This window comes from Chenopodium quinoa, unplaced genomic scaffold, assembly GCF_001683475.1.
Source record: "Chenopodium quinoa cultivar QQ74 unplaced genomic scaffold, ASM168347v1, whole genome shotgun sequence".
Lineage (NCBI taxonomy): Eukaryota > Viridiplantae > Streptophyta > Magnoliopsida > Caryophyllales > Amaranthaceae > Chenopodium > Chenopodium quinoa.
In genome coordinates, this window is record NW_018745324.1 from 3,227,990 (window position 1) to 3,300,078 (window position 72,089).

General features: G+C 38.1%; 1 long non-coding RNA gene across 4 annotated transcripts; it reads right to left on the minus strand.

Annotated features, from left to right (window-relative positions):
* Positions 1 to 41,829: 41,829 nt before the first annotated feature.
* Positions 41,830 to 44,461, minus strand: LOC110712697. 4 transcript variants are annotated; one of them, XR_002509676.1, is made up of 3 exons: positions 43,935 to 44,461; positions 43,350 to 43,472; positions 41,830 to 42,131 (listed from the first exon to the last, which is right to left on the minus strand). It is a non-coding gene; the product is annotated as an uncharacterized LOC110712697 (long non-coding RNA). The 4 variants fall into 4 exon arrangements; XR_002509678.1 differs by having other exon boundaries at positions 42,231 to 43,472; XR_002509677.1 differs by having other exon boundaries at positions 41,830 to 43,472; positions 43,955 to 44,461.
* Between the last annotated feature and the right edge of the window lie 27,628 nt (positions 44,462 to 72,089).

The following is a 72,089-nucleotide window of genomic DNA, read 5'->3' on the forward strand; positions in this document are numbered from 1 at the left end:
CCAATGTGGAACTGGACCCTCTTGAGGCGGGTGGTAGGGATAGTTAACATAGGGCGTTTAAACGCCCGCTTGCACAAGACTATCATAGTTCATCCTTGTGTAGTACCCCCATTGTTCAATAGAAGCCTGATTATCAAAACGAATACCATCGAGGGTACTACGCAGGGCACTCATATCAAAAGGAGAAGAGGAAGAAGAAGAAGATGTCTCACCTCCCCCACTAGGGAAGGGGAAAGGGATGCTCCACTTGGTAGACCGGTTGAGGGTGAGGGATTGCACCGCGGGCTTGTTTTTTCCTTAATTCATCGGGGATGAATTTTCGCGCAATCTTCCACCTTAGCGGGTTGGAAGGGTCTACCGAAGTGTGAGGAGGATCCGGGAGGACACACCATTCTTCTCCATTATCTACCAAGAGGATAAATTTGCGATTCTGGGTGGAGTAGTTGATGAAGCGTTGGTTGCGGAGAGCAACAATAGAAAGAGCATAAGGAGGGTAGCCGACGACCTCTTCTTCTTTGTTTTGGAGCACATGGGGGAGCAAATCAATTTGGTTCTTGTAAGCTCCACCATTCAAAGAAAGGGAAATGAGGGTGATCATGCCCCCCATGTGTATCTCATCACCAAGCCGCCCATCTCGAGTGTCCAACAATCTCGAGATAAAAGTGGTGGAGCATTTGAACTTTAAACGCTGAGGATTGTCGGCCAAGTAAAGGCAAGCTACCTCATCTTTCACCATAGAGCCGAGGTTTGCCTTGAAGAATACGGCATACTGAAGGAGCCGGGCAAAGTATCTCAAAGCAATATGGATGATGTTGTTGACCTTTGCGGTGTTAGTGCGAAAGATGGGCTTGGTGGAGATGCTCTGCCACCATTCTTGTTCATTATAGGGAATGCGACACATTGAGGTCATATCGAAAGGTCAATGCATCCCGGTTGCTTGCCAATGGAAGATCTCATTGAGCTCACTCTCGGTTAGGGAATGGTCTTCGTTGAACATACGAAAGTGAAGAACAATTTGAGATTCATTCCCTTCATCATCTTCTTCAATGACTTCCTTGCGGAGGGAAGCAAGGAACTCCAATGTGGCGCGCTCATAGGTGTGAGCGTGGAGGTCAATGAACTCGCCCCAACCAAAGTTTTGTGCGAGCCGGACTACTTCATCCATGATGCCAAGCTTTCTTATGGTGTTCCCGCAGAAGAACCTTGTAGATCGTATGGGACGGTCTATGAGGGTTTTATAGACATCCCAAAAGTGTTTGTTTGGAGAGATGATGCCATGATCATAGATGCCGGGTGGAGGAGGAAAATTTGACGATGAAGATTCACCCGTCCTCTTCCTCTTGGACTTGCTTTTGCCAAAAAGATGCATTGTGAATCTACAAAAATCGCCAAGAATTAACATTAGGAAGATTCAAGCCAAAAGGGGGCACAAGAAGCTCGTCGAGATTAAAGGTGTGTGCAATGAGAGTAAAAGCCATGAGTTGTGAAATAGATGTAGACGGTAGCAACAATACAATTCAAGGCATTAATGGACACTTATAAACCAAGGCATGAGCTAAAAATCCTATGGCAATCGAATGCAAATCCTAAGAAAACCTAGGCGAAATTGGGCATGATGTCCCCTAAAATTCATGAAATCCACTCAAAACTCATCGAAATCAAACCGAGAACAATGAGTAATAGCCACAAAATTCCATCCAACTCAAGAATTTCTCAATCAAAATGTAGCATGAACAACCTAGTGAAAGATTAACACATTCAAGCAAACAAATTGAAATCATGAAAACCCAAGTCATACATGCATATTCATCATGAAACAAGTTCTACTAACAACAACCAACCAATTACAACAAGGAAATCCCAATAACCACTTAAATCAAACAAGCCATGACTAACAATATCAATTATACCACATATCATACTTGAACATGTAAAACATGGTAAAACAAAGAGAAATTGAAGAAATGAGCTTGCAAAAGCTAGAATAACCATACCACAATTGATTGGAAGTAAGTAGAAATCAAGAAGTTTCAAGTCACTCAAACCCTAGAAATTGGGGAAAATTTAAGGAGATTGTAGGAATTGAGTAGTGGATGTTGATGAAGTGAGGAGGGAAAAAGATAGGAGTGATCTTTATGGAGATTTGAGTTTGAAGGAGGGGTGACAATGGAGTATTAGGGTGAGAAGGAGAAGAAAAGGGAGAGGGAGAGCCGAATGTATGAAGTAAGAGTGAGAAAGCAGCGGCTCAAGCCTATTAATTCTGGGCAAGCTCGAAAAAGGTTCGATCGGACCTTATGAGGTTCGGTCGGACCATAATAAGTTCGACCAAACTTTTTAAAAGTTCGGTCGAACTTTTGGATTTTCCAGAAACTGCCAGAATTCAGCCTAATTTGATTTCCAGAACAGGAGCGGCCGAACTTTCTGGGGGTTCGGTCGGACCAGCATAGGTTCGACCAAACTTATGAAAAGTTCGGTCGAACTTTTTTGATTTTCCAGAATTCGACAGTTTTTAGCCCATTTTGAGTTTTAGGGGAGGAGCGGCCGAACTCTTGGGTGGTTCGGTCAAACTTTTGCAAAGTTCGGCCGAACCTTGTTGCAGTTTGGTCGAACACCCCTAAATCCCTCTATCTGAAAATTTGCACAAAACTTCCCCTCAAGACACACTAAAATACAACACAATCATGCCTAAGGTATATGGAAAATGCATTTCTTTTTAAGGCAAGACAAACAAGAATACCAACACAAACCAAATACACGCAAAACCATCAATCCAAAGTTGTGAAAGAAGAAAAGAAAACATCAAGCAAATAGAATAGAGGAGGGTTAGAAACTCGGGTTGCCTCCCGGAAGCGCTTCTTTAACGTCACTAGCTTGACGTACTTCACACACTCAAGAGATGAGATTGCATTGCATTGACTCAATCAAACCAACATGAGCATCCTCATAATAAAGCTTGAGGCGATGCCCATTGACCTTGAATGACCTCGATCCATCCAAATCATTTAGCTCAACTGCTCCATGGGGGAACACCTCCTTAACGGTGAATGGACCACTCCACCTTGACATGAGCTTTCCGGGAAATAGTTTCATCCTTGAATTGTAAAGCAACACCTTATCTCCAACATTGAAGGTCTTCTTTTCAATTTGCCGGTCATGCCACTCCTTTGACCGGGTTTTGTACAAGCTTGCACAATCATAAGCATCCATTCGTAGTTCCTCTAACTCATGCAAGTCTAGCCACCTTTGTTCACCCGCACTCGCCAAATCAAAGTTGATCTTTTTGATAGCCCATTGAGCACAGTGTTCAAGTTCAACCGAAAGGTGACAAGACTTACCATATACAAGCCGGTAGGGGGTAGTGCCGATGGGGGTTTTGAAAGCGGTTCTATAGGCCCAAAGGGCATCATCTAGCTTGTCCGACCAATCTTTCCTATTCCTAGCCACTGTTTTCTCAAGAATTACCTTGATTTGGCGATTGGAAACCTCCGCTTGCCCACTTGTTTGTGGGTGATAAGTCGTGCCAAAGCGTTGATGGACCCCATTCTTTCTGAGCATCTTTTGAAACACATTATGAATAAAATGAGAACCATTATCGCTAACCACTGCTCTAGGGATCCCAAATCTTGGAAATATCACCTTTTTGAACATCTTCATCACTACCTTGTGGTCATTAGTTGGGGAGGCAATGGCTTCAACCCATTTAGAAACATAATCAACCGCCACAAGGATGTATTGATTTCCATTAGATGAGGGAAAAGGTCCCATGAAATCAATTCCCCACACATCAAACACCTCAAGTTCAAGAATCGGTTGTTGAGGCATTTCATTTCTCTTCGAAACATTACCGGTTCTTTGGCAAGAGTCACATGTTTTCACAAATCCCCATGAATCTTTGAAGATATGAGGCCACCATAACCCGCTTTGTAGTACTTTGAAGGCTGTTTTGTTGGCACCCATGTGCCCTCCACAAGGATCGGAGTGGCACATCTTCAAAACGCTCTTCACTTCATCATTTGGCACACATCTACGGAGTAAACCATCTACTCCTCTTTTGAAAAGGATCGGATCATCCCATATGTAATGCCTTGCTTCCCTTTTCAACTTCTTCTTCTGGTTCCTTGAAGCATTTGGAGGAAACTCCCCACAAGCCAAATAGTTCACCAAATCCGCAAACCAAGGAAGATCTTTCTCCGCCAACAAGTAAAGCACATCATCTTTTAACTCATCACAAATTGGGACCCCATCGTCATTATCTTGCACGTTCTCTAACCGGGATAGATGATCCGCAACCACATTTTCGGCCTCCTTTTTGTCCCGAATCTCTACATCGAATTGTTGAAGTGATAGCACCCAACGAAGAAGACGAGGCTTGGACTCTTTCTTTGCCACAAGGTACCTAATAGCCGCATGATCAGTGTAGACAATAGTTTTGGAACCAATGAGGTAGTTCCAAAACTTCTCAAAAGCATGAACCATGGCAAGAAACTCTTTCTCCGTTGTGGTGTAGTTCCGTTGAGCTTCATTCAAGGTCTTAGACATGTAGTAAATCACGTGAAGCCTCTTCTCTACCCTTTGCCCCAATACTCCTCCAATCGCAACATCACTTGCATCGCACATAAGATCAAATGGCAAATCCCATCTTGGCCCTTGCACAATTAGAGTTGAGATTAAAGCCTCCTTTAATTTGTTGAAAGCTTGGAGACACTCTTCATCAAAAATAAAGATGGCATCTTTTTGAAGAAGAGCATTTAGGTGTCTAGCAATTTGTGAGAAATCCTTGATGAATCTCCTATAGAACCCGGCATGCCCCAAAAATGACCTTACTCCTCTCACATTGATTGGTGGGGGAAGCTTTTCTATCACTTCAACTTTGGCCTTGTCAACCTCAATCCCTTTGTTTGAAATCTTGTGACCAAGGACAATTCCCTCTTCCACCATAAAGTGGCATTTCTCCCAATTCAAAACCAAATTGACCTTCTCACATCTTGTCAAGCACTTGCCCAAGTTGGACAAACAATCCTCGAACGAAAGGCCCCCTACCGAGAAATCATCCATGAAAACTTCCATTTCGGCTTCAAGCATGTCCCCAAAAATACTCATCATGCATCTTTGGAAGGTTGCCGGTGCGTTGCAAAGCCCGAAGGGCATCCTCCTATATGCAAAAGTTCCATAGGGACAAGTAAAAGTTGTTTTCTCTTGGTCATCCGGGTTTATAGGGATTTGAAAGAAACCCGAATAACCGTCAAGAAACCAATAATACTTGTGCTTGGTTAGTCTTTCAAGCATTTGGTCGATAAAAGGGAGAGGAAAATGATCCTTGTTGGTGGATGCATTTAGACGTCTATAGTCTATGCACATCCTCCAACCAGTCACCGTTCTAGTTGAAATGAGATTACCATTCTCATTTTCAACTACGGTCATTCCTCCCTTTTTAGGGACCACATGAACGGGGGAAACCCATCTAGAACTCGAAATGGGGAAGATGATGCCGGAATCAAGGAGTTTGGTGATTTCTTTCTTCACCACCTCCCCCATTTGAGGATTGTGTTTCCTTTGCCTCTCAATGGAAGGCTTAGCACCCTCCTCAAGTGTTATGTGGTGCATACATAAAGCGGGGCTAATACCTTTGAGGTTATCTATGGTATAGCCTAAAGCACCTTGGTGATCTCTCAGAACACCACATAACATTTGAGTTTGGCACTCGTTCAAAGAAGAATTCACAATAACCGGAAAAGTTGAATTGGGGCCCAAAAACTCATACCTTAGGTGTGATGGTAGAGGTTTCAACTCTACCATTGGAACACCCTTACCTTATGTTGAGGTAGCTACTTCTAATGCATCATGTGTTGTGATTCCCATGCACACTTGCTCAGTGCTTGATTCCGTACTTCCTTCAAGCATCTCTTCATACAACGCCATCTCTTTGCTTTGGTCACCTATCTTTTCCTTGTTCAAAAGGACATTCTCAAGGGCATCGTTAGTAGTGAGCAAGTGCTCATGCATAGAAGTTACAATAGAATCAATAGTATCAATCATCATGCAATTATCAAGACTAGAGCTTGGATATTTCATGCTCTCATTCAAATCAAATTCTATCACCTCATCTCCTACTTTTAGTGAAATTTTAGCACTTTGAACATCTATTAAAGCACCCGAAGTAGCAAGAAAAGGTCTTCCTAGAATTATTGGAATGTTAACATCTTCATCCATCTCTACGCAACAAAATCCACCGGGATTACAAACTTCCCCACCCTTAGAGGAACATCCTCTACCTTACCCTTTGGGAATTTAATAGAGCGATCGGCCAATTGTAGGGTGATGTTGGTGGGTAGAAGTTCCCCTATCCCAAGTATTTGGTATACCGAGTATGGCATTAGGCTAACACTAGCCCCTAGGTCACACAAAGCATTATCAATTTGCATCTTGTATATTGCACATGGGATAGAAAAGTTACCGGGATCTTTTAACTTTGGTGGCATCTTATTCATGATAATAGCACTACAATTCTCGGTGAGATTCACCGTTTCCACCACATCACACTTTCTCCTTCCACTCAAAATATCTTTTAAAAACCTAGCATAGTTAGGCATTTGCTTCATAGCATCGGTAAAAGGGATTGAAAGGTGAATTTGCTTCAGTGTTTCAAGGAATTTTCCGAATTGCACATCTAATTTGTGTCTCACAAATTTATGGGGATATGGAAGTCTTTGCAATTGTTTGGTTTCTTTTTCACTCTCTTTTTTTCTTCTCTCTTTCTCAAATTCTTTTTCTTTCTCACATTCTTTCTCCTTTTCATTCTCATGGTTTTGCTCTCTCTCTTGTTCAAAATCACTTTTAAAGGGAGGCTCACTCATGTTCACTTTCTCATTGTTTTCCTTAGGGACACTCTCTTCCAACACTTTCCCACTCCTAGTTGATATAGCATTCACCGGTTTTTTGGGGTCAAGTCCTTGGGGTGGAAGTTTAGAAGTGCTAGCTCCCTCTTTTAAAGCATTGGCCAATTGAGAAATTTGTGTTTCAAGCATTTTGTTATGGGTCATTACTTCACTAAATTTCTTTTCACTTGAGGCCATGAAAGAATTGAACATTTTAGTTTGATTTTCCATCATTTCCTCCAAGCTAGACCTACTATGTGGTGCTTGTGCATAGTGGTTGTCTTGGGAAGCCCTATTACCTCTAGCATTCGAATTGGACGTATTTTGATTAGAAGAACCTCTATTATTATTGTTGTTCCAATTGTTCCGATTATTAGAGTTTCCCCCTTGGTGAAATTGCCCTTGATTCTCATAGTTTCCTTGATTATTATGATTATGGTTACCATAACCACCTTGTTGGTTGTAGTTACCTTGGGGATTTTGGTCCCTTTGGTTCCTACTTCCCCATTGATTTTGATTATGGTAATCGTAATCATTTCCTCTTTGGTAATAGGAATTCCCCCCTTGTTCTCTTCTATTTGGTGGTAAGTATCTTTGATTTTCATTCCTATGTCTATTATCATAAGACAAGGCATTGACTTGTTCATTTTCATTTTCATTACCATCTTCGTATTGGGGTTGGGGTTGGAAATCATAAATACAAGAAGAGGTATCATGGTCATAAGACCCACAATTTTCACAAAACAAACATCCATGAGGCATGTTATTAGAAGTAGAGGGAGAAGAGTTAGAATTCATACCTCTCCCCTTAGATTGGGAGGGATGCTCTTGTGTTGAACTAGAGGTCTCTAGTTTTGCCTTAATGGACGTCATCTCCTTTCCAAGGTTGGCGATTTGGGAGGTCAAATTGTTGATGGCATTAAGGTGATCAACGGAGTAAACCGCATTTCCTCCCTTGTTTAGAGAATCTCTCTCTCCTTCTTGCCAATCCATGTGGTGCCTCACCACATCCTCAATTATCTCTATGACTTGCTCCTCCGTCTTGTTCATAATCGGGCCACCCGCTCCTGCATCCAAGCTAGTCTTTCCTTGTGGGCTCAAGCCCCCATAGAAAATTTGAAGCACTTGATATGACGGAATGCCATGATGAGGGCACTCCCTTTGATATTCCTTGTATCGTTCCCATGCTTCATAAATGGTTTCACTAGCTTTTTGACGGAAACCTTGGATCAAAGCTCTTGCCTCGGCCGTCTTCTTTTGGGAATAGAATCTTCCTAAGAAAGCCGTGGTGACCTCGTCCCAAGTTCTCAAGGAGTTAGGCCTCACCTCCTTCTCAAGCCATTCAAGAGCTCTTCCTATCAAAGAAAAAGGAAACAACTTTAATCTCACAAACTCTTGAGTTACCCCATTTACCTTGATCGTGTTACAATATTTTTTGAACTCGTTCAAGTGTGCAAGAGGGCTCTCATGTTTTGCTCCACTATATTGCCTCCTTTCAATCAAATTAATCATTGCGGGCCGAATCTCGAAGTCATTGGCTTGAGTAACGGGTGGAGCAATGCCGCTTGAAGCTCTATAAGCTCCCGGAGTTCCCAACTCCTTTAAAGGTCTTTGAGGTGGTGGTTCCGCATCACCCATTTGATCTCGATCCTCCTCGAAATTGGTCTCTCTAGCTGGGGGAGTAGTAAACGGCCTAGAACCGGCTCTTTTTCTCCTTCTATAAGTTTGCTCAATCTCGGGATCGTAAGGTACCAAGATCCTGTTATGAGTTATGCGCATACACTCTCAACAAACGCAATTAGTACCAAGGCTACAAGTGTAGCCAAAAAGAGACAATCTTTTTGAAATTTTTTTATGGTGAACTAGACTCAAGTAATCAATTAGCTATCAACAACACCGTTCCCCGGCAACGGCGCCATTTTGATGGGCGTTAGAACGGTCGTACATTCCACACTCAATCAAACACATTTATTAACAAACACCTTACAAACCAAGCATAATGACAAGTAAGAGTTCGGTCCACAAGGAACAGGATATGATTGCCAAAGATCTTTACACTTAAGCTAACTCGAAGTCAATTGGTGAATTGGGGTTCGTCAAGAAGACAAACAAACTATGGTTCTAAATCAATGAATTAAAGATACTAGGGAATGAGATCCACTCAACCAAGGCAAATAGGCAAACGGGGAGTAAAATAGACAAGATATAGCAAGGACTATATGTAAAATCAACCTCATGCAATTAGAAAACAACTCACACTACTAAACTTAGATTCCTCATTAGTTTAGCAATAGATGATACATAGTCAAATTACAATAAGTAATGACGTACTCAATTTACACTTCCATGTCAAATTAGGCATATCATACTATCAAGCTCCTTAGTCAAGGGTAGCTAAACCTATCATGAGGAACTAACAAGCAATCTCATATAATCAATTTAATTGCAATACAAACATCAATGCTTCTCCCACATTTTGCATAGTTAACCCAAAAGGTCGAGCTTCACCCAACCCCTAGCAAGAAGACTACTCACAACTCATGTTATCAACATGCAATCAAGAATTAGGGTTCTAAATACTTCAATAATTGGGGAAAAGTGGTTAACAATTGAAATAACTATCATCCAACAAATTACCAAGAACTAAGAAGATTTAAATAACATGCAAATACCAAATAAAATCTGAAATTAAAAGGAAGAAGGTTGGAGAAATTACTAATTGAAGCTTCAAATGTTGAATACAAATTGCCAAACTTTGAGAATAATTCTTGAATTTCACTAATACAATGATTTGATTTGATGAAAACTAAGCTAAATTAATCCTAAGGAATGTTTCAAACTAAGAGAGGTTTCTGAAAACTAGGCTACTGTCCTTCTTCTCCTCCTTTTTTTAAACGATCTCAAAAGGACCTTAAATAGTCCGTACAAATTGGCTGAGATCGGGAAAAGGTCCGACCGAACTCTGGGTAGGTTCGTTCGGACTCAGGGTAGATTCGGTTGAACCCTGTGTAGGTTCGGTCGAACCTCCCTGATCCTTGTTTGGTCGAACTTTTGAGGTTCGACCTCTCCTGCAAAATTGCTGAAAACTGGTTTTACACTGCCTTCACTGCACCCTGGAGGTTCGGTCAAACTTTTCAAAAGTTTGACCACACCAAGGTTCGACCGGACCTTTCAGAGGTTCGGCCACACCTCCTCTTGCACTTCCTTTTCTTGCTTCCTGTCCTTCCCTTTTGCTCCTCTTGCCTTTGTCCATGGCTTCCATACTTGGCCAAGGGGCCTCCCACCGTGCATAGGACCGTCACGGAACATGCAGAAGATACCAAAGTTCACGAGAGCATGGGGATGATAAAATAATGCATAAAGATTATCAAAATAAGCGCAAATAAGCATTACTTTTCATCAACACAAAAAGAAGCCATAAGAGGATAATGAGGTGGAAAAACCTAAGAAAAATAAGAGGAAAAAGACCTAAATACTACCCCTAAGAGTGACATAAATGTCACTCATCATGACCCCAGTGGTAAGGGTTTGCGTCATAACAGACTGTGCCTCGATGGATTTGTTAATGTTCTCAATATCTTATTTAGTGGCCATTGAAAGGTGATAAGTAATGTGGAGATGGAAAAGTTCTCTTTGAACGCCTATTAGATCTAAAAGATTGTTACGGTAATGACTCGAACCGTATTAATCTATCTCTGTTCCTTGACCAAGTACTGTGAAATAAAATAATTCACTTAATTGTTTGACTCATTGCTCAAGATAGGAAAGGAAGGAAAAAATAGACATTTGAAAATAGGTGAGAAAACTCCACTCAATTTTTTATTATGACGAAAAAGGGTGCATGAACCTAGTATACGATCATAAACGACCTGGTGCACGACTCGAGTCGGAACATACAGAAAGTGTGTGGACAATACTTGACTCGTGATTGACTAAGTGATGTTATAAGACTCGTGGTATGATCGTATGGCTAGACATGTGAACAGTAACCAAAATGACTGACGCGAGGACCAAATTGACACGGAAGACTAAAAAAAAGCTGACTGGACTTATTTCAAGGGCACCGTGACATGGAAAACTGTACAGTGTCACGGTACAAGCTTCCGTGATGCGGTGGTTTTTTTTTGTGCTAGGTTTCCACCGTGCCACGGTGGAAACTGTCGTTACACGGTGAACTTTCCCATGGCACGGTAAATGCTGACGTGTCACAGAAAAGTTCACCGTGGCACGAGATTTTTTTTTTACCGTGTCACGGTAGATGCTGACGTGACACAGTGAACTTTCCCGTGGCACGGTGGATGCTGACGTGGCACGAGTTTTTTTTTTTTTTTTTTTTTTTTTTTTGCGCTAATTACTAAATGAGTACGGCCCATTGGCAATCATCAGTCATAAAACACGTAGGCACAATGATGTAAAGAATAGTTCGCAACCTAAGGTCAAATTCTATGTTCGACTATGGTCACGTTTATTTGGTGTCAATAGGGTACCATGGTTAAGAGTTTAGACGCGTATGCCAACGGGCGGCTCTGCGAGTTCGTGATGAAATCAAACTCGACTCCATGGTTTGGGTGGATTTAATAACTCGGATGAACCTTTATTTCCATGAGCGTTTTTGGGTTGATAGAGCTTAAATCCCCCAGGGCTAAGACGCATGTAGAACACACACGTTTTTTTCAGAAAAATCGAAGGAAGTTGACCGTGAGAAGAGAAAACAAGCCACCAGACTGATTTCAGGACTGCCATGACACGGCAGAGGGCACCATACCTCGGTGCTGCACACCGTCAGACGGTGTACTTCACCGTGACACGACAGTCAGAAAATCAGACTGGTGCCCTATTTTCCTTCGTACGCAATCAAGTTATTCAATTTTTCCTACGGGACAGACCTAAATGCGACGTTAAAACGTCTATGCTTATGCAACAATGCCAAATTAATCACAGGAATATTTTTCAAGAATCTTTCAAGTCTCATCCACTCATCTTAATTAAATACCGATCACTCAAATCGATAAATAACCAAGAATCCTCCCTAGTGGAGTCGCCAAATTGTAGGCATCGCTCGATGTGCGCCTACATTAAAAGCATGTGTGAATATACTTGGCACTCATAGGAAGTGGGGATTGACATATACGATTAGGGAAAAGGAAAGTAAGGAGCCGCCAACAAGTTTTTAAGGAACTTATAAACCGTTCATGGATCATAAAAGGCATCCACGATAAAGGCAACAACGATTGACCCGTGAAGGTTACACCCCATTCATAATCCATGAGATTACTAACTCCATATGGTTCGGAACCACGAAAGGATGATCAGGGATGATGGTACAAAGTGAGTCATGGAGTCACATTCGCCCGTATTGGCCTCTACTCGATTCTTATAGTGAAATGTGATTCCTGAGATCTCAAAGGCATACAAACCAAATATTCAATTTGCTCCAAACTATTATTATTCTAAATTGGTTTAATATTAATGCAACATATAATTCTAAAAATTTGTGATCACTTGAATTAAATAACAAGATTAAAAAGGAACCTAAACCGGTCGTCCAAATTATCTTACTAGGCGTGATTTTCAATTATATATTCCCTTTAACATGCAATTCTTATGGTGATCATAATAAATATAATAAAATAAACATTAATATTGGAAGCAATTCAACAGTAATAGCGTTAGTCAAATCAAATATAAAATTAACCTAATCATGATACTAGGAATATTAAAATAAAATAAGTAATTAAGTTAATTAATTACTCACATTCCGAACGTTCCTTTAAATTGCTACATCATGATTAAACTGTTAGTAAATTCAATAAAAAAAATATAAAGTAAATGAAAATTAAGTTAAATTAAATAAAAAGTAGAGTTGATTTGGTCCAGACCCTCAGTTATTTGTACCTTTCACGCCTTGATTTAAGGACGGAACCTCGGGTTAAGTATAGACTCCCTGCAGTGCTTAAGGGATTATTATGGAAGAATAAGGAGGCTAGAAATTAGGTTAAAGAGGGAGAAGAGAATGATTTTTGGTGTAAGGTGAGAGAGAATGATTATTGGTGCCCCGAACTGCAGAAAGGGGGGGTCCTATTTATAGGGAAAATGAGCAGAGGGAACACGCGGAACCCTAAAAAGATAAAAACCCTAAAAAAAAATACCGTGCCACGGCAAAGAGCACCGTGACACGGTGACAGGCACCGTCAGACGGGGAAAGATCCCGTGACACAGGGAAAAACTGAGTGACGCGTGATATAATTTGGTTACGGGAAGTGAAAACGCGTTTAGGGATTACGTGGAGAAAACACGGAGCAATCCCGTGTCACGAGATGTGCACCGTGACACGGGAAGAAATTTCATGACACGACATTGTCCACCGTGGCACAGTGCAGTATGCTGTGTCACGGTGTAAAAAGTACGCGGAAATTACACGGAATATCCCCGTGTCACGGAATGGGCATCGTGACACGGGAAATTGCACCGTGACATGGTGCAAAATCCCGTGACACGGGAAAAACTGTGCAGAATAACCAAAAAGGGCAGCGTGTCACGGGAATAAGCCCCGTGACACGTCAGCATTTGCCATGTCGCGATATTTTAGCTGATGCGCGGTAATTTCAGGTTTTTTACCCGTTTTTAAAATAATCATAACTTTTGATCTATAACTTGGAATAAGGAATATAATATATCATTGGAAAGCTTATCAAGTATAATTTCCAACCCAATTAGAATAAGGTCAAAATGTTCTTTAGATTTGATGATATGGCCGTTTTAGTGGAAGGGTGTCGGTTTTAGGCCGAGTTTAGTGTTTTGCTCGTATCTTTTTCGTTACAGCTCGAATTGGGCTTATGATATATGGTTGGAAAGCTTATTTAAATTCCTATCCAAAACAATAATAATTAGATCAAAATTATATAGCCATAAAATCAGTTTCTCTCGATTTTGCGATGTGGACACGAAAAGTGGAAAATAGGTTATGGTTTAGGGAAATGAGCTAGAAATTGGATTGGTTCATGAAATATAATGGATAGAACATGGATTTAAGCACTCCAAATATTAAATACTCAACCCGACCAATAATGGCGGTAAAAGGTGTTCATCAACGGGTTTGGTTTTGGGGAGACATTTTTAGGTGTCTACAAAAGGGGATATGTAATTGAAAATCACGCCTAATAAGATAATTTGGACAACCGGTTTAGGTTCCTTTTTAATATTTTTATTAATTAAAGTGATCACGATATTTAAGAATTATATGTTGCATTAATATTCAACCAATTTAGCTTAATACTCCCTCCGTTTTTAAATGCTTGCTCCACTTTCCTTTTTTGACCGTTTTTAAATACTTGCTCCATTTCCTTATTTGGAAAGAATTTACAATATTTTATTAATTTCTCTCACCAAGTGGACCCAACAATATTAATTCCATATTCTCTCTCCTTCAATTCTCTCCACTACTTTTGATTTTTTACAATTTTTTATTCTTCCACCAACCCCACTACCTCCATATTTATTTAATTTCTCCAATTTCTCCTAAAACTCCGCGCATGGAGAAATGGAGAAAGTATTTTAAAACGGAGGGAGTAATAGTTTGGAGTGAATTGAATCTCTGTTTGTATGCCTTTGAGATCACAGAAATCACTTTTCACTATAAGAATCGAGTAGAGGCCAATACAGGCGAATGTGACTCCAGAACTCACTTCGTACCATCATCCCCGATCCTCCTTTCGTGGTTTCGAACCATATGGAGTTAGTAATCTCATGGATTATGAGTAGGGTGTAACCTTCACGGGTCAATCGTTGTTGCCTTCGTTGTCCCTTTATCGTGGTTGCCTTTTATGATCCGTGAACGGTTTACAAGTTCCTTAAAAAATTGTTGGTGGCTCCCTACTTTCCTTGTCCCTAATCGTATATGTCAATTCCCACTTCCTATGAGTGCCAAGCTTATTCACAACATGATTTAACGTATGTCGCTTCGAATGACGCCTACAATAACCATATACCAAAATCATCATTCCATAAAAATATGGCCAATCATAGGCCTTTGCACAAAAGGACCTACTATTGAGTAGTCATGCCCATATATAAAATGCATGAAGTGTTGAGTTATGATTACAAGATTATATATAAAAACATTCAACTGATTTGGATGATTTTATAGCCATTGGCTTGATTACATCATGTTAGTAAAGCAATCAAATCAAACTAAATTCGATGTTTTCCATATCTTTTGTGAAAGAAAAATGAGATGATTATCACTTTTTTTTTTTAAAAAAAAACAATCATCTTATTTTCTTTTAATAATAGGGCTATTTATTACCAAGCCAGTCCAAGTTCTATATACGTTGCTTAGAAAGAAAAAGAGTTAATACAATAAATTGATTTGATATATCGACAACCTCAACGTCAACTTTAGATGTCTTTAACAACTCTTGAGCATTGGTCTTCTCATTTATCATGAGCAACTAATATGTCCGCCTGCATGGGATATCTCCATCTTCTCTAAGCGAGGAACATTGATTGAACATGATTGCTACATGAAAAAATGATCGTTACCGCTATCACACGTATACTTCACTGCCAAGTCATCACGATGATTCAGATATTAAGTCAATAATCCTTGCTTTTCGAAAACATGTCCAATTCCGTTTCTTTATTCTTCTATGGGAAAGTTGGATTCCCCTTCCTTTTTACACAAATTCGTCTTTTATTGTTCATTTCTTTTTTAGGGGTTAAGTCGAGATGATCCCTCCCATTTGGCAACTAAAATACTCGAAAAATAGTATAATTTTTTCGCTCTTTGTCTCAAATTGGGTGCTAAAAAAGGCCAAGACAATGGAACTCACTTTCAAGCTGAATGTGAAGGATTGCTACAAAAATATGGCATTCAACACCTTCATTCTTCCCCTTATAGACCTCAAGCAAACGGAGCAGTTGAGGCAGCTAATAAAAATCTAAAGACTATTATCGAAAAAAGGACAGAAAATTACAAGGATTGGCCTAAGAAACTCCATTTCTCACTTTGGGGTTATCGCACGTCAATTCGCACATCAAAAGGAAATACGCCATTCTCCTTAGTTAATGGAATGTATGTCGTACAACCTGTAGAGCTAGAGATACCATCTCTACGCATCGAACTAGAAAGTAAACACGATGAAGTCGAATGGACTAGAGCAAGTTATGAAGAGCTAATTCTACTTGATGAAAAGCAACTAGAAGCTCTACATCATACCCAATGCTATCAAACCCGTATGACTAGGTGTAGACATCTACTTTTGGCCTCTTAACCCGACAGGAAGTGCAATGACGATAAATAAAACCATTTTCATGTTGGATCAAAGTGAAGAATGCTTATGGATTACTGGTTAAGCAACAAAACACAAAAGACTAGCCCAAATTAAAGAAAAAGCCAAAACAAAGGTCCAATTAAATAAACCCGATCATAATTAGGCTTAAGCCCGTGCTTAAACCCTAATAATGACGGATTTAGAAGCGCCTAGGTTAAAACATAGTGCTGCCGCAAAAAGAGTCGTGCGCATCTCACAAATTCGCGCAGGGTTGCCGCGCGCAACTAATTCGGTTGCGCGCGACACCCAGCGCAACTTTCATAGTTGTACTGCGAAAGATTCAGAACTACTCGGAATTATACGGAAAATATAAAATCGAATCTTACCATAAAGCTGCGCACAAGACATTTAGTTGCGCTGCACATAGCAACGCACTCTATAACTTGCACTGGGATGACGCGCGCAACTCTCTCTGTTGCGCGCGACACTTGCTGTGGCAGAATGCTCGAAACCCTTAACCTAATCATTCCCTATAAATATGAGCTTAAACGGAGGCTTCAACAGAATGAAACTTACCTAAAACTATGGCGAAATAACTTGTGAACTTGTGCAACCTAGCCCTCTTGTCCTAAACACTCACCCTTTCGATACTTTGTTACTACAGTGAAGGTTCCCCAACAAGAAGGTGTCCATAAGTGTTCTAAACAGAGATCTAGCAAAGAGAAGTGGTAAATTCCCGAGCACTTAGTTCAATCACCTTTATTTTCTTGTTTAAAAGGACTTCAATTAATTAATTAGTGTTGTTTGATCACCTTTAATATAATTAAGAAATCAATTCCACATAGTATGTTGCGTTAAATAAAGATTAGAATTGAATAAAATAATTTTTTGTTGATCACTTAAGCCAAGGTGAATCTTGTTTATTTATTGTTCTTCCACGAATATTATTAAATAAGAATAACTACTTTGCAATGTAATTCCTACGTGAATTAATGTTTGTAAAAAAACCAAATAACATAGTTTTAGGTATCGCGTTGCATATATTGTTTGGTGATGAAATTGTAAAAAAAGGCAGAGCTAGTAGAGGCCGTACTAAGGCTAGGATGACGATTCCCCTCTAAAAGGAACGTTATCCTAGTACCCTCGCTCCCGAACTCATTTATGGTTTATAGACCAATTTGGGCATGGGTATTCTTATGATTTGTGCTAATTATTCCATGAACTCCACATGGAAGAAAGACATGAACGAGGTTTATGAGTTTTTCAAAAAACTCATTGGCGACTCCTACTTGTTTCTTACAAAAAAGCGCGATGATAGAACAATTCTTATTCAAGGTCCCCTAAATAGTCAGGAATTCAAATCCTACTACACCCTAACAAGTGTAAAGTCCTAGGATTTTAAGTTGCCAAGGGCATTTAAGGAGAGTACCCCTTACGATGGGATCACCCTCCTTACAGTGGTGACTCTGCTGGAGACTTAAAGGTTACATGATTAATTCGTAGTTATGGTCCAAGGTATCCAACACTAGGTTGCCTATGGGTTGTAACGAGAATTAACTTTGATAATCTCTAGTTAGAGAGCGAGACTTGAACGCATAATATCTTCCTTTTGCACAAAAGTAAAAACCAAACAAGCAACATTGCATCATGCATAAGAATAGCACACTTAAACCATTAGGGATTGGCTCATTGACTAGGTGTCGCCAACACTAGGAGTCTATCCCGAAATCAATAACAATCATCCCACCCATATCACCAACAAAATGATGGGAGGGCGATGTCATGGGTCAACACGATGAGTTATTGACTTATGCGTCGTTTCTTAAGGTATGGTACCTTTGGACACCCAAGCCTTTTTTGACCTTAGAACGGTATTGCGTGAATCTTGACTTATGACATGCTTATGTGATTATGTGACTATGTGAAACGTGTTAATAGTCTTCTTTTTTCCTTTTTTCAGTTTGGTCTAGGTTCCCAATTACGAAGTTGTCTCTACATGATTTAGCGTCATATTCAAGGATTAACATAAAAAAAATCAAATAAAAAAATCGAATAAAAAAAACGCTCAAATTAAAAAAAAAATATTACGAGCAGGTGGCGCGCGCAACTCAAGAAAGTGCGCGTCCCCTCCCAGCGCAAGTTATTTTGTTGCGCACGACAGCCACGCGCAACTGAGTAACTTGCGCGCGCCCACCGGACGAGTCAGTTTTGATTTCTCAAAAAACAAATTGACTCGTCCGAACAATATCTTCATTGAAGAATTGTTAAGGGCAATGTTATCCGTTTGAGTATATTTTGCGTCTTTTTTCTTTTTTCTCTTTCAAAAGCAAACGTATCGATTTACTTATCCTTTTTTACTCCTTTAGGGCCGGTTCTCAAGCTTGGGAAAAAGGACCCCCGGGCACTCGCATTCTACGTTTACCACCCAAAGATCAACCCCTTTCAAACCACTTTCATACGACAACTAATCCTAGTCCAACAATAATGACAACCGTCGAAGAACTTCAACAAGAGATTCTTCGTATGAGAGAGGAAAAGGCTCAAGAGGCCGAGGAGAGGAGAATTAAGAAGATGGAAAATGCTGAAAAGAAAAAAGTTGAAGCGTTAGCCTTACAAGAAAAGATGGAGCAATTATCCATCAAAGAAAAGTCGTTAGAGAAGCTAGTTCTTGGTTCTACAATGGGGAACAAGTACTTTGACGCAGAAAAGTTTGCTCCTCCCCCAGGACTTGCTTTACCAGAAAAGTTCGTAGCTACGGCCTTGCCAATATTTAAGGTGACCAATAATCCACAAAATTATTTAATGTGTTTTACTGGAACTATGGCACTAAAGGGAGTTGATCCTAAGCTTTATGCTTTGACTTTCCCTTTATCACTAGACCCAACCGCGAGAGAGTGGTACTATGGGCTAGATCCAAAATTTAAAGCAACATGGGAAGATGCAGTTTCGGCTTTCATCACCCAATACGAGAGTAACGTAGAGTTCAAGTCAACTTTACGTGAACTCGAGATGCGTAAGCAAAGCGACGATGAAGGTTTCCTTTCTTTCTATGGTAGATGGCGAGAAAAGGCGGCCCACCTTGCCCAAAGGCCTCTTGAACTCGAGTTAGTACAAAAATTCACTGAAAATTTTCATGAAAAGTACAAAAAACATCTACGTTACCTTGGTCTAGACAATTTTCAAAAGGTCTATTCTGTGGCTACTAGGATTGAAGATGATCTTTCTAAGGAAAAAGCAAACAAACCTCATTATCATCATCAATCTAAGAATAACTACAAGAAGGGGAATGATAATGCATCATCCTTTATTGACGTATTTGCGATTTCCACGCAATACAATAGCACAAATCGATATGATGATCCTAGAAAAAGATGAACAAAAGAGAGAAAATTTACTCCATTTCCTGTAAGCTATAAAGAATTGCTAGAAAAAATAAATGAAAAGGCTTACTTGCCCCAAAAGGGCAAACACCACCCACTCCACCAGAAAGGAGATTTTTTCAATAGGATGATAGTGCTTATTGTGCTTATCATAGAGGCGTTGGACACGATACTGAAGTTGCTATGTTGTAAAGCACAAAATACAAGATTTAGTAGACGATGAGAGAATTCCCACGCCTAAACCTAACAATAATGCATCCCCCTTAGTGGTGTTTCACATCGAGGACGACCATATGGGAAGTGATACGTTCAATCCTTTGGACTATATCACACCCATAGGAGAACCTCTATCCACAATACTCATAGGGGTAACTAATGAAGTATGTGGACTATGGGACGACGACTTTCAAGACTTATATGTCTCTAAGTATGCCGCCATCCCACCTCCATCTTGTTTGCAAAATGAAACAAATGGAGAGCTTGATTGGGATCATTTCTTGGGGAAATCGCAAGATTTATCGAATCTCTCCTTGAATGAACAATGGCATCAAGCACAACTCATGGAGCATCTTGAAATGGAGGTACATCCAAAGCCTCTAGAAGAAAGTTGGTTTATGAGTCCTACGACTAACCTAAATGAGATAGATCATTTAACTCGTTCTTGGCGAGTCTACCAAGCACCACCACCAAATGGATCTTCGACCACACAAAATCAAACACAAGGTCAAACACAAAATACAATACCACCTCCACTTGAGGTGGAATGAATATCCATTGGTCAAACAACTTCGCTAATCCAAGGCGAATGTTAGCATTTGGGAACTCTTAAGTACTTCTAAAGAACATAGGAATTCTCTCATGAACGCTCTAACGGATTTGTTTGTACGCACAGACACAACCCCTCATGACCTTTTTATCTTGCTTACTAGAGAGTAATCCGACAAGTCAATCATTTTCACTAATGATGATTTGCCTTTAAAAGACACTACACAACAATGCGTTATACTTAACTGTGGGATGCAAGGGATACAATATCCCTCTAACTTTGGTAGACAATGGGTCGGCTGTAAACGTATGCCCATTATGAACGGCAAAATACTTAGGCCTTAATCCAAAAAAAGATTTCCAATCAACAAAACAAAGCATAAGGGCCTATGACAATTCGAGAAGATCGGTGTGTGCAACTGTTAAGCTACCAATTACCACAGTCCCAATTCAAAAGATGGTTGAATTCCATGCTATGGACATAACAGCTACATTCCACCTTTTACTTGGACGTCCTTGGATACATGAGCTTGGTGCAATACCATCCTCTATCAAGGGCTTCCTATGACTATACATGCTTCTCCACTCAAAATAGCAATAAATGATCAATCACTCTTAGAAATAAACAATGACAACGATGAAGAGGACATGTGGGGATTTGCCGTGGAGCCAATCTTCAAAATTGAAATGGAAGAAGACTTGGAAGAACCATTCAAGCTTGACCCATATTCCACTCGGATAGTAAACAACATCTTCTCAAAAGTAGTTACTCTCCTGGGATGCCTTAGGGAATAGGAATGAAGAAATCTCTCTTACTTCCTATCCCAAAGAAAAGCTTCTCCTTTGGATTGAGATATAAACCAACCAAAGAAGAATTGGAGTCTCACGATACAAAAAACAAAGCACGTAGAGACAATAACAAGAAAGGGTAAACAAATCACTTTACTCCCATCCTATCAACAAACCCTTGATGGATAATTCATTATGGAGGGAGAAGATTACCCATGCTACGACTTTCCGGAACCCTTAGTTTTAGAAGGAATCAAGAATCCTGGATTTGAGATATTTCATGATTGCTACTTCTTGGATGACGATCTTAGTATCGTTAAATTAAAACACCCAACTCTAGGGTGCTATGATGGGCAAGCATTTAACTTGCTATTTGGACTAGAGCAAAATCATGTCGCAACAATGACCAATCAAAACGCCATTCAATATGAAGCCTTTAACCCAACCTCGTTGATCACCCCTTCAAACGAAACTTTTGAGCATGGATGGAGGAAATCTTTAAAATGGATCAATAACAAAGGCGATAAACTTGATGAGATCGTCACAGGCGAAGGGATGATGTTTGAAGAATCGGACAATGAATCTATTGTAGACTCTAGGGAAGCTAAAAATCTAGGCCTTGTGGCCATTAGTGAGTCTTTATTTTCTAGTTCTAAGGACGAAGATCCCAAAAAGGATTCTTCTCTTGATGTACTCTCTTTTGATTTTAATAATATGAGCTCTATTTCCAAGTATATGCCTTCTCTTGAATCTTTCAAATGCTATAACAATCAATCTAATGAAGATGATAACATTAATAAATTGGTTGAATTAATGAATGAACGAGAACAAAAGAACCCTATCGTTAAAGAAACACAAATAGTTAATATAGGAACTAACGAAAATAAGAGGGAAGTCAAAATTGGCTTAACTCTAAATCCGGAAGAGCGATCGACCCTCATATCGACGCTTAAAGAATTAGAAGACGTGTTCGCTTGGTCATACAAGGACATGCCTGGAATAGATAGGAAAATCGCGGAACATACCATTCCCTTGAACCCTACTTCTAAACCAGTAAAACAAAAACTTCGACGAATGAAACCTGATGTCGCATTAAAAATAAAAGAATAAGTACAAAAACAGTTGGAAGCTGGTTTTATTCGCGTATGTAATTACCCAGAATGGGTAGCGAACATCGTTCCAGTCCCTAAAAAGGATGGACGAGTTCGCATGTGTGTCGAATTTAGGGATCTTAATAAAGCTAGCCCTAAAGACAATTTTCCTCTACCACATATTGATATATTGGTAGATAACACGGCTGAACATGCGATGTTATCCTTTATAGATGGTTACGCAGGTTACAACCAAATTTTAATGGCAAAAGAAGATGAAGAAAAGACATGCTTTATTACCCCTTGGGGTACGCATTTCTATACAGTCATGCAATTTGATTTAAAAAATGCAGGAGCTACGTACCAAAGAACAGCTACGACTCTCTTGCACGATATGATGCATAAAGAAATAGAAGTGTATGTGGATGATATGATCGTAAAGTCCAAAGATAGAATGGGACATATAAAAGCTTTATGCAAATTTTTCACTCGCATAAAAGAATATAAAATGCGATTGAATCCACAAAAATGCGCCTTCGGAGTAACTTCTGGTAAGTTACTCGGATACCTAGTAAGCACACGTGGCATCGAGATCGATCCCTCTAAAATAAAGGCAATTGTTTACATGCCTCCCCCTCAAACAGAAAAAGAAATTAGGGGATTCCTTGGAATATTACAATACATTAGTAGATTTATCAACAAATTGACTATGACTTGTGAGGCAACATTTAAAAAATTGAAAAAAGAGGAGAAACATGAATGGGACGATCAATGCCAAAAGGCCTTTGAGAAAATCAAAGATTATCTCAAAAGTCCACCAATTTGAGAACCACCAGTACCCAAACTACCTCTTAGGCTATACATTATAGTTAATGACACAGCCACAGGGGCCATGTTAGCACAAGAGGTAGAAAAAGTCAAACATGCAACATATTATATAAGCAAAAAATTCATCCAATACGAAACAAAATATATCACCTTGGAAAAGATAAGCCTAGCATTAGTGTGGGCAACCAAAAAGTTATGACATTATATGTTACCACACACTACTAATCTGATTTCTCAACAAAATTCGATAAACTATTTGTTTGAACAACCACCCATAAAAGGAAGGATATCTAAGTGGTTGGTGATGCTGGCTGAATTTGAACTAAAATATATTCATAAAAAATCAATGAAAGGAAAAGTAATTTCTGACTTTCTAGCACAACATCCAATTCAAACAAGTCATGCAGAAGCTACTCATCTTCCGGATGAAGAGATTCTCATGACACAAGATGACAAATGGGTGATTTACTTCGACGGTGCGTCCAATAAAAAAGGATGTGGCGTAGGATTGTTACTCATAAGTCCAGAGGGAGCACATACTTCAATCTCTGTTAAATTAGACTTTGAGGTTACTAATAATGCCGCAGAATGTGAAGCGTGCAATATTAAATTAGGTGTGCAAAAATTAGAGGTATATGGAGACTCCAGTTTGAATATAAATCATATATTAAAAAATGAAAAATAAAGAACTCCACAATGATATTATACCAAGCACACCAAGAGCAACTCATCGAGCATTTTGAACATATTGATTTTAAATATCTCCTAAGGGATGACAATCAATTTGCCGATGCGCTAGCAAATTAGCCTCAATGATCAACATTCCAGATCACTTAAATATGATGCCATTATGCGTTGAATGAAGAGAAGAACCAGCGTATTATAACACAATAGAGGAAATAAATGACATTGAAGGAGACAATCCTTGGTATGATCATATCCTCCAATATATTACTCATAGCACATATCCCGAAAATACTTCATCGAAATACCAACGAGCCTTACGAACACTTGCGGTCCAATATGGTCTAATAAATGGTCAATTATGCAAAAAAGGACCTAATGGTCAAAGCTTACTATGTATAGGCGAACCGTAAGCCACACACCTTATGGAAAATACTCACAAAGGTGTTTGTGGACCTTACATGAATGGAAAAATTCTTTCAAAAATAATTTCACGACATTGGTACTATTGGTCCACTATGGAACATGATTGCATACAATACGTTAAAAAATGTCCACAGTGCCAAATGTTCGCTAATTTACAACACCTCCCACCATCCGAACTATAAAATCTCACTTCCCCTTGGCCTTTTTCGACTTGGGGAATTGACATAATTGGAAAAGTCTCTCCAACAGGATCAGGAGGGCACGAGTACGTATTAGTTGTCATTAATTACTTTACTAAGTGGATTGAGGCTACTTCTTACGTTAATATCACTTCTAAACATGTCGCAAAGTTTCTCAAACGAAACATATTTTGTAGATATGGAGTTCCACATGAACTAATTAGTGATTAGGGATTTCAATTCAAAGCTGAAGTTGAGACCCTCTTAACTCGTTATAAGGTAAAACATCATCACTCATCCCCATACAGACCTCAAATGAATGGAGCTGTAGAGTCGGCAAAAAAAATATAACAGTCGTCATTAAGAAAATGGCAGAAAATTATAAAGATTGGCCGAATAAACTACACTTCGCATTATGGGGTTATAGAATGTCTATACTGACATCAATAGGAGTAACTCCATACTCCTTAATTTTCGGAATGGACGCAGTTCAACCAGTCGAACTGGAAATACCATCCCTATGCATCGTACTTGAAAGTAAGCTACCGAAAGCTGAATGGATAAGAGCGAGGTATGAAGAGCTTTTATTCCTCGATGAACGCGATTAAGAGCTTTGCATCATGTACAAGTCTACCAAAGGTGCATTGAACGTAACTTCAATAAAAGAGTAAAACCTAGAAATATAAAAGAAGGTGACTTTGTACTAAAGGAGGTTAGGGGTCCACCAACTGATCCAAGAGGAAAATTCAAACCTAATTGGATAGGTCCCTACCGTGTAATTGAAATCCTATTAGAAGGAGCCCTCATATTAATGGATATTGGAGGAGATGAAATTCGCCAATTAATAAACATTGATCGCCTTAAGAAATATTACATATGAAATCCGGATAAAACTCGTTCACTCATACAACCATTTTTAATTAAGCATTCAGTTGAAAGATTCTAAGTGTTATGCATTTTACCAAATAACACGGTAAAATACATAACACTTGGGGGGTAATTTAGAAATAATAAACCGTTTTAAGTGTTCAAATTTTTTCGAACATCACGAAAAAATCTTCACATTTGGTGGGGGTAACAATATGATTTTTTAAAAGAAATTTTTTTCAAGACATTCGTAGCACAGGTGTCGCGCGCAACTGGAATAGTTGCGAGCGAATGTCACGCGCAACTGATTTTGTTGCGCGAGACAGGCTTGTGCAATTCTAGAAGTTGCGCGCGCCACCTGGTGACGAACTACGAACCCGAATTTTTGCGTTCGATTGAAGTTGCGATTTCTACTTACGGTAAAATAAGGGTGTCTCTTAAATATACCATACACTCGGAAAATAAAATTAAAATTTGATTTAATTCTTTTAAACAAGGTTAGACTAATTTTTACATTTAATGTCTATTTAAGAGATTAAACAAAAAATAAAAAATACACAATTAAAAAAAAAATTAGAACTACGCAAAGACCTAATTTCGTAATACGAATATGTAGGCAATCTTTATGATTCGGTCATATCAAAGTATAAAAATATAAAGCTGATTTTATTTCATTCAAAAATTTAAAAGAGAGACATTGTTGAACTAGATAGTAAACGGAATAAAATAGTAGTGATTACACTTTATTCGAAAAAAAAAAACTAATGATAAAATTGTGTAACACTCTAAGGTTTTACTATGTCCTCGATTGTCATAGATGATGGAGGAGTAGTTGCCATCACAACATTTTCAGAAACCTTGGAGCTTTCCCCTACACTCTTCTTCATCACCCAAACATTGTTTTTTAATTTAGGGATTGGGGCCTTTGCAACCTGTTTTCCTTTCCCTTTGACTATTGGAGCTTTTTTGCGAGTATTTGGTGAAGGTTCTTTAATCTTCACACCTTGTTGCGCAGGTTTGGAGGGAGCTTTCCTTTTTGTTTCCTTCGAACGATCCTTAGGAGATGAGAAGTCTAATTTTCTTCTCACTCCTTTGTTTTGGCCACTAGGAGAAGTAGTAGTGGTTGAATGCATCAAAGTCTTAGGTGGATTGCGAGTGGTGGCGGCTTGAATTTGATATCTAGCCTTGTTTAATTCATCCTTACCCGCCGCATTCATCCAAGCCTTGTAAAAGGAAGATAATGTGATACTCGCATGAGAATTTTGTATTACCCACCTTGGAAGACTTGATCAATATTCCATCCAACAAGCAATCCTTTCGGGTTTAAAGGTCACATCTTTAGGGGCATCGCAATCTTGCGGAGGAATAAATTGCCTCATCCCATATTGTCTCATCACCCTACAAAGAAAAATATACGTAGTACTACATAGGCCTAAAAGCCTAAAGTAAGGGAAATTGAGACTATTCCCAATCATACTATTTATGTTCCACCAACGAATCACAAACCGTATGTTAGGAACCCCGTGACAGAAAAACGACATCCATTCCTCTTCATTCTTATGTTTATAAAGGATTCGACGTCCAGGGAATGTCTTTACTCCGTTAGCCTGAAGGTTTTGAGGCTGGTCAAAAATTCGCAAATGCTCTATGAGCCAAATCTGAAAAAAAAAACAAAAAAATTATTATTTTGCGATTTATTACATAAGCAGGTGGCGCGCGCAACTAAATAAGTTACGCGCACCCTCCGCGCGCAAATCGGAAGATTGCGCTGGTCATGCCAGCACAACTTCTTGACTTGTGCTGATCAACGCCGAAAAAAAAGCGTACGTGTAATAGGAGGGGACTTCCCGTGAAACCGTTTTCGTTAGGATCTCCTCTAAGGCGATTCAAGCACAGAACGGTTTCCGCCAAAACCAAAGGAGCAGGTGAATGACATCCCTCTATTTGCTCTACTATGGACACCATCGAATAATCTCCATATTCTTTGCCTGTCCTAAGTAAACAATTAACAACAAGACAATAACATAAAGCAAGATTTTTAAAGCGTTGTTTAGTCATGTTGTCACAAGGGGCGACGAAGTGTTCAATAAAATGAATTAAGTTCACGCCTTCTTCAGTTCCTATGTTGGTCATATCATTGTCGGACAAACCAAAAAAATCTTTGGAATATAGGTTTGGGATCCGACAAGGTAGGCAAATAAGTCACAGGGAGAGTGTTTGTAGGGAAACCTAGCAAGGCCTCAAACTCACCAGGAAGGGGGACAATTTCATCCCCTCTAAACAAGAAAAGATGGTGGTTAGAGTCCCAATGGCTGACTGCAGCATGAAGAAAATCTAATTTAACCACTAATTGCATATAATTCAATAAAGGGTCTAAGTGGTAAATTTTGAAAGCTAGTTTGACCTCGGATGAAAGGGAAGTGACTCATTGCTTCAAACGTTGTTCAAAGGTCTTCACCATTGTTCGAATAAAAAAAAAGAGAGATTAAGATTTTAGAGAGATTAATTCTTTTTAATTTCTTATGTTACTAAGCGAATGAATGGGATATGATAGACCCAAGAGGGGCCAATTTTCGGCAAAATCGGCTTAAAGGAAAGTTCACTGAGAGGTGGCACGCGCAACTCCTCATGAGTTGCGAGCGACACCCGTGCGCAATAGAAATACATACGCACGACTTCCCTGACGCGACATGTAAGTTGGGTTAATTTCTGTATTTTGGCTCATATACTGACAGAATCTTCACGAGATCTCAAGACGAATCATACGCTTGCTTTCTAACACTTTGTGTCCCTTTTCTTGCCTACTTTCTTATTTTCTTATTTTCTTTTTTCCATTGTTTTCCTACTTTCTTTTTCTTTTTATTTTTCCTATTTCTTTATTTTTTCTTTTTTTTCTTTTTCTTTTCCCTTCTTTTTTCTTTTTTGAGTTTGTTTAATTTTTCGATGGGGGTAAGTTGGGAACCCTTTCCCTCCCTTGAAATTTTTTTGCATTAATGTACACATGGAAACAAAAATAAATAAATTACATACATACAAAATGTGTCATATATACAAAAAAATATACAAAAAAATATATATACATAAGTTTCCTAAATAAAATATATAAATGTGTACAAGAGGAATCAGGGTGCTTGACGACTACTAGACGGTTGCTGCACATCCTGCAAATTCCAACACGAAGATTAATACATGGAATGTAATAACTTTGTTGCAAATAAATAAGAAATAACACTTACCGCAACCATCCGATGACCACGGCATGATAAAGTCACGAGGGCTCTCGGATAAGCAGCTCGGAAAGCGCGTAAATGTCTATGAAACGAAAAAGAAATAAATAGAAATACTTAAGTACATATACATAAAAGGCATATCAACTCAACCGTCTCAAGTACAAACGGTATCCCCTCGTCATCCTCGGCTGCCGGAAGGGTCTCACGAATTATCGATCCGACAGCATCGGTACACGTGATCTCCACTGTAGGAGGCACCCAACCACCTAGCTCGACCCGCTAAAATTACATATGACAAAAAATGATAAAAGATTCAAAATTCCGAAAAAAAATTAGAAATACGAAAAAAGAATTAAGACACTAACCGGAACAAAGGCCGGAAAAGGACTCAGCCTGGATGCTATAAAAGCCGAATAAGAAGCATCCGACAGCACCAGCTACTCCGCTAGATAACCAAGGATCGCCTGAGGTCGATCCTCGGTAGACAGCAGGCCCGGACGCAGCATCCAAATCGGGGGATTCGCAGGAACCAAAGGCTCCTCGGTCGAAAGCTGCCAGAGAACACGCTTGCCTAAAAACCAAGCATCGGTCCTCTGGAACACCATAAGTCCCGTATAGAGGGCCCGGAAACGGCAACGAACCATGCCAGACCGGATAGCCTCAGGGACTCCGACGATCAAACTCCAAGGACGGAGAATCTATAAAACACAACCACATGAAAAATCGTCAGAAAATGAATAAAAATAAAAAAAAAACGAAAAAAGAGAACATGTAGTTGCAATACTCTCCGACGCACAAGTCGCCGAAAGAATCCTCCTGCGAAAGTCGCCGGCAGAAGTAGCTTGTCTCCTCTTAATCTCGACCAATCGATGGCCGATAGGAAAACGAGTAGCCCCAAGCACCCTAGGGGCTAAGAAAGGCAGGTACAAGTATCCCCAAGCCTGAAATCAAGAAAAGATAAGCCTAAAGGAAAAAACGAAAGTAATAACCGAAAAAGGCTTAAAACACGTACCTCAAGGATAAGACCATGCCATGTAAGCGAGATTCGAGGCACCTCAGTAGCTGTCGCGGAATCCATGACCCGGGTCGCCTTGCCCATAGCTGTAAGCATTTGGGCATACGACACCTCCGCCCAACTCAGGTTACCTACTTGCCCCAAATCGCTGAGGCAAATAAGTAACCCAATGGCGAAACGTTCTCCTAGATCACTCAAGATGGTGACGAAAAGAACGTGGGCAATGTTTATCCGAGCCAGCTGCTCAGGTGTACACTGCCGGTTAAGCTCGTCAGCCAACAACTCGCCGGCAAGAACCGAGTACGGACAAGATTGCGCGTACACGTGAAGGGCCGACGCAAGACGATCCCCCACAAGGTCGCGCAATCTCTCGTCTGACCCCTTAACGAGCTCTATAACTACAGGCTCGTCTCCGAAAGGAAAACCCGTAATCATAGAGAAATCGAAAGGGGTAACTGCCATCTCTCCCCATGGAAAGTGGAAAGTGTTGGTGGAATCCCACCAAAACTCCAGCAATCCATGGAGGAAAGCTAACGACGCAGACTAGCTCGATACATCCCGAAGAGCCGCCAGCTGGGAGTCAATCCCAGAAAGTGCTACCATCTCCTTTGCCAACACGGGCAAACTCTCAAAACGTGCTCGCAGGTCACTAGAGTCGTACAAACGCATGCCAGGCTCACTCTAAATAAAAATAAAAAAACGGCTATGGTTTTGAATAGGAAAAGAAACAAAAGAAAAGAGAAAGAAACGAAAGCCCGAAAAACTCACGATGCCGCGCCACCCTCGGATCGAAACGTGGTGGTCTAGGTCCCACTTAAGAACTCTAGGGTCCTAGTTGGGAGGAGCCTCCCAATCCACCTCCTCCTAACGACGTCGATCAGCTGCGACGCGTTGCACTCGAACCTCCTCTCGAGGACGGGTCACCCACTTCCGAGGACGAACCGCCTCGTCCGGACCAACGAGAACCTCCTCGGCATCGACAAACGGAGGCGGGTCCATGCTATAAAATTTCTTTAATTAGTTTATTTTATTTCCTAAACTAAACTAATATATGTATTCTATACCCATTTCGGAAGCATAATGGCTACCGATAGGGCAAAACACGAAAATCGAACGCCACCCATACTTGGGGGCTACGATACCTGCAGTTAAACTTAGTAAATGGGGGCTTTTAACACCCACAAAAGCCATCTTATACCAGTTTCAACTAAGAATTCAAGGGATTATATTCCAAAATCTCAAAGAATCAACTAATTCTAGACGAATAACAGTAATATAAACATAATTATCGTCTACCAAACAATTTTGGAGTTTGAATATGGCAAAAATAGGCTAAGTATACGCTTTGCCCCAATTTTTTTGATCAAAATTTTCAAAATATTAATTATGGAAGCAAAGCTAGTTCTAATACTACAATTGTTTCATAATTAACAAGTATAACAAAAATGGGCAAACAAAACAACAAAATCAAGCAAAAATTCGAGTAAAAGAAGCAAGAACCATTTCATGAAATTTGTTGTAAAACACTCCTTAAACATAGCATGACAACCTAGAGCAAACAATTTCAAGAAAAATAAGCCGAACCGAAAACCCCCAAATTCGAAATTTGGGGTTTAACGATTCGAAAATCGTTTAAATTTAGTCGAAAAAGAACAAATTTTGGCAAAAAACTTACATTGGATTACGAAAAATATGAATTGAGTACGAAATTAGCTTCCTTTAGCTTCAAAAATTGCGAAAAACCGAGCTTTTTAGAGAGAGAAAGAGTCGAAAATGGCGAAGGAAGGAGAAAAATGGTGAAGTGAAAAATCGCGTCTGTGATTTTCACTTTACTGACATAAATGTCGCGCGCAACTTTAGATCTTGCGCGTGACATACCAGCACAACTCAGAATGATGCGTGCGCCTGGCCAGCGCGACCTTCTGAGTTGCGCGCGGATACTGGTCACTAAACGACCAGGATTTTGATTTTGATCTGTTTGATCATTTTTTGAACGGTTTTTGCTCGTTATTAGACGTAATGACGCGTAAATTATCAAAATCTTTTTAATTGCTTTGCATATTGTAGTTTTTTTTTTCTCTTTGTTAGTTTTTTTGCATCATATTGGATGTACACCGTGCTTTGTGCCTTCCCCAAGCATACGTTTTGAACGTTTTTCGTAAGAGTACCTTAAGACGTTCCGTGGTGGTGCTTTACGTAAAAGAACCCATAGACAGGTTTGTCATTTTACTGTACTGACGTTACAAATGTCCGGGTTTTCTTCTTTTTTCACGTCCGAAGCAAAAAGAAAGGCGTTTTCATGCAGCATAAAAATGCAAACTGCGTATCGTACGACGCAAAATTGTACGGCGTAGGTGATGCGTAAAATTTCACTCAGCTCAAGCTTTGAGAGATCTACCTCTCGAGACTAATAGGTAGAGAATTACTATAGGCGTTAGCTCAACTAGTCGACAAGCGCGCCAAACCTTCAGGAACAGGCACTTCTTGAATGGGTACATTAGTTAGTGCGCTTACTAACTTACCGGACAGTTAGGGTGTCGAATCCACCTCCTGTATAAAGAAGCGACGAGACGATGTCGCACCTATGTAGTCACGTGCCCCTAGTCTTGAGAAATGTGTACTCATCTTGTGGACAAAACTGATGAGAGAGTTGCTAACTTTCTTCCCTCTCACTGAATTTGGATATATGCCTCCAGTCATGAGACATGTATTTCTATCTTGTGGACTTCCGGCTCAAATACCGGACCCGGCTTGAATACCGAACCATTTCGGCTCGAATACCGAAAACCCCTTTTTCATCTTTTACTTTGTTAAAGTCAGGCTAAAGTTTCAATGACATATCGAGGGACTTCAAACCAACGATGACATGATTGAGAGGAAATCATCCCCTTTTATTCTTTTAAAACCAATCTCTTCTCATGACCTACCATCACCTAGAATACTTTTACTTGTAAGAGCGTTCTACAATTGCAAAGGATCAATCTAGATTCTTTAGCGCGTTAAGACTAGAAAGGACTTTTTCTATCTTTAATAGCTACTTGTTTCAAACACTTAGCGAACCAAGGATTGTTTCGACATCCTTAAACATTACTGAAAGATTCTCTATCCTTAAAGAACTTCGCAAAATGAGTCTCGGGTTTATTTCCTTGACTACTTTGATCGTCGTCTATTCTAGACTCGATCAAAATGGGGGCTAACTGTAGACATCTACTTTTGGCCTCCTGTCCCGAAAGGAAGTGCAATGACGATAAATAAAACAATCTTCATGTGGATCGAAGTGAAGAATGCTTATGGATAACTGGTTAAGCCACAAAACACAAAAGACTAGCCCAAATTGAAGAAAAAGCTAAAACAAAGGTCCAATTAACTAAACCCGATCATAATTAGGCTTAAGCCCGTGCTTAAGCCCTAATAATGACGGATTTAGGAGCGCCTAAGTTAAAACTTAGTGCTGACGCGGAAAAAGTCACGTGCATCTCACAAAGTCGCGCTGGGCTGCCGCGCGCAAGTTATTCGGTTGCGCGCGACACCCAGCGCAACTTTCGAAGTTGCGCTGCGGAAGATTCAGAATTATACGGAAAATATAAAATCGAATCTTACATTAAAGTCGCGCGCAAGACATTTATGTGCAGCACAACTCTATAACTTGCGCTAGGATGCCGCGCGCAACTCTCTCTGTTGCGCGCGACACCTGCTGCGGCAGAATGCTAAAATCCTAAACCTAATCATTCCCTATAAATACGAGCATAAACCGAGGCTTCAACAGACAAAAATTAACTTAAAACTCTGGCGAAATAACTTGTGAATTTGTGCAACCTAGCCCTCTTGTCCTAAACACTCACCCTTTCGTAACTTTGTTACTACGGTGGAGGTTCCACAACAAGAAGGTGTCCATAAGTGTTCTAAACGGAGATCTAGCAAAGAGAAGTGGTAAATTCCCGAGCACTTAGTTAAATCACTTTTATTTTCTTGTTTAAAAGGACTTCAATTAATTAATTAGTGTTGTTTGATCACCTTTAATATAATTAGTTAATCAATTCCACATAGTATCTTGCGTTAAATAAAGATTAGAATTGAATTAATAATTGTTGGTTGATCACTTAAGCCAAGGCAAATCTTGTTTATTTATTGTTCTTTAACGAATATTATTAAATAAGAATAACGAATTTGCAATGTAATTCCTACGTGAATTAATGTTTGTAAATAAAATCAACTAACATGTTATAGGTATCGCGTTGCATATATTGTTTGGTGATGAAATTGTAAAAAAGGAAGAGGTAGTAGAGGCCGTACTAGGGCTAGGATGACGATTCCCCTCTAAAAGGAATGTTATCCTAGTACCCTCGCTCTCGAACTCATTTCTGGTTCATAGACCAATTTGGGCATGGGTAAACTTATGATTTGTGTTAATTATTCCGTGAACTCCACATGGAAGAAAGGCATGAACGAGGTTTATGAGTTTTTCCTAATCTCATTGGCGACTCCTACTTATTTCTTACAAAAAAGCATGATGATAGAATTAATTCTAATTCAAGGCCCCCAAACAGTAAGGAATTCAAATCCTACTACACCCTAACAAGTGTAAAGTCCTAGGATTTTAAGTGGCCAAGGACATTTAAGGAGAGTACCCCTTACGATGGGATCACCCTCCTTACACTAGGCATTTTAATAAGAAGGTCAAAACAAGAAACATCAAAGTAGGATACTTGTTGTTAAAAGCATTAAGGAAAAATGTTTTGGATCCAAGAGGCAAATTCAGGCCTAACTGGTCCGGACCCTATATTGTCAAAACCACCCTATCAAGAGGTGCAGCGAAACTAACTAACATGAATGGCAATGAGTTCTCAAACATGACGAACCTTGACCAACTTAAAAAGTACTACCCATAATTGCTTGAGTAGGACACTCAAGAGAGCTACGTTTGGCCTGATTCCTTAGGAAAGGATACGTAGGCAACCCTTTACAGGGTGCGACCACTTTAATTTTCGCAAACCTTGCATCCCAGGAATAAAAAGAAATTCGACGGAATAGCAGCGCCACATAAATAAGTCTGTCGCCCGCCAACAGACTGCAGCGCAAGGCGACAGTGCCTGTCGCCGGCTGACAGACAGAAAAGTCTGGCAACAACTGCAAAACAGCGATGCCGCTCTTCTGGGAGTATCTGGGCATATTTCGGTGTTTTTCGGAAAAAATTTTGACTTCCGTACTCGAAAAAATTCTGGAAAATAAAATAATTTGTTTTCATTGCTTTAATAAATTAAATTTAAAGAAGTTAATTTAATTAAAAAGCTGAAATTTCATTAATAAAATAAAATAAAAATTACATTATTGATGGAACTTAAAGGAAAGCTTAATAAAAAAAATTAACTTTAAATTTAAAACTAAGTCTAATAAATTGGAAGTTAAGTAATGCTTCAGTCTTACTTTTCTTTCTTTGCTCTTTTCCAATTTTTATCTGCATCCTCTTCATCATCCATGACTTTAGCTAGTAGGCATCCTTTTGAGGACCTACATTCAATTTTAGAGTAAATGGTTTCTTCCTTAGCAAGAACTCCATGCTTCTTTTCTACCCAAACCTTCTTTTCTAAAGTGTCAGCTTTTCTTTTCCCTTTATCCTTTGTAGAGTCTTTCTTCTTAGGCATCACAGGTGTTTTGAATTCAATCTTTTCACCCAAGCGCTCCTTAACAGGAATCACTTTGTCACCTATACGATTCTTCACATGGGTTTTACTCTAATTTTTCTTCATGTCATTTGAAGGCTTATTAAGAATCCATCTCTTCACATCATTGGGCAAGGAAGGAGGAACCTTTTGGGTAATCACTTCCCATAAAGGCCTAGCACTTCAATATGTGTCAAATCTTTCTACTTCTTGTGAAACAGAGAATTCATAGGGACGACGGAGATCCCCAGAAGTTGTTTGAAGTACGCCGTACTGTCTTTTTACCCTGGAGGGATAATAAAAAGTCATCTTGGTTAAGCTTGGAAGACGACAGAAGGGTTGCTTGTTAACACCAACCATCTTCTCTATTTTCCATCAAGGGATGACCCACTTGATAGCAAAATTGCAGGAGGCAAAGAATTTATTCGACTCATGGCGCCCCATCTTGGAGAAGCGTTTCTTTCGCCTCACAGAGCAATTTGGAGTATATTTTTCGATATTGTCAGGAGGAATAATTAATTCTAGTCGCTCTATTAGCCATATCTGCAAACAAATTCAATGCAAATAAATTAATATTACTGTACAAAAATATGTTTTTGATTTTTGTAATTAAAAATATTATTTTCCTTCCTGTAATAAAATTGGAGAGCCGCGAAAAGGTGCTTTTTGATTTTTCTTCAATTCATCAAGACTAAGCATTGTCTCCCCAACAATTAATGGCATTGGATTTCTTCCATATTCAATTTGCTCCAAAACAGTTAATATAATTGCTTGACCCTCATTAGTTCTACCACTAGTGAGAAGATATTGATTAAGCATGCAAAAGAGAAAAGCCCTTCTTCTATAAACATGAAAAGATTCAGAATAAGGTCTATCAAAGTAATGTCGTTGTAGGCGTCGTTCGAAGAGCGCCTACGTTAAAGCATGTGGTGAATATGCTTGGCACTCTTAGGAAGTAGTAATTGACATATAAGATTAGGGACAAGGAAGGTAGGGAGCCGCCAACAAGTTTTTAAGGAACTTGTAAACCGTTCACGGATCATAAAAGGAAACCACGAATAAAGGGACAACGATAGGCAACAATGATTAACACGTGAAGGTTACACCCCATTTATAATCCATGAGATTACTAACTCCATATGGTTCAGAACCACGAAAGGAGAATCGAGGATGATGGTACGAAGTGACTCATGGAGTCAAACGTCCCTTATTGGCCTCTACTCGATTCTTATAGTGAAAAGTGATTCCTGCGATCTCAAAGGCATACAAACAAAATATTCAATTTGCTCCAAATTATTATTAAGCTAAATTGGTTGAATATTTATGCAACATATTATTCTAAAATATTTTGACCACTCTAATTCATAACAAGATTAAAAAGGAACCTAAACCGGTTATCCAAATTATATTATTAGGCGTGATTTTCAATTACATATTCCCTTTAACATGCAATATGGTGATGATAATAAAAATAATAGAATTAACATTAATATTGGAAGCAATTAAACAATAATATCGTTAGTCAAATCAAATCATAACCCTAATCATGATAATAGCAATATAAAAATAAGAGTAATTAAGCGAATCAATTACTCACTTTTCCGCGTTTCCATGAATTGCTACATCATGAATAAACTGTTAGTAACTCAATTAAAATATAAATCTAATTGAAATAATTAAATTAAATAAATGTAGAGTTTATTTAATCCAAATCCTCAGTTAATTATAACTTTCACGCCTTGATTTAAGTATAGAACTTTGGGTATTGTATGGACTGCTTGGAGTGCTTAGGGGAAGTATTATGAGAGAATAGGATGGCTAGTGTTTAGGATAAAGAGGGAGAAAAGAATTATTTTGTGATCAAACTTTTTGATGATTGAAAAAGGGGAGATATTACCTCTATTTATTGAGAAAAAAGAAGGGTAAAAAAAACAAGATAAGATCCGAATTAAATCGGAATAAAACTCGATAGACTGCAGTTTTTGCGGTTTTTGTTTTTATCATATCTTTTGATCCAGATATCGAAATCACATAAATATGATGTCGTTGGAAATCTCTTGAAGTATAATTTCTATTCCAATTAGAATCAGGTTAAAATATTTTGTAGAATAAAAGATATTTTTGAAATAGTGAGACGGTGACAGTTTTGAATAAAGTTTGATATTTTATTCATATCTTTTCCGTTATAGCTCGGAATTGATATTATAATATATCATTGGAAAGATAATTTCAAGGGTTATTCAACCATATAAAATTTGGATAAAATCTATGAGACACTAAAATAATATATGACTATCTTTGAACGTATTTCAATTTGAATAGAATTAGAATTTTCAAAAAGAAAAGTTTTATTCAATTTGAAACTCTTTAATCTTATCTTTTCAAAAAGGAATAATTAAGATATTTTAGAAACTAATAGAAGCTTCCAATTAATCCTTATTGGTTTATGAATGGGATTAAAGCTTTTGGACCCTCCACATGATCATTGGGTCGTAGGTAAGGTGGGCTTAGGTTCGGTTTGGGCTAAGTTTAATATTTTGGCCATAACTTATTCGTTATAACTCGGATTTGGGCTTATAATATATCTTTGGAAAGCTCTTTTCAAACCCCATCCAACTTTTCAATCATTGGACCCAGATTATGGACACGAAATGAATTACTTTTGGTTTAAAGGCACAAAAAGAGGAAAATGAGTTATGGTTTGGGGAAATTGGCTAGGAATTGAATAGGTTTATGAAATGTAAATATTTATTTAAGCACTTCAATATTTAATACTCAACCCGACCAATAATGGCGATGAAAGGTTGTTCATCATCGGGTTTGGTTTTGGGGAGACATTTTTAGGTGTCTACAAGCGTGCAAATTCTTTTAAACTAACTACACTACCATCTACAATATTTGTTAGATCTCGGTCTCTTAAATTAAAGAAGCGCTCAAAATATTTATAATAATATTCTTTTATTCTAGGGATTACCGCAAATTCTAATGCAAATTCTTCCGGTAAAGGGCTAATTTCATCACACCCCAATCTAAAACAATGTGTATTTGTGTCCTAATATTCTAAGGCAGTATGAATAAAATCTATATCAAGATCTACCCCCTTAACACCATAAATACCTCCCATGTGAAAGTCGAGTTCTTTTCTCTCTTTAGCAGTTAAAGACCGACACCATTCACGAGTGAAATTGCTAAAACTCTTAGTAACTAAAGATATGATTATTTGTTGAGAAACTAAGATAATGATTAACCTGTTGGAATTATACGGAAATTCAGCAGATCAGGAGGCTATTTATGCACAAAATCGATGCAGTTTGACTCCGGAAAGAACTCAGAATCAGCGCACTGCAGCGCCAAACGACAACCCTGTCGCCTAGCGACAGCAGCATCGTTAGGCAACAGTGCAAAACGCATGGCGACACGTGGCTCTACAACGTTTCCTCAAACGCGTTATTCAAACCGCGTTTTTTTGCTATGATTCGAATTCGTACAATGACTTTACGACATACATATTTATTTAATATATTTTCCTTCTATTTTCTTTTTGGATTTATTCAAACTTAATTAATTTCAGGTTTGTTTTAAGTCCAATTTATTTTTCAATTTTTGTTTTGGGGAGAAAGTCGGATACCCTCAATTAATAACAAAAATGACGGAAATTTTTGTGTAAAATTAATCATAATTTTTGCACACACACATATGCACATGAAAATGAAAAATAAATGCAAAAATAATACATTCATAATAGATAAAAGTCTGTATATACAAAATTTGTCTAACAAATATGTCAGTCAGGCAAAGTCCTATAAAAGTCAAAATAAATAAACAACACAGGTACAACTACGGCGCTGGAGGACACAGATGCTGAGGAATGTTCATCATGTCAAAGAACTGCGCAGAACGAGGAATATGCTCCCCACCAGCTCCGGTCTCTCCTGGAGGAGGGAAACTCAACTCAGGTTCCGTCCGGCCAAGGTCGTCTTGGTGATGAATCAGTAGAGGCTGAGGCTGTGGAGGCTGCTGCGACGATGAGCCGACCTTGTACGTCCCACCACCTCTCGGAGCTGAAGTCACCTCTCCCTAGCCTATCGGTCCACATGTGCACTCTCAAACGAAGAGCTCGAGTCCTCCACCGCCTCGGTCCAGGAAGCATCAGATCAGCAACCCTGACCACCAGAAGTAGTGCGGCGACGCCACGATCTAGACCTAGCCGGCTCTCTCTGAACCTCGGGCCTCGTCCGAGTACGTGAAGGAATAGGTTGTCCCTGTAAGAAAGAGAGGCAACGAAAATAGAAATAAAATTAATGCAGAAATAAAAATTAAAAAAAAAACTACCTCTTGAACGGTGTTGTCGCGAAGATAGGAAGCCACGTTCCTCATCCGCACGAGCTGGCTTCGAAAGGCGTCTATGCACCTCGCCATCGCCGTGACCACCTCGTGCGAGAACTGTCAAAGAAATAAAATCAGTAACAATACAAGACAGATATGAACAAAAGGCAAGTAAATAACACACCCAAGTCTAGTGGCGAGGAATAGATCGCTTAACAAAGCGTTGATCCTCGGGAGCTGGAGGGGTCATCTCCTCAATAGGCCCGTATGTCCCTTGATAATGGATGGACATACGACGGGGAACGAACTAAGTAGGCTTGGTCTGGCAAAAAGCAAACCAAAGTGAATAAAAAGTCACTTGGGGGCTACTTAGCAAAAGGTAAAAGATAAAAATCATACCGTCGCCTCCTCAGACAAAACAGGGGCCGAAGCTAACAATGGCAGCAGCTCCTCCTCATAGCACTGCCCTGAGATAACATGAGATTACCAAGGGGTACCAGCAGGCGACCTCTCTAATAAGCTGACCAGCCTCGCGTCATTGAACATATGACGTGGCGGAGGAGCAAGGACGACAAGAATCTCTGAGGAGTGCTGAATAGAAACTCTCTCTCCTAGGTACACTACTGCCTCATATGTCCCTAGGAAGTAGCAACACTCAGCAGTGTACTGCGCAGCCAGCGCAGGGATCACCAAATTGCCCCTTGGCCGGTATAGCACGTCGGGCTCCTGCAAAAAATGCCTATGAGATAAAGCTCTACCAAAAGCAATACAAAGATGTTAACTATGCAAAAGAACATACTCAGAGGATCAGCTCTCGAACACGGGCTGTAGACGCCCGGTTGCTGTAGCGGCCTCCCCAACAGGCGCCATTAGGGAACTCGCGTGGAGATGGCCTTGCTGGCGCAAGTGAAGGAAAGTACTCGTAGAACCAAATCTACAAAAATAAAAGATATCAACAAGCGCTAACAAGAGCTTAGAGCTAAATTTTTAAGAGATAAAGTATACCTCTACGACTCTCCAGAAGCAGGAAAGAGCGATGTCTCCTGTGTAAGACCGGTGTCGACAGGAGTCTCGCAATGTGAGCAGAAAGTCAACATAGGCCAAGCTGGCCCAGTCATAAGTCGCGATCAGCTGAAGATCGCGGACAGCGGGAAGGTAGTAAAGCAACACCCTACTACCCTTGTCACAAGAAAACGTCCCTGATAGCAAAATAAGTGCAAAGATGCGCACCCGCTGCTCTCGGGTGGTCGCATCGTCCTCAAAAGTTGTCGCCAAATAGACCGACGAATGCACTTGGAGCTAAATCGTGATGGCTCCACCTTAGCACGGGCCCGAATAGCAATCAGACCCAACAGCTCATCAACCTCAGGAGAGAAAACACTAATGGAGTTGTCGAATGGTAGTGCAATCAAACTAAACTCCTGTCCCGAGATGAGACAGAAGTCAGCTGGGGTGACCATCATCTCACCCCAAGGAAAGTGAAAAGTGTTGGTGGTGTCCCAGAATAACTCCACCAAAGCACGAACCATGCGGTGACTCGCGTCAAAAGAGTCCATGGCCTGCGTGGCCCGAAATAGGGCAGTCAGCCCACAAGACTCCCAGAGAAGTTGCAATCCCTCATCGTCGCTAAAATATGTGTTGTACAGCTTGCCTAGGGTGTCATTACCCGAACCGTGGCAGAGCGTCCTACCACTAGTAATCCCGCGACGCACCTTCTCAGAAATGTGGTGGTCAGGGGCAAAGTACAGTGTCCGCTCATCCCACTCGGGGAAGGGACCGGGAGAAGTGGACGGGTCGGGGTCCTCCTCAACGGGCTCATGCTTCCGTCGCATCTCTTGGGACCGTGAACCCAAACCTCGCTATCTAGCCATACTATATTGTGCAAAATTGACAATAATTAAGTTTCTATAGTATCTAAGGTTTGCCTAGCCGCATGATACTATGTTCGCAAAAAACAGACACTAGTAGAAAAAGGCTCATTTGCGTCGCTCATTTATAGTGTATTTGCGTCGCTTCTATGAGCGACGCAACTGCTCGCGATGCAAATGATTTAAAAGTCATTTGCGTCGCTCCTAGGCGCGACGCAAATAAGAGTCATTTGCATCGCTCCTTTATAAAGGAGTGACGCAAATAAGAGTTATTTGCGTCACTCCTTTATAAAGGAGCGACGCAAATGACTCTTATTTACGTCGCTCTTTGATAAAGGAGTGACACAAATAGCTGGTCTGATCAACTTCTTGTTTGTTATTTGCGTCACTTGTTTATATAGGAGTGACGCAAATGACTGACTAGACAATACAAAATTGCTTTATTTGCGTCACTTGTTTGTTTAATGAGTGACGCAAATGAGGTGAATTTTTTATTTAATTATAATAATTTCTTGTATATGTTTGTAGTACCTGTTTTCCTTGCTAGTGGTATAAAGTAATATGCTAACGCTAATAATTGAAATTAAAATGCAATATTATTGAATGCAAATGTAAATTTCGGCAGAGTCTCAAAATTTTACAACTCAAAATTATTGATATCATCAACCAACACAAGAACAAAGACCAACCCAAAATGTTGGTACCCCAAATACATTCATTTCAAGCCTAAGAACTAAAACAAAAAAAAAGTCTAACAACAAATGGATTTAGCTAAGTTTAAATCTAAATTTCAACGTTGATCATGAAAAAGTTTGACTAAATATCTCGAACCTCATTTATCTCCTCCCCATTATAAGGTATTGTTCTTGAAAAATCCTGTTAACACAACACAAAAACAAAAACTAATCAATTCAAGAATGTAGCCAATTTAAAATAAATTGATGAATTAGTAGTGAAATATCTGACAACACGTACTAACAAGATCCTCATTACTACGGTGATGTTAAACTGTTTCAAACATATAGTGCACGATATAGTAGCCACATCTCACTTCCTCCCAATTTTTGATGACACTACACGCTCGCATCATAGCCACAAAGTCAATAGACTCATTCAACTCATTTCAAACAAGATAAAACCTAAGCATGAAAAATAAGAATACTAATCATATCATTCTCACCACATTTTAAAGAGAAAAACATCTCGGATTAGAACTTAATTCACAATTTTAAAGAGAAAAATAGACCATTATATTCATTTTTGATAAATTTATATCCATGATTTAAGGATTATACATATATTAAATCAAAATCAATCTTCTTCAATGATTCTTCCTGTAAATTCTGTAATTGCAACTATTACAGTAACTAATGGGAATTCTAGTAACGTATTATTCGAATTTTGCATTCTTTACATTGTTAGCATCATTCATTGACTCCAGAGTAAGATCATGATACCTTCGATTCGAACACTTGGTGATGAGGACTGTTAAAGATTAGATTTCAGCTAGAACTCTACAGAGTTAATATACTGTTGGAAGGTTGGGTGATTATTTCATTATTTGATTAATAACATACACAAAAACTATGGACCAATTTAAGCTACAATTGCTATTAATCACGGCCCTAATAAGTTTAGTCCTGTTTTACCAAAGTTTATATGTCTAGCTTAAACATGTTCATTGTACTTGTCTTCTCGTACACAAAACAAAATGAAATTGCAGTGCCATTATTTTCTTAAAATACGAAATGCAAAAACAGAATGCCATCAACTCATAATCACTTTATCATTAAGTAGTAATTAACATCATCATTTCAATTTGAGGTAAACAATATCATACACAAAACAAAGGAATAACATTGTGTCATTATTTTGACTACTTCTCTTAAAATTCTTATTCGGTAATGAAAAACTAGATTATGCCGCTTCAATTGTATTTTTTTTTAAAACCTTCGATTGTAATGTTAAATTACCTTTAATATGAGAGAATCAAGTAAGAAATTAATTATTACCTCAAATTATAGAATAACTAAACTAGAAAATTCTCTGAATAACAATAAGATTAGAGTTAATCTAAATATAAGAGAGAGAAACCTTGACATTATCCCCTGCAATTCACAAACAACTCAACAACAAAATAGCTATCTGCAACAAATTGCCCACTACACTAGGCCAGACCACCGCACTCACCATCAACCACAAGCACCTGCTGCACACCTGCACCAAGTAATTCACTAATCTAACTGTATATCTAGATACAAACACTCGATCAAACAAGAAAAAGTCTATATAATTAAGCAATACTCTAGAAGTAATCTGATATAGAAACAAATACTTTATTTTTATAATGGAAAATCTACTAATTTTGTAATAAGAATCTATTATTACACTAAATCAATAATCTGACAAAATTCCAATCAACATATAACAAACTAAACAAAAATTCAACTATAACACCAAATTAATTTTTTAATTTCACGCCAAAATCAATACACACTCATGAAATTAAATTTTGACCCTACATCATCTACTAAGTTAAATTCCTTATAAAATTAAAATCATTTCGCGACTTTAATTACAGTAAAATTAAAAACATCATATAAATCAATAGAATAAAATGATAATTTAATCAAATAGTTTAAATCAATCGAAATTAAATCATTTCGCACTTCTTATTACTTAAAACGATAATTTCGCACCTCTTATTACTGTCAACCATCTCCACTGCTTCCCCTTCTAACCATCAACAGCAACACCAACAAGCAGCAATCCCTTGCTAGCCTCGATGTAGAGTATTTCATCTCGACTATCAGCGGTTTTAATAGTTCGAATTTCGTGGGGGTTTTGGTCGATTTTTGCTCAAAAATAGGGTGTTTTTCCTCGGATTTGCTTGAAAATGGGGGGTTTTGGCTTGGATATTCTGGGGTTTTCAATTACTAGTTGAATTTATTGATTTTGGGGTCAAATTTGTTGGTTTGGGGTCGAATTTATCAGGGTTTTGCTGTTGAATTCGCTAGGGTTTTGCAGTACGAACGAAAACAAGGCAGTGCTGGATATTCGGCTAGTTAGAAAAATTTCTTGAGGTTTTGATGTTGAGTTTTAGGGGATTTTTCAGTTGAAGCTTCTAGGGTTTTGAAGTTCGAACGGCGACATGGCAGCAAGAGTGTTTTATATTGAATGTGAGGAAGAGTTGAGTGGATTGTAATTGTAATAATCATTTGCTTCACTTAATAAAGAAAGAAGTGACGCAATTTACTCACAAAGCTACTTGCGTCACCTGTCAATAAATGAGCGACGCAAATAACATTATCTTTTGCGTCGTTTTTATTTATGAAAGCGACGCAAATATGATTAAGCTGAAATATATCAGACTTTTGCTTCGCTTTGTAGTTAATGTGCGACGCAAATTACTTATAGTGAAGCTAAAATATATTATTTGCGTCATTTGTTTCTATGAGTGACGCAAATAAGGTGACGCAAATGAGCATTTTTCTACTAGTGAGAATACGTAGTACTAAAACAGAGCACAATTTTAATTCAAGCATATATGGCCTTTTTCTAGCAACCAAACAATTTCTTGCAAATATTATGATAATTATTGTGAAAAATTGGACAAAAATTGCTAGCAAGAACATCAAGAACGACCCACGTTGTTTTCCCGACCTTAAGAGGTTCAACAATGGTGAATCGTTCGTTTCTTCACCAAATTGAGTCAAACAAGTCTCAAAATGCTCCCAAGGCAATATATAAACATAATCAAGCAATTTCATGGCATAAAATTTGACAAACAAAGCAAATTGAGCAATATAAGTTTCGAATTTTCAAGAAATTCGTGAACAAATATGTGCGAAATTCATCAAAATTCGAGTGATTTTGGAAAAAAACTTACATAGATCAGGAAACTAGATGAACAAAGCTTTTATTTGCAACAAATTTGAGCAAATTTGGTTGATACTTTGAGCAAGAACAAGCAATTTGAAGGTTCGTAGCTCGAATAAATGAAGCAGTAGCAGCAACACGGGGAAGAAAGGGGATTTATACGAAATTCCCGAATCAAGCGTCTCACGAAAGCTCTGTCCCCGGGCGACAGAGTGCAGCGTCTGGCGACAGAGCAAAATCGCGACGCCATAGACGTTTCAGCGGTGACAGAGCTCGAAGCCTCTCATAATGGTTATTTCGATCTCGTACAGCAATTTTCGGGTTCCTTGGTACGCCAGTTAGCCCCTATAAGAAATTGGACATGATTTAGTAATCGACTCGGTTACAATCGCATTAAGTGATCGACCTGATAAATAATCGTCTCACTTAGCTTAAAGCGCCTAAACATTGGCTCACTGGAAAGGCACCGACATAATGGTTCATAAGCAAAAAAAGCACCGACATACTGGTTCATAATTAAAAAGCACCGACATACTGGTTCATAATTCAAAAGCATCGACATACTGGTTCACAAGCAGCAAAAGCATCGACGCATTGGCCTAGCAAAAGCATAGTTCAAGCGAACTTTAAAGGATCGACAAAGCGTTGGTCTGCGGTAATTTTCTTCAGAATATTATCACAACTAATGAGGATGACTTCAAGAGAATATGTCTTCGGCAGCGTTCCCTAGCTTGCAAAGGGTTGTCACAAACAAATGAGGATAGCTTCAGGCGAAGTAATCTTTGATCATGTTCCCTGGCTTGCGGAAGATGGCCACAAAGCGCTAGAAGGTCGATTCAGGCGAAGCAATCTTGGATAGGGTTCTCTAGCTTGTAGAAGACTATCACGGCGAAATTGGAGGCAGTTACAGGCGTAGTGGTCTTCATGCGGTATCCTCTAGCTTGAGGAAGATCGTTAAAACAGCTGGATGGCGTTCCCTAGCTTGTGGAAGGTTGTCACAACAGCAAATGCAGCAACAATCGGTTACTCCCAGAGACGTGTGCTTGACGGTGCAAGATACGTGTTTCTTAACTCTTTTATATGTTTTAACTAACGCTAGTTTGCAGGTATCGGCGTTACAAAAATTATTTAGGATCGCAGAACGTTCTGAATCATTTTTCGTTCCTGTCGATACTTTGACTTTTCTTTTCGAAACTTGTGTTTCTCCAAACTCAGTCAAAGTGGGGGCTTCTGTAGACACCCATTTGTGTCTTCCCAAAACCAAACCCACTGATGAGTACATTTCATGTCAAATCATAATTAAATGAAGAAAAAGTGTGGAAAGTCTAGCATTGCGGTTAGTTTTTAATTCTTTTCTTTCTCTCTGTTTTTTAAAACCTATTTTATGAAAATATCCAATCCAGTTTAGTTTGGTCCATATCAAGGGTCCAATAATGGTGTAGTTGGATTGGGCTCAAAAAGAGCTTTCCAACGATATATTATAAGCCCAATTCCGATGAATAATGAGGAAGTTATGGCCAAATTACTAAGCTGGGCCCAGTTTGATTTTTATATGCGGCCCAATGATCTAGAGGAGGGCCTATTATGGTTTATCATTTCTAATGCAATTAGGATTGATCATAGTCTTCTAGAATCATCTAGAAGGTTCTTTTGAATCCTAATTTGATTAACATTGATTAATGAGTTTTAAGAGTTTTATTAGAGTAAAAGAAGTGTTTTTAAGGTAATTACAGTTTTACCCCTTCGTACGCTTAAATTTTATTAAAATAAGAAAATGCATGGAAAAACTAATTGCAGCACTGCAGCTACAGGCTATCGCCTGGCAACAGGTCTAGCGTCGCGGCGACACGTCTGGCGACAACACTGTCGTTTGGCGACAGGGGCATGTTTTGCGACAGCTTCGTGTTTTATTCTTTTCGAAACTCCAATTCTTTTTTATCATATCCGGCTGATTATCTTTATAAATAGCTTCATTAAACCTCCGTTTTCAAGGACCAACTCTCATCAAGAAATTCTTGATATCCTCTCTCTCTCTCTTTTCTAAACTAGCTTTTTCTCAAACAATATTCCACATTCACAAGATCTAGACACACCTAGCCAAGTTCGAAGTTGCCTTCGCCCTAGACGTGAAAGGTTTGATTTATGAGGGTTTGGTCCCAAATCTCTCTTTTAGTTATTTAATTTAATTGTTTGATTTTATATTTCCCTTGAAGTTAGTAACGTGTGTATTTTGTTACTAGAAAGAGATACGAGACATTCAAGTTAGTAATTTAATTGTTTATGAGTTGAATAAGGCAGGGATTGCCGTTTTACCTTAACCGCTTATAACCAGAGCAAGCAATCAATCTTACATTTATGGCTAGGTAAAACTTATTAGATACCAAAGTCAGAGTCGAGGGGAGCTCCCCCATAAGAGAGAGGAATGAAAGGAAGTAGCTCTAAGAGGAAGTACTTTCTATTCCTACCAGGTAGGTCAAAATCATTCCATACCTATATCTGGTAATAGGCTGAACATTACTTCAGCCTATTACGAACTCAGAGGCCGGGTCAACAATCTAATAGATTAACTAGACTGAAAGTCAAAGGAAGAGTCCTCTAGGAAGCGTTACGTTCAGATGCCCTTTATCGAAATCATGCTTAGGTTGTTATTTTGATTCCTAGTGTCATGTTAGGATGTTTTCCTTAGTATGATATTTAGGGTGATTTGCTTATATCAAATATGATTCCCATGATGCCTTTTATTTTCTTTCCTAATATCATGTTAGTATAATGTTAGGGTTAAAGCTTTGATCTTTAATGTTTAGTGACATGCTAGGGTTTTTTATTAATCTTGTTAGTATCATGCCTAGGATCTTCCTATTAATATTATGCTTTAACATGATTATTTTAATTATGGTTATGATTATTATTATGATTGTGATTATTATTATGATATTATGTTGCTTGATATTTATTATTGTTATTGCTTGATCACACCTTTTATGCATGTTTAAAGAAATTTGTACTTGTAATCACGCTTAATAAGATAATTAATAATCTTATTTAGGGTTAATTTGATTATAATTCAAGTGATCGCCAATAATAGTTTTGTTTGTGCATTAATATTGAACCAACATAGATAAACAGGTTTAGGGTAAATCTATTGATTGCATGTTAGTCAGAAAGCGCACATGAATACGAGCAGAATAAAGAAGAGGCCTATTAATCTATTATTATGGTAGGATCATTCTCTTTTAGATTGGATTTGTACCTTCATCCCCGAACTTCCAGTTTTGGTTCCAGACCTATTTGAGTTAACGATCTCTTAGATCGTTAAGGGGTGTAACCTTCACCCTGTGAACAGTCTACACGTTCCTAAAACTTGTTGGCGACTCTTTTGCTCTAGCTTCCTTCCCTTTGGACGCCACAATGCTTAAGTGTATGATCACAGTGGGGTTCAAGTTTGGGGTAATGCTTAGAAAATTCCCTACTTTAGGGTTAAAGGTTTAATCTTTGATGTTTAGTGACATGCTAGGGTTTGTTATTAATCTTGTTAGTATCATGCCTAAAATCTTGCTATTTTTATTATGCTTTAACATGATTATTTTAATTATGATTATAATTGTTATGATTATTGTTGTTATGTTGCTTGATTATTATTATTGTTATTGCTTGATCACACCTTTTGTGAATTTTAAAGAGAATTTGTACTTGTAATCACGCATAATAAGATAATTAATAATCTTGTTTAGGGTTAATATAATTAGAATTCAAGTGATCTGCAATAATAGATTTATTTGTGCATTAACCAACATAGATAAACAGGTTTAGGGTTAATCTATTGATTGTATGTTAGTCAGAAAGCGCACATGAATACGAGAAGAAGAAAGTAGAGGCCTATTATTTGGGCAAGTTCAGTCTCTTTTAGGTTGGATTTGTACCTTCATCCCCGAACTTCCAGTCATGGTTCCAGACCTATTGGAGTTAACGATCTTCTCGATCGTTAAGGGGTGTAACCTTCACCCTGTGAACGGTTTACATGTTCCTAAAACTTGTTGCCGACTCTTTTGCTCTATCTTCCTTGCCTTTGGACGCCACCATGCTTAAGTGTATGATCACGGTGGGGCTCACGTGTGGGATGACTTGATTCCCTACAATTTTTTGGCGACTCCATTAGGGGTACATTCTATTCCTAATTTTCCATATCTCTCCATCTACATCATTTTTTCCATTCCCCATATCACAATATTCATTCTTCCAACCTCCTTCCATATATTACATGTTGAATAGAGTTTAAGTCAAATAATTTACAGTGAATATCCCTAATTTCCCTTTCCCCAATACTTGGTCAAGGAGAGAAGGGCGACTAATCATGGACAACCTCTTTGTTCAAGTCTTTATTTTTTATAAACTGGCTAGTCGAAAAAGAAAAGCTAAGAAGATAATGGCAACTCAGGAAGAAGTCAACGAACTTAGGAATCAATTGACTAATGTAACTGAAGTGTTGAAGGCTTTAACCCTTCAAATTAATGACCCTGTGAAGCAACAACAAATGGATCTTATGCAAGAAATCTTGAGCAAGCTATCTAGTGACTACAAGTTCTAGGGCATTAGTTCACGAGGGGTCTCGCTGCACAAGGAGCTTCTTCCGACATCCCTGAATTCAAGGCAACAGATTATCCTTATCTTCACTTAAGAGCCTTTGAAACTATAATGAACATTAATGGGATTAATAGGAAAGTCTTTCATTCCTTGTTTTCCTTATCTCTTGAAACCATTTGCCAACAATGGTTCTTCTCCCTTGACAAAGAGAAAACCTCTACCTGGGAATCGATAGTAAACACTTTCATTGATAGATATAAGTGTAATATTCAAGTCAAAACTGATTATAGACAACTCGAGATGCTAAGACAAAAAGAGAATGAAGGCTTTACTTCTTTCTTCAATAAGTGGAGGGAAACTTCCGCTAAGATGATTGAGGTGCCCACCAAAAAGAATATGTAAGGATGTTTATCAAGAATCTCTAAGAGAAGTATTCGAAGCATTTAAAGTATCAACATAATTTGAATACTTTTAAGGCCGTCTATGATATCGGTATTGAAATCAAAGATGACCTCACAAAGCAAAAAGCTACTAACAATAGTAACCACGGTGGCTGGAAAGAAAAGAAGAACGACAATCCTTCTTCTTCAAACGCCCACTCTAGTAACAATGTTAGTACCTATGATCTTAGTGAAGTTTTAGCCATGGATAACCAAGGATCAAAGAAGCAACTAAGGAAAGACTTCACCCCCATTGGGATGAGTTACGATAATTCCTTCGATCGACTCCATGCCAAGGGACTTAATACTCCCATTGGACCTATTCAAGATCCCGCACCTGAAAAGAGATTGCCAAGTTGGAATCCAGATGCACAATCATCAAGGTAGGGGTCATACTACTGAGATCTGTTGGAAGCTAAAGGAGGCTATTCAACATTTGATCGATAATAACAAGCTTCCCATGCCTCTAGCTAGCAAGAAAAGAGATTAATGATAAATCAAACGACACAAGACAAGAGGCGAGCTTCAACGATGAGATTTCGTGACCTCCTCTTTTCTATTTCTTTTATTTACCCTTTCCTAAATAAGTCTAGCATAGGCACCTTTTTATTCTCCTTAGATTTATTTTGTAGAATCATTATCTCTTCTCCTTTAATAAAAACGAGCATTTATTTTCTTGCACATGATCATTTCATTACATTGCATTAAAAATAAATAAATAAATAAAATAAAATAAAAAATAAAAATCTATGTCAAACTAAGCATAAGATATACCAATGATTTGAGGCATCCCTTTGTAGCCACATCATATCAACTTCACCCTTCAAATATGCAATCCTTTTTTGATAAACCACTTTGAGCCTCGTCTAACGATTGACCTTTCTTTCTTCGACCCACATCTACCTAACCTCGGGATGGGATGGTGTGCAACTTATGCAATTTTAGAAGAACAAAATCTTGAGTGTATCAAAAGATTAAAATAACAAAAAATAAATAGTGTACAAAAGGGCAAGTGTTCCAATGTCTTTGACATGAACATGTTTTTGATATGAACACGTCTCGGATTGCGTCTCTTATCGAGTGCTCGGTACCGTGCCTGAGAAACATGAATGCCAAGTGAGTGATAGATCGCATGATCGACGGATTTTGGGACTACTTTGGCCGTCGCTAATTCCCCATTTTCTTGTAGTGAAAAATAAAATAAATGCTAAAGCAAAAAAAAAAAAAAAAAAGAGCTAAAAAAGAGTTAAAAGCCTCAAGCATAAAAATATAAAGCTTCAAAAGCAAGGTTGCACACCTTGGGGGCTTATCTAGGGTTTTGATCCTTTATCCCTTTCTTCTATAACCTTTAGCCTAACCACGTTACAACCCTTAAAAAGACCTTTTTGAGGTATACATACTTGTGCGAGGTTCGGCTAGATCTACGTTCGGCCTGATTCCTAACAGATACGTAGGCAACCTCACATCGAGTTGCGTCCGTAATAAAATGCATTCACATTCACATTCACACACTCACACCATGATCATATCAAGGGATCCCCTGTGCTCATCCTTATTCATGTAGAGCTAGACTTGGGGGCTTGATCCCTACATCATTAGCCTACCAAGCCTAAGAGTCACCACCATTTGACTCTTTTCAATATTTTTTCACACACTTAACTCTTGCGGCCTAACTTTAGTGTCACTTTCACACACTGCATAGATACATGACCAAATTGTCCTTCCCTTAGGAACCCTGTGTCATGAAATCTTAACACAACGCTGAAGCATGCCTTGTCATATCACTCATCACTCATCATTGCATCACAAAGTATGAAGTGCTTAGCCTCCGTGCCTAAGTTACCCAAATACTTTCATCATTGAGTCAACAATTCAGATACCCTAGTATCAAAAAACATTTGACTAAGCTCATTCAACATGCACCTTCAAAAACTTTGCTTCTTTCTTTTTCGCCTCTTTCTTTTTCGGGAGAAAGTCGGTACCCTCCACAAAAATGACAGAAAATTTTTGCTTTTCTGCATTTTCGAGTCGCACGATCACATTACGATGCACACACATATCATGTACACGTTCAGTCATGTCGTGTCATATCACCTTGATTTGAGTCTAACACATGTGTCAAACACATCGAGTCGAGTCAACCTCGAGTCAATCACAGTGAGTCAAGTTCATACCTTGAGTCACGACAAGTCAATGATTCAAGAAACACTAAACCTTAGGTTAACCCTAAGATAATTAAAGAAAGATAAGCAAAGTCCTATGAAGATATAAATGCAGGTGCATCCTAGCAAGCAAGAATATTCCTGGATTTTTCAAAAAAAAAAACGCGAATATGACACAAGAGATTCTTCCAAGATGAGAAGAGCTTGAGAAAAATTACATGGATTAGTAAATTAAAGATGAAGAGCTTTAAATTACAAAAGATTTGAGCGGATTTGGTTGAAAGGAAACGACCAAATGCAAAGTTCGAAGCAAAATTTAGCAACGAACAGCAGCAGCAAGAGAAAAATAGGGAAGACCCGACTCCAGCACCAGATGACAAGGGTGTCGCCTGGCGACAGAACAAAATCGTGGCGTCAGAGGCGTTGCAGCGGCAACAGAGCTCTAAGCCACTCAGAACGGTTATTTTGACCTCATACAGCAATTTTGGGTTCCCTGGTACGCCAGTTAGCTCCTATAAGCAATTTGACATGATTGAGTAGTCAACTTGATTACAATCACAAATAAGTGATCGACCTGACGAAAGATCGTCTCACTTAGCTTAAAGCGCCTAAACATTGGCTCAACACAAAGGCACCGATATACTGCTTTAGAAGCACCGACATACAGGTTCACAATTCAAAGCGCCGACATATTGGTTCACAAGTAGCAGAAGCGCCGACGCACCGGCTAAAGCAAAGTTCAAGCAAGCTTTAAAGATCGAAAAGCGTTGCTCTTCGGTAATTTTCTTCGGAATATTATCGCAACAATTGAGGATGACTTCAAGTAAAGTTATTTTCGACAGCATTCGCTAAGATTGTGGAGGTTGTCACCAAGATTTGAGAATATAGCACGAGATGTGCGGTCTTCGACAGCATTCGCTAAGATTGTGGAGGTCGTCACCAAGATTTGAGAAGATAGCACGAGATGGGCGGTCTTCGACAGCATTCGCTAATATTGTGGAGGTTTTCACTAAGATTTGAGAAGATAGCACGAGATGGGCGGTCTTCGATAGCATTTGCTAAGATTGTGGAGGTTTTCACCCAAGATTTGAGAAGATAGCACGAGATTAGCGGTCTTCGACGACATTCACTATGATTGTGGAGGTTATCACCAAGATTTGAGAAGATATCACGAGATGGGCGGTCTTCAACAGCATTTGCTAAGATTGTGGAGGTTGTCACCAAGATTTGAGAAGGACGGTTCGTGATGAGGCGGTCTTCGACAACTTTTGCTATGATTGGGAAGGCTGTCACTATGTTTCAAGAAAAGTCTCGAGATGTAGCAGCATTGATCAACGGCGTTTCCTAGCTTGTGGAGGGTTGTCAACAACAGCAAATGCAACAAATCGGTTACTCTATAGAGACGTGTGCTCGACGGTGCAAGATACGCGTTTCTTAACTCTCTTATTTGTTTAACTAATGCTAGTTTGCAGGTATCGGCGTAACAAGAATGATTTAGTATTCAGAATGTTTTGAATCATTCTCCGTCCCTATCGATACTTTGACTTTTATTTTCGAAACTTGCGTTTCTCCAAACTCAGTCAAAGTGGGGGCTTCTGTAGACACTCATTTGTGTCTCCCCAAAACCAAACCCAGTAATGAGTACCTTTCACGTCGAATCATAATCGAATGAAGTGAAAGTGTGGAAAGTCTAGTGTTGCGATTAGTTTTATTTCTTTTCTTTCTCTCTGTTTTTGAAAACCTATTTTAAGAAAACACCCAATACAATTTGGTTTGGTCCATAGCAAGGGTCCAATAATAGTGTAGTTGGGTCGGGTTCAAAAAGATATTTCCAACGATATATTATAAGTCCAATTTCGATGAATAATGAGGAAGTTATGGCCAAATTACTGAACTGGGCCCGGTTTGATCTTTATGTTGGCCCAATGATCTAGAGGAGGGCTTAATATTGATTTATCATTTCTAATGTGATTAGGATTGATTATAGTCTTCTAGAATCTTCTAGAAGGTTCTTTTGAATCCTAATTTGATTAGCATTGATAAATTTACTTTAGTTGACTTTTAGGAGTTTTAATCAGAATAAAAGAAGTTTTTTTAAGGAAAATACAATTTTTCCCTCTCGTACGCTTAAATTTTATCACAATAAGAAAACGCATGGAAAATTGTTTCTAGCGCCATACGACAAACCTGTCGCCTGGCGACAGGCGCGTGTCTGGCGCTGCGGTCGTGTTTTATTCTTTTCGAAACTCTAATTCGTTTTTTATCATATCCGTCTAATTTTCTTTATAAATAGCCTCCTAAAATTCTGTTTTCAATCACTAATTCTCCATCTATAAATTCTTCTCACCAACTCTCATCAAGAATCTCTTGATTACTCTCTCTCTCTCTTTTCTAAACTAGCTTTTCTCAAACAAAATTCCTCATACATTAGCACTAGACACACCTAGCCAAATTCGAAGTTGCCTTCACCCTAGACGTGAAAGGTTTGAATTTCTGAGGGTTTGGTCCCAAATCTCTATTTTAATTATTTAATTTAATATTTTTGTTTATTATTTTCCTTGAAGTTACTAACGCGTGTATTTTGTTATTAGAAAGAGGTACGAGGCATCCAAGTAAGTGTTTTAATTGATTTATTGATATTTTGATATAGAAATCACGTCTAGATTGTTATTATGATTCCTAGTGTCATGTTAGGGTGTTTTGATCTTCCTAGTATGATATTTAGAGTGATTTGCTTATATCAATTATGATTCCTGTGATGCTTCCTATTTCTTTCCTAATATGCATGTTAGTATCATGTTAGGGCTAAAGCTTTTATTTTTATTATTTAGTGACATGCTAGGGTTTGTTATTAATCTTATTAGTATCATGCCTAGGATCTTGCTATTATTATTATGCTTTAACATGATTATGATGATTATAGTTATTATTATTGTGATAATGATTATTGTTGCTTGATATTTATTTATTGTTATTGCTTGATCACACCTTTTATGCATGTTTAAAGGGAATTTGTACTTGTAATCACGCTTAATAAGATAATTAATAATCTTATTTAGGGTTAATGTGATTATAATTCAAGTGATCGCCAATAATAGTTTTATTTGTGCATCAATATTCAATCAACATAGATAAACAGGTTTAGGGTAAACCTAATGATTGTATGTTAGTCAGAAAGCGCACATAAATACGATCAAAATAAAGTAGAGGCCTATTATTAGGGCAGGTTCAATCTCTTTTAGGTTGGATTTGTACCTTCATCCCCAAACTTCCAGTCATGGTTCCAGTCCTATTGGAGTTAACGATCTCTTGGATCGTTAAGAGGTGTAACCTTCACCCTGTGAACGGTTTACAAGTTCCTAAAACTTGTTGACGATTCTTTTGCTCTATCTTCTTTCCCTTTGGACGCCACCATGCTTAAGTGTATGATCACAGTGGGGTTCAAGTTTGGGGTAATGCTTGAAATATTCCCTACAGGACCAAACCCTCAGAAATTATCAACCTTTCATGTCTACGGAAAAGGCAACTTCGAACTTGGCTAGGTGTGTCTAGAACTTGTGAATGCAGATTTTTGTAAAAAGGGAAAGTTTAGAAAGAGGTAGAAGAATAAGCTATTGCTTTAGAGAATTATTGATGATTGTTGATGATTTTAAATGGGGAAATACGACCCTATTTATAGAGAAAATAGTCCAAAAATGATAGAAAAGAACTAGAATTTGAATCGAAATAAAACTAGCTCCTGTCACAAACAACAGAGCCTAGCGCGAAACGACAAGCACCACGCATGGCAATAAACTTGTCGTTTGGAACTGGTTTAAAAGATAAAACGCGCTTTTGTACGGAATCTTTTTCTTAATATAATTAAGCAATTAAAATCCGTGTTTATCAATTTTAAATCAGATTTTATCATAATAAAACACTTTTTTTACTTCAAATCAAATTCATTATTTTTCTAAAAAGATAATTATCAATCCTAACTCTATTAGAACTCAAAATAGCCTTATAAACAATTCTAGAAAGTTAGAATAAATCTTAATAACTTTAGAAATAATAATCAATGGGCCCTCCACTAGATCATTGGGCCATAAACCATTTTAGACCCAATTTAGTATTTTGGCTATAGCTTCCTCATAATTCATCGGAATTGGTCGAGCTTATAATATATCATTGGAAAGCTTTTTGCGAGCTCGACCCAACTACACTATTATTGGACCCTTATCATGGACCAAACTAAATTGGACTAGCTATTTTCATAAATAAATTAGATTTTTGAAAATAGGAAGAAAGATTTTTATTAAACGACTGCACCACAAGACTTTTCATACCTTCACTTCGTTCGATAATCAAGTAACGTAAAAAGTATTCATCACTGGGTTTGGTTTTTGGGGAGACACATTTGGATGTCTACAATCTCCTGAAGAGACAATCTCTAGTACATGTTATGATTATATAAAGTACTCTAGAAGAGTATAAAATGTTGTCCAACAAGATTAGCGTGTATCAGTATTACAATCAACGCTCTAGTGGAATATAAGTATTAGTTAATCGTTTTGCCAATTGTAGAAAGAAACACATTGGTGTACTTATATCACATCATATTTATGGTCATGCATAAAGTATCTCTAATAAGGTGATCACCAATATTATAAAACTGGCCATAATTTAAATACTAAGGAAAACTAATTGGATGTGATATTAATAATTAGGCCATTCGAGGTTTAATAAATTCTCGTTTTAAAAACCTGAAGTTTCATTTGATATGAAAGAAATAATGTGCTGACGGCTCTCTCATGTTAAATATATGAAATAAATTGAATGGCAAGACATAACATTGAGATTGAGCTATATTTGTATTGTGATTTTTAATAGTTTATATTAAAAGAAAAGTTAAAGAGATAATATATTGGTTTTTCTTGAATAATTGGTGACCAGAAGTTCACTAGAATAATTTATATGCTGACAAATATTAGGTGACCAGAAGCTCACCACGTACAAGTTACATGAGGAAATTTTAAGTAACTAGTATCATACTATCAATTTTTTTAGTGATCCCGAAGCCGCCTAGTGAAATTACCAGAAAGTTTATATTTGTATAACAATTATCTTGATAGGGGCTATTGTACGTCAGCACATAAGAAATAAAATTAGAAATTAACAACTGCACAATTTATTACCCCCTATTAATATTGATCTCTAGAAGAGAACAAAATTTCATTATTCTCCAGAAGAGATAGATTTTTGTTTAAAATATATGATTATCCTACAAGATGAAATTTGATGCACATGAAATTATATTTTAAGTTGGTGAAGAATTGCCCCAATATTTGAGATATTTTACCAACTTAAGGGGGAGAATTGAAATAAGTTCGCAAAATTATTAAATTATAATTAGTTGATCCCTCTAATGATACTTTGTAAATTTACATGCTAACTTTTGTATCAGCATATGTTGCACATCTTATTTGATTTGTATACCGTTATGACCCATCTAGAGGAATGGAGAGATAATTTTGATTATAGTGATAATAATATTATGTGCATACATTAGATCTTGCCAATTTTTCTTTAAATCACTGCACCTGAAGTGTAGTTTGTATGATCGGTTCCAATATCAATATGCGATATATGACAAGATAGTGCAATTGATACTTTTAAAGTATAATAATAATAGTATACTAAGACCATAGTATGAGAACTACCCTTAATTAATAGGTGGTATAGATATCTGAATTATTATAATAGATGGCCTATTATGTAAGAAAATTTATGATGGTACAACAAAGAGAAATGTATTCAGATATCATTATAATATAAAATAGCAGCGAAATGTACATTAAAGTAATTTTATAAAACCGGTATACAATGGAACCAATGAATAATATGCATATGCATGATAGAATGGACTATTGGAATAAGGGATCTAAAACATATGTCCATTATGATGTTGACATAATAATAATAATCAAAAGTTTATCATGGACCAGAAGTCCAATGAAATATGGATTTTTAAATCCACACTATATAATGTCTTCCATTAATTTGAGTCTTATATTCATGTGCATGTGTGAGTCATAGGTTAATGGATTGCTTATTGCATGTTTAGGAAGTTTTTAGATGCATTACTTATTGTATATTTTGTTCAATATCTTATCATGATTCATATATCTCATATTTCATGCTCTAACTAGTTTCTATATAATAATTGTAGTATGTGTGAATGTCTGTCCAATGTATAGTAAGGCGTATATACAACATTGCTGAAACTTACAAAGAAATATTTATATTTCAAGGGTTTACACTAGTGATGGAATTATTGATGACGTCGTTTTAATAATAGCTTGTTATGATTCATGTAAGAAGATCAAAGTTCCTGAAAAACTTGTATATGTCGTCCTTAAATACCAAGCCCTATATATTTTATAAGTTGAATATTGCAATTATTATCAAAGTCATGAAAAGTCAATATGACTACATCATCAATATCTCAACCTGGATTTTGAGTATGTGAGATGCAACAAGTCTATGTATTCATTGGCGAACTCTTATATATATAAAACATGAAATGTCTAACTAAAGAATAAAGTTAAGATATCATTGTGTGAGAATAATATTCTTATGGTCCAGAAGAGCCATTAGCAAAATAAGTAATTGTAGGGAATAGTTCAAGCATTACCCCAAACTTGAACCCCACTGTGATCATACACTTAAGCATGGTGGTGTCCAAAGGGAAAGAAACTAGAGTAAAAGAGTAGCCAACAAGTTTTAGGAACTTGTAAACAGTTCGCAGGGTGAAGGTTACACCCCTTAACGATACAGAAGATCGTTAACTCCAATAGGTCTGGAACCAAGACTGGAAGTTTGGGGATGAAGGTACAAATCCAATGTAAAAGAGAAAGAACCTGCCCTAATAATAAGCCTCTACTTTATCTTCTCATATTCATGTGCTCTTTCTAACTAACATGCAATCAATCGGTTAACCCTAAACCTGTTTAATCTATGTTGGTTGAATATTAAATGCACAAATAAATATATTATTCGCGATCACTTGAATTATAATCAAATTAACCCTAAAAAAGATTATTAATTATCTTATTAAGCATGATTACAAGTACAAATTCCCTTTCTAATACACACGTTAGTAACTTCAAGGAAAATAATAAAATTAAAGAATTAAATTAAATAATTAAAATAGAGATTTGGGACCAAACCTTCATAAATATCAAACCTTTCACGTCTAGGGCGAAGGCAACTTCGAACTTAGCTAGGTGTGTCTAGTGCTAACGTATAAGGAACTGTGTTTGTAAAAGGCTAGGCTAGAAAGAAGGAGAGAAAGAATAAGCTTTAGTTTAGAGAGAGAGAAGAATTAGAGAATTCTGGTTATTGAAAAATGGAGGTCCAGGGACCCTATTTATAAGAAAAAGTCTGAAATCGATAGAAAGGAATCATAGTTCGAAAAGGAATAAAACACACTTTTTTTGCCAACGACAAGGCTTGTCGCCAGACAATGATTGTCGCCGGGCGACAAACCTATCGTTTGGCGATGCAAGACAGTTTTTGCGGATTTTGTTTTTATCTTTTGATGCAGAAGTCAAAATAAGTCATATAATATGTCGTTGGAGAGATATTGAAGTATGCTTTCCAACCCAATTAAATCATATTAAAATCTTTTGTAGATAAAAAGGTATGGGAGAAATAGTGGAAGGGTGTCAGTTTTGGATAGAGTTTCGTATTCCATTCATATCTTTTTCGTTATAGCTCGAAATTAATATTATAATATATCATTGGAAAGATAATTTCAAGATGTATCCAACCATATAAGATTTGGATAAATATTATGAGGCAAAAAATTAATATCTGACTGTCTTTGAACATCTTTAAATTCGAATAGAATTAGGATTAAAAAAAAAGGAAAGTTTTATTCAATTTCAAACTCTTTGATTTTATCTTTTCAAAAAGGATAATTAAGATCTTTTAGAAACTCATAGAAACTTCTAATAAATCCTAATTAGTTTAAGAATATGATTAAACCTTTGGACCCTCCACATGATCATTGGGTCATAGGTAAAGTCCGATTCGGGCCCAGTTTAATATTTTCGCCATAACTTCCTCATTATTCATCGGAATTAGGCTTATAATATATCGTTGGAAATATTTTTTCAAGCACCATCAAAATAAACTATTATTGTACCCATATCATAGACCAAACTAAACTGGACTGGCTATTTTCATAAAATAGAGTAGGTTTTCGAAAACAGAAAGAAAGATTTTTAATAAAAACTAACCACAACATTAGACTTTCCACACTTTCACTTTATTCGATTATCATTCGACACAAAAGATATTCATCATTGGGTTGGGTTTTAGGGAGACACAAATGGGTGTCTACAGAAGCCCCCACTTTGACTGAGTTTGGAGAAATGCAAGTTTCGAAAACAAAAGTCAAAGTATCGATAGGGACAGAGAATGACTCAGAACGTTCTGCGATCCTAAATCATTCTTGTAACGCCAATACCTGCAAACTAGCGTTAGTTTAAACAGATAAGAGAGTTAAGAGACGCGTATCTTACACCGTCGAGCACACGCCTTTGGAGGTAACCGATATGTTTTTGCATTTGCTGTTGGGACAACTTTCCACAAGCTAGGGAACGCCATCTTGTTGTTTTGATGTTGTGGTCGTACTTTGCTGCTGTTGATGTTCACTCATCTCTAAACAAAAAAGCTTCCTTTTTGAGGATTGTTCACTCATCTCTAAACACTGGAGCTTTTGAAAGGAATGTCCACGCGTCTTTGAACAAAAGAGCTTTAATAGGATGCCCACGCGTCTCTGAACAGGAGAGATTGAAAGACATGTCCACGCATCTCTGAACAAAGAGCTTTGAATGATATGCCCACGCGTCTTTGAGCAAAAGAGCTTTGATGATATGTCCACACGTCTCTGAACAAAAGAACTTTGATGATATGTCCACGCGTCTCTGAACAAAAGAGCTTTGATGATATGTCCACGCGTCTCTGAACAAAAGAGCTTTGACAATCTTCCTCAATCTAGGGGATACCGCCTGAAGACTGCTACTCTTGTAACTGCCTCCAATTTCTGATGTGATAGTCTTCTGCAAGCCAGAGAATACTATCAAGATTTATTCGCCTGAAACGATCTTCTACCGCCTTGTGACCATCTTTCGCAAGCCAGGGAACATGATCGAAGATTCCTCTGCCTGAATCCATCCTCAGTTGTTACGATAATATTCCGAAGAAAATTACCGAAAGACCACTGCTTGTTGATCCTTAACGCTGCTTGAATTTTGCTGTTGGTTTTTTGGGTGATGATAATCCTCTTTCCTTTGGGAATATCAGCAAACACAACCCTTGTATGATGTATGACAATCTGATTTAGGGAAAGTTGTCAATGCCACGTGTAGGGAATATTTCAAGCATTAATCCCCTAGCTTGAACCCCACTGTGATCATACACTAAAGTACGGTGGCGTCCAAAGGGAAAGAAGATAGAGCAAAAGAGTCGCCAACATGTTTTAGGAACTTGTAAACCGTTCACGAGGTGAAGGTTACACCCCTTAACGATCCAAGAGATCGTCAACTCCATAAGGTCTTGAACCAAATAGGGTTCGGGGATGAAGGTACAAATCCAACCTAAAAGAGATTGAACCTGCCCTAATAATATGACTCTACTTTATTCTGATCGTATTCATATGCGCTTTCTGACTAACATGCAATCAATAGGATTACCCTAAACCTGTTTATCTATGTTGGTTGAATATTAATGCACAAACAAATCTATTAATGGCGATTGCTTGAATTACAATCACATTAACCCTAAAAAAGATTATTAATTATCTTATTAAGCGTGATTACAAGTACCAATTCCCTTTAAACATGCATAAAAGGCGTGATCAAGCAATAAAATATAAAAATCAAGCAACATAATAAATAATTATAACAATAATAATCATAATAATCATTATAACAATCATAAAATTATAATCATAATCAAAACAATTATAAAAATAATCATGAATCATGAAAATAATAATAATAGCAAGATCCTAGGCATGATACTAACAAGATTAATAACAAACCCTAGCATGTCACTAAACATCGAAGATCAAATATTTAACCCTAACATGATACTAACAATCATAAATATTAGGAAGAAAATAGAAGGCATCATAACAATCATACTTGATATTAAATTTACCCTAGACATGATACTAGGAATCATAATAACAACCTAAGCATGAACTCTATATCATAACATCAATAAAAACCATTAAAGTACTTACTTTGATGCCTTGTACCTCTTTCTTTCACGCCTAGGGCGAAGGCAACTTCGAATATGGCTAGATGTTTCTAAATCTAATGTATGCGGAATTTTGTATTTGTGAAAAGGCTAGTTTAGAAAAGAGAGAGAGAGATTAATCAAGAGAATCTTAATGAAAGTTGGTGAAAATTCGTGATTGTAGATTAAAAATTGATGATTGAAAACGGAGTTTTACGACGTTATTTATAAAGAAAATAATCCAAAAAGATAGAATATCATAACAGAGTTATGACGCAAATAAAATTGAATTAGCGCCAACACTGGCTATTGGCGCCAGGCGCCAATTCTAGCGTCAGACAAAAAATTCACGCGTTTTCTTAAAATCAGATAAAAATTGTCGTACAGGAGGATAGAAACGTATTTTCCTCAAAAAATGTTCTTTGATTCTAATTAAAACTCTAAAAAGTCAACAAAAGTCAATTTATCAATGTTAATTGAATTAGGAATGAAAAGAACCTTCTAGAAGAATCTAGAAGACTATAACCATTCCTAATTGCATTAGGAATGATAAATCTATATTAGGCCCACCTCTAGATCATTGGGCCGCATGTAAGGCTCAAACCGGGCCCAGTTTAGTAAATAGGCCATAACTTCCTCAATATTCATCGGAATTGGGCTTATAATATATCATTGGAAAGGTATTTTCAAACCCCATCCAACTACACTACTATTGGACCCATATCATGGACCAACCAAACTGGATTGGCTGTTATCTTAAAATAAGTTTTCAAAAAAAGAGAGAAGACAAAAGAAACTAAAACTATCTGCAACACTAAAATTTCCACACTTTTACTTCATTCGATTATGATTCGACGTGAAAGGTACTCATCACTGGGTTTGGTTTTGGGGAGACACAAATGGGTGTCTACAAAAGCCCCCACTTTGACTGAGTTTGGAGAAACGCAAGTTTCAAAAACAAAAGTCAAAGTATCGATAGGGACGGAGAATGATTCAGAACGTTCTGCGATCCTAAATCATTCTTGTAACGCCGATACCTGCAAACTAGCGTTAGTCAAACAGATAAGAGAGTTAAGAAACGCGTATCTTGCACCGTCAAGCACACGTCTCTGAAAGTAACCGATTTGTTGTTGTATCCTTGTTGTTTTGATGACCTCCTTCCAAGAGAATGCCATCCCGCTTGAAAATCGCTACGCTTGTAACTGCTTCCAAATTAGAAGATTGTTTCGCTTGAAACGATCCTCTTTCCGCTTTGATAATATTCCACGTCTAAGGGAAACTATCGAAGATTGCTTCACTTGAAACAATCCTCAGTTGTTTTGATTATATTCCACGTCCAAGGGAACACTATCGAAGATTTCTTCGCTTGAAACAATCTTTTTCCGCTTTATGACCATCTTCCGCGTCTAAGGGAACATGATCGAAGACAACTTCGCTTGAAATCACCCTTAGTTGTTTGTGACAACTCTACACAATCTATGGAACGCCATCTTGCCGTTTCGATGTTCATTCGTCTCTAAACAAAGAGCTTCTTTTGGATATGTTCACGTGTCTCTGAACAATAGATCTTATTTTGGATATGTTCACGCGTCTCTGAACAAAGAGCTTCTTTTGGATATGTTCACGCATCTCTGAACAAAGAACTTCTTTTTAAATATGAACTTCTGAATGATGTGTCCACGCGTCTCTAAACAAAAGAGCTTGATAATAGGATGCCCACGCGTCTCTGAGCAATAGAGCTTGAAAGAAATGTCCACGCGTCTCTGGAGCAAAAGAGCTTGATGTTATGTCCACGCGTCTCTGAACAAAAGAGCTTGATGATATGTCCACGTGTCTCTGAACAAAAGAGCTTGAATGTTTATTGCGATAATATTCCGAAGAAAAATTTATGAAGACCAACGCTTGTCGATCTAAAGCTCGCTTGAACTTTGCTTCCGCTAAAACCAATATGTCGGTGTATCCGTGATGAGCCAATTCTTAGGCTCTTTAAGCTAAGTGAGACGATCTTTCGTCATGTCGATCACTTATTGCGATTGTAATCAAACTGACTACTTGATCATGTCAAATCGCTTATAGGGGCTAACTGGCGTACCAAGGAACCCGAAATTATCGTATGAGGTTGAAATCATCTTTCTAAGAGGCTTCGAGCTCTGTCGCTGCTGAAATATCTCTAGCACCAAGAATTGACTCTGTCGCCAGACACTGGGATCCAACGCCAGGCGCTAAAACCTGCTGCTAGATGTTGTCATCTGGCGCTGGAGTAGGGTCTTCCCTATTCTGCTGCACCTGTATTTATTTTTTACTATAGAACTTTGCCAATTCCTTTAATTATTTTAGGGTTTACCTAAGGTTTAATGTCGCTTAACTCATTGACTTGACACGGCTCAAGGTATAAACTTGACTCGGTGTGATTGTCTGACTCGAGGTTGACTCGACTCGAAGCGAAATGACACGTGTGACTCATGACCCGTGTGTGCATTGTATTATGATTGTGCGACTCGAAAATGCAAAAATAACAAAAAATTTCCGTCATTTTTGTGGAGGGTACCGACTTTTGATCCGTGTGTGCATTGTATTATGATTGTGCGACTCGAAAATGAAAAAAAGCAAAAAATTTCTGTCATTATTGTGGAGGGTACCGACTTTATCCCGAAAAAGAAAAACGCGAAAAAAAAAGAAAGAAGAGAAGTTTTTGAAGGTGCATGTTGAATGAGCTTAGTCAAATGTCATTTGATACTATCTCTCAAGGTGCAAGGATTAACTCATCCTAGGCTATCTCAATTGTTGACTAAATGATGAAAGCATTTAGGTAACTTAGGCACGGAGGCTAAGCACTTCATACTTCGTGATACAATGATGATTATGAGCGATTTTGACGAAGCATGCTTCAGCGTTGTATTAAGATTTCATGACAAAGGGTTCCTAATGGAAGGTATATTTGGTCATGTATCTGTGATGTGTGTGAAAGTGACACTAAAGTTAGGCCGCAAAGGCTAAGTGTGGGGAAAATATTATTGAAAAGAGTCAAATGGTGGTGACTCTTAGGCTAGGTAAGCTAATGATGTAGGGATCAAGCCCCCAAGTCTAGCTCTAAGTAAATAGGGTTGAGCATAGGGAATCCCTTGATATAATCACGGTGTAAGTGTGTGAATGTGAATATGAATGCATTTTTATTACGGCCGCACCTCGATGTGAGGTTGCCTACGTATCCGTTAGGAATCAGGCCGAACGTAGCTCTAGCCGAACCTCGCACAAGTATGTGTATACCTCAAAAAGGTATTTTTAAGGGTTGTAACGTGGTTAGGCTAAAGGTTATAGAAGAAGGGGATAAAGGCTCAAGACCCTAGATAAGCCCTCAAGGTGTGCAACCTTGCTTTTAATCTTTGTATTTTTTTGCTTGAGGTTTCTCACTCTTTTTTATTTCTTTTTGCTTTAGCATTTATTTTATTTTATAAGTTTGGGCAATCCCGATTATGCGGTCTATCACTCACTTGGAATTCATGTTTCTCAGGCATGGTGCTGAGCACTCGATAAGAGACGCAATCTGAGACGTGTTCATATCAAAGACATTTTCATGTCAAAGACATTGGAATACTTGCCCTTTTGCACACTTTTATTATTTTTTTATTATTAATTTTATTTTGATCTTTTGAAATCACTCAAGCTTTTGAGATTGCATAAGTTACACACCATCCCATCCCAAGGTTAGGTAGATGTGGGTTGAAAAAAGAAAGGTCTATCATTAGACGAGGCTCAAAGTGGTTTATCAAAAAAAAGATTGCATATTTGAAGGGTGAAAGGTAAAATGATGTGGCTACAAGAGGTACCTCAAATCATTGGTATGCCTTGTGCTTAATTTGACATGGTTTTTTTTTAATGCAATAATAATGAAATGATCATATGTAAAAGAATAAATGCTCATTTTATTAAAAAGGGGAAAAGAAAGAATCTACAAAATTAATCTAAGGGAAAAGAAAGGTGCCTATGCTAGACTTATTGGGGAAAGGGTAAATAAAGAAAAAGAAAAAAGATGTCATGAAATCTCGTCGTTGAAGCTCGCCTCTTGTCTTGTGTTGTTTGCTTTATCATCACTCGCTCTTCTTGTTAACTGGAGGTATGGGAAGCTTGTTATTATCAATCAAATGTTGGATGGCCTCCTTTAGTTTCCAACAGCTCTCAGTAGCATGACCCCTACCTTGATGGTACTTTCAGCGCATATTTGGATTCCAAATAGGCACTCTCTTCTCAAGCGGGGGATCTTGAAGAAGTCCAATAGGAGTAATGAGTCCTTTGGAATGGAGTCGATCGAAAGCGTCATCGTAGCTAATTCTAATAGAGGTAAAATCCTTTTTTTTGTTGTTTCCTAAATCCTCGATTATCCATGGCTAAGATCTCATTAAGGTAGAAAGTACCAACACTGTTACTAGAGTAGGTGTTTTCGGAAGAAGAAGGATAGTCGTTCTTCTTCCCTTTACAGCCACTGTTACTATCGTTACTAATCTTGGCCTTCTTGTCGCGCGGAAGAATATGAAGGAGATTTGAATAAATGAAGTCTTGAACACGATCCTTGAGGGCGAGACACTTTTCGGTAGTGTGACCGCGACCTCTATGGTATCGACAATAGGAATTTGGATCCGAATTGGGAAAAAAAATTTCAGATGGAGGGTCTTGACTGGGACCAATGAGTGAATATGACCTTGATCATGAAGACAGTCAAAACCTTCATTGTAAGTCATTCCTATTGGTGTGTATTCTTCAATGGTCCGTTTTGCCCGTGGCTTAGGAGCATTGAGTTCTTCATTAACCCTTGGCGAGAATTTTGTTCGATGGTCGTCACCCGATTTGCTAATCCTTCTTCCACATTCAAGAGCATGGCAACGACATCTTGCAGTTTTCGAACGTCCTCTTTTAGACTTGACGAGTCTTCCCTGGTATTATTTAAGAAAAGACTTTCATCCTCCCCCAATCATGGCCACTTCTTCGAGAGAGGTTATATAAGATGTCTTGATCATGGGATCTCCTACAGGTGTGATAAGAAGTGATGGATCAAAGGATGCTTGATCTTCTTTGATGGCTAGAATTTCGGAAGTTTCATTGTTATCGATCAGATCTTGCATAGCTTCTTTGAGTTTCCAACACTCCTCAGTGTCGTGACCCTTTCCTTGGTGATATTTGCAGTGCTTATTAGGGTCCCACTTGGGTGGCCTGGCTTCTGGAACTGGATCTTTGATAGGCCCTATGGGCATGACTAGTCCTTTGTGGTATAGCTTCTCGAAAGCCGTTTCATAACTCGTACTAAGTGGAGTGAACACTCTTTTTGACCTTTGGATTCGCAATTTAGGGGTGTTCGTAGCATGTACCTCATTAATGGGAGAGAAAGAAGAAGGATGGTCGTTCTTCTTTCCTCTCGCACTATTGTCTTTCAGGTGGTCAACTTCAATGTCAATGCCTATGTTATACACAGCCTTGAAAGTATTCAAGTAGTGTTGGTACTTTAAGTGTTTCGAATAATTCTCTTGGAGATTCTTAATAAACATCCTCACAGATTCTTTTTCGATAGGAGCCTTGATCATATTAGCGAAAGTTTCCCTCCATTTATTGAAGAAAGAAGTGAACCCTTCGTTTTCTTTTTGTTTTAACATCTCGAGTTATCTATGGCCTGTTTCGTCTTGGATGTTTCACTTATATCTATCTATGAAAGTGTTTGCTATGGACTCCCAGGTGGAAGTTTTCTCTTTCTCGAGAGAAAAGAACCATTGCTGGCAAACGGTCTCAAGAGATAGTGAGAAAAGAGAGGGAAAAACCTTCTTGTCGATACCCTTAATGTTCATTATAGTTTCAAAAGCTCTTAGATGAAAGTAAGGGTTATCTGTTGCCTTGAATTTTGGGATGTCAGTGGCATTGAACTTATGCGGAAGAAGTTCCTTGTCCAGCGAGACCCCTTGTGAACTAAGGCCCTGAAATTTATAGTCGCTAGATAGCTTGCTCAAAGTTTCTTGCATAAGGTTCATTTGTTGTTGCTTCACAGGGTCATCAACTTTTAGGGTTAAAGCCTTTAACACCTTAGTCACGTCATTCAATTGATTCCTAAGTTCATTGACCTCTTCTTGACTTGCCATTATCTTTTTAGCCTTCCTTTTTTGACAAATTGGTTTATCAAAAAGTGAGAGTTGAATAAAGAGGTTGTCCTTGATTAATCGCCCTTCTCTCCTCGACCAAGTAGTGGAAAAGGAATTTGGGGATATTCATTGTTAATTATTTGACTCAAACTTTATTCAACATGCAATGGATGGAGGAAGTGAAGAAAGATTATGTAAATGGAAGGATATGAAGAATTAGGAATGGAATGTACCCCCAATTCAAATGACAGAGAAAACCGACTCATGCATGAACCTAAGACATGGTCATGGTGATATGTATTCAAAGTGTGTGCTAAGACTAGTGAGTGTAGGAGATACGTTAAGACTCGTGTCATGACCATGTGGCTAGACTATGTGACTAGACTCAATTAATGACTTAACAAGGTATGATTGACAGTAAAATTTAACCGAATTAATTAGCAAACTGGTTAATTAGACACTAGATGATGACTCGAGCAATAATCCGAACTGTCGTCAAAACGACAGGACTGGCGTCTCACTGTGTAGTGTAGCGCCAGACGACAGAGCTGTCGCCAAGCGCCACACTCCACAGAGTAGCGCTACAGTTCATATTTTGGCGCTGTAGACACCTAAAAATGTCTCCCCAAAACCAAACCCGATGATGAACAACCTTTCACCGCCACTATTGGTCGGGTTCAGTATTTAATCCCGAGAGTGCTTAAAAAATCGTATTTGAACAGTCCATGGATTAGTCTTGATGTTTGGTAAAATCATAGTTTTAATTTCAGCCCAAACTTATTATTTAATTTTAGCCCAAACCTTTTTTATTTTATTGTTTTATTATTTATTTTTGGCCCAAACCTGTTATTTATTTTTATTTAATTATTTTCTTATTTTATCCCAAATAATAATAAGTCAGAAAAGGCCCGAAATTATCAATCGGCACTTAAAATGCCGAATGAAATTAGGGTTAAATATGTATTTAGACGAAAAAACAGGCTGGAAATTCCCGCGCCACGGCAGGTACCCACCGTGTCACGGGAATCCTTCCCGTATGACGGTGGGATTTCCCGTGACACGGGATATTCCGTGTCTTCTCCACATAAACCCTTAACGCGTTTTCTATCCCGTTTTCTGGAAATTTCCCACGTCACACTAAAAATGTACCGTGACACGGGAAAGTGTGTCGTCTGACGGTGGGACGTCTCGTGTCACGATACAGTTTGCCGTGTCACGGGATACTTTTTTAGAGTCTTTATCATTTTGGGGTTCCGTGTGCTCCCTCAGCACATTTTTTCTATAAATACCCCCTCATTTCTGATGTACGGGGCATCAACGAATTAACTCTCTGATTTATTTTTCTCTTCTATGCTTTCGCCTAAAACACTAGCCTACCCTTCTTATTTCAAAATTCCTTCTTCAAGTGCTCAAAGGAGTCCATACTTTACTCGTGGTTCCATCCTTAAGACAAGGCGTGAAAGGTAGAACCGTTTGAGGGTTTGGCCCCAAATAAACTCTACTTTATTTTATTTAATTTAATTATTGTTTTATTATTTCCTTGAAGTTACTAACTCGTTTATTATTTTGTAGTTGCAAACAAACAGAATCAAAGTAAGAATCATGTTCCTTTTATTTCTATTATTTTTCTAACGATTTTATGTTGTTGGAATTGTGATTAAATTGTTTCCAATATTAATGTTTATTCTATTATATTTTTTATGATCACCATATTGCATGTTTAAAGGAAATATGTAATTGAAAATCACGCCTAATAAGATAATTTGGACAACCGGTTTAGGATCCTTTTTAATCTTGTTATTAATTGAAGTGATCATCAATATTTTAGAATAATGTGTGCATTAATATTCAACCAATTTAGTTAAATAATAGTTTGGAGCGACTTGAATATTTTGTTTGTATGCCTTTGAGATCACAGGAAAGCTTTTCAATATAAGAATCGAGTAGAGGCCAATACGGGCGAATGTGACTCCATGACTCACTTCGTACCATCATCCTCGATCCTCCTTTCGTGGTTCCGAACCATATGGAGTTAGTAATCTCATGGATTATGAATGGGGTGTAACCTTCACGGGTCAATCGTTGTCCCTTATTCGTGGTTGCCTTTTATGATCCGTGAACGGTTTACAAGTTCCTTAAAAACTTGTTAGCGGCTCCCTACTTTATTTGTCCCTAATCTTTCTCCCTAATCGTAATGTTAATTCCCACTTCCTATGAGTGTCAAGCATATTCACAACGTGCTTTAACGTAAACGCACATCGAACAGCGCCTACAATTCGGCGACTCCACTGGGGAGGATTCTTGGTTATTTATCGATTTGAGTGATCGGTATTTAATTGAGATGAGTGGATGAGACTTGAAATATTCTTGAAAATTATTCCTGCGATTTAATTGGCATTGTCACATATGCATATGATTTTTTTAGGTTACCTATTTTTCCACAATAGTACGTGTTCTACGTATGTTGCTAGCCCGGGGGATTTATGCTCTATCAACCTGAAAACGCTCATGGCAATAAGGGTTCATCACGAACTCGCAGAGCCGCCCGTTGGCATACACCCTCAAGGGAGGCTGCCTTGCTAATGCGTCCAAACTCTTAACCATGATACCCTTTGACACCCTAAAGCTTGACCATAGTGGAACATAGATCTTGACTTTAGGTTGCGAATTTCATTGCATCATTCATGACAATGTGATTATATGTGAATTTTTTTTACTTTTTATTTGTTTATTTTTTATCAAACCCTTTTTTTTATTATTAGAGTCGAGCCATAGATTTTTTTTTTTTTTAAAAAAAAAAAAATTGAGTCAACCGGATTTTTATTCCCGTATACTGCACAAGAGTCTACTTGTTTTGGTCATATCTGGAGTTCTAGAAAGAGTTACGTGTCGTACGACCTTTGGATCTGTAGCCCCGAGTTTTATCTTTCATTTGAAATTAGTTTCGTCCCAATCAGAGTCACAGATCAAAAGTTATAATCGATATACTATGGCCTGTCCAGTTTAGGTGTCTTTTTAGCGTCAACTTTTAATTTTTTTTTTATTTTTTTATTTTTTTTATTTATCTTTTCATGTCAAGCTAGTCTTAGCCAAGTCCTTTAATCCGTGTCAAATCTTATAACATAGGATTATAGATTTTTTTTTTATGTTTTTCATTTTTTTTTATATACTCATGATTCATAACTCTTCTAGAATTCTAGTCCTCTTCCTAGTTTCTTGTGATCAATTTTTATGCTAACCTTAACATGTGTTCTTCGTCTTTGATTGTGGTTGATCTTATTTATGAATAACGATTGCCAATAGGCCGTTTTCACCTAGTATATAGCATAAACATTAAAATTTGACAAAATTAATCAAGTTAGT